We start from the raw sequence: 69,988 nt of genomic DNA, 5'->3' as shown, positions 1-69,988 counted from the left end.
AGGAGAGTGGAGTCTCGCAGCACAGTCTGAAGTGAGAAGCACTGTTTGCAGGAGCAGGGATCCCAGCCATGCACACCTTCACCTACAGCAATGATTGGGAATATCCAGGATTCAAGCCCCAGCCTGGTCCCAGAGCCCCCATTAAGCACAGGGTGCTGCAGCCCCACAGCAGCACAAACCTCATGGAAACTTCTTTCCCCCCCCCCCCTTCCCCATCTGTTTCCACCTTAACAAAGAGAATTAGGTAAAAGCCCTCTAATTAAATAATGCCCTTCAGTTTTGCCTTACAAATACTGAATAAATACAATGACATAACTACAATTTCAATTTAAAAAATCCAAACAAACAAACAACCAAAACTTCTTATCTTCATCCATCAAGCATTACACAGAATAGAAGCCTGTCTGGGGCTGAATTCTTCTGGTCACTTTGATGTTTGTTGTGGTCTCTGTTTATACTTCAGAAGTTTTAACTGCTCATATTCATGTTCTGCTTCTTCCTGGTCTAGTGGAAGGTGTCCCTGCCCATTCCAGGGAGTGGGAACAAGGTGGTCTCCAACATCCCTTCCAACTAAAACCATTAAATGATTTTATGTTCTACCTGCACAGTTTGGAACTCCTTGGAGTTTAGGGTATTTTAGCCCAACAGCTCCTCTTGAAGAGGTTCACAGCTTTGCTCACCTCAGGCTCTGTCCTCGCAGGGAAGAGCTCAGAGCTCAGGATCTGCAGCAGTGACCCCCCAGCACAGCTCCTGGCCAGGAAATGTGAAGGGTCTGCACAAAGCAGGGCAGGAGCTTCACACGTGGGTGCTCCAAAACATCAGGCTGTGTCACAGGGGAGGATTACACCCCCTAAAATGCATTCTACTGTGGGATGGGTGGGACACCCCTGGCCCTGGGTGCTGCTGCAGCATCAGCACCTGAGAGTCAAACCCAACCTGCACCACGGGGGGAGAAGCTCCAGAGAGCAATTAGCACCTGAAGCACTGTGATGCTTTTCATCTTCAAAGCACATTAAAACCACCACCTAATTCGTTTTTACAACAGCCCTGTATGCTCGGGTGCCTTAAACATCATCTCCCTTTATAGACACAGAAAGCCGAGGGTGATGTAATTTGTTCCAGACCAAAAGGAATCTGCACTGAGATTGGGATGGGTGGTGTGTTTGCAAGCAGTGGGCACCACAAACCTGTCCAGATTACACTTCTGAGCAAAGATTTATTACAGGATCGTGGGATGATTTGGGTTGGAAAAGACCTCAAAGACCATTTTGCTCCAGTCCTCATCACTTCGGGCTGATGGATTCTGCATCACATCGGGAGCAGCTCCAAAGCCACAGCAGCACATGCAGAATGGCACTTCCTCCCTGCCAGGCTGTGCCATTTCTTCCCCTTTCTGTTTAAAGGATCTCCTTTGATTGAAAAGGAAAGTTGTGCACAGGTGCTCACCTAAGGAAGTGAGTAAACAGGATATCATGGAAGAACAGTTCAATGCACTGCAGTGGTAATGCATTAATTCATCCAGAAAGAAAATATTCCAGAAAGGAAACACGACTGACTGAATTTCCTTTCTTTCCTTTCTTCCTTTTCTTTCTTTGTGTGACTCAGCCTTTCAAAAGTAAAGAGGAAAAAAAAAAAGAAGAAATAAGCATTAAAATGACAGAGGACCATTTCCCAATTCTTTGGGAGCATCCCTGTGCATCCTGTGCAAAACCTGCTGCACTTGGATGTGGAGCACAGCAGGAGGGAGATGTCCCCATCAGAGCAGGCAATTAAACATGGGAGGTCCTGCCCATCCTTTCCTGTGCTGTGCAGAGAGGGAGAACAAGCTCATTATCAAGACAACAACTAAGTGGCCAGAGATGGAACATTGTTCTCGAGTTTCAGTTTGGGGGATGTGGCCCTTCCGTCTGCTCTGGCTTTTCTGTCCCAGCTGGGAAGAGCCTGCTCTGACTGCTCTGCCCGGTCTGCAGAGAGCTTTCAGGAAGCCCAGGAATGCTGGAATGATTTTGTGCACTGAGGCAGAAGCTTCAGGTAAAGCAGCTGCTCTTTCACTGTTTCTTTTTTTATCAAAGCTTTGCAGAGCCCTTTGGGAACCAGAAGCCAAATCACATAAATCGCTCAGGTTCAAGCACAGACAAACCCAAATTATTTTACATTTTCCTTTGGACTTGCCATCTGCTTTTTAACCAACTTGAGTCCCGCTTGTGCCCATCTCTTGCTGCTGTTTGGGTCTCTTTTCCTCATGCAGGCAGCAGGCTGAGGAGATACACAGTGTATTTATTGGAAACCATGTGCCTGCATCAATAAACCTGTGGAAAAGCACAAGGATGATGCATTTGCATCATCTTACACTACAGCCCAGATTCCCTGCCAGGGAAGCCCTTTAGCAGTAATTCAGAGCACCTAATTTAGAGACCTGCCTTTTCTGGGAGCCAGAAAGAGACTAAAATAAACTGTGCAAAACCCAACTTCCTTCAGCATTTACTGCTCCAAGCCTGCAGCTGCACCCTCCTGGACACCAAACCCTTCCCAATACTCAAACCCAGGCCATGATGATCATGTACAGGCCAATACCAAGAGCAATTTATCCTTGGTTATAAAGGAAATGGGTTAAAACCCAGCTGAGAAAGGCAGCATTTTGCACCTTTATAAATGGTTACCCAGAATTTAATTTCGTTAGGAATCAGATTTGCTCACACCATGCAAGACACAGATTTCACTCCAAGCCCTTATCCACCTTCTGGAACAACATTCCAACTGGCTCAAAATAAAATTTCATAAAAGAAATTTCAATCTTGGCCCAGGACTTGGCACGGGGACTTTCAGCCCAGAATAGACTTTTACGGGAAGTGAAACCTCTGGAAAAAAACAGGCTTTAAACTGAAGAATCAACAGCCTCTGGACAACAGCCTTGCCAGCAGTATAATGCACAATATACAATATATACATTGTATGGAATGCACATAGAATACTGTAATTACAGCCATATGGGTACAAACGTATATTCATTCTGGCCGTGAATAATAGCTCATGTTTGTAGGAAAAAAAAGAAACCAAAATGCCTCTTTTAAATCAGCAGACTTTGGAGGGGGAAAACATGTCCAATCCCTGATGGGGACGTGCCAGAAAACAGGTATTTGTCACCAGAATTGCCATTGCCCATGGCAGCATCCCCTGGGTGAGTGGCCACTTGCCCACCTCCAGCTGTGTTCCCTTCATGTTTTATGAAATATGATTTCCCTCTTTAAAAAAAACACCACACTGGCTGACTCTGTACTGCAACACACTCCAGATATACATGTCAGCTAGAGAAAATTATGTTTCCTGCTGCCATCCCAATAAAAATATCCCTTCAGACAGAGGCACTACCTGTCCTTATTTAGCACTGCTGTTCTCAGAGTCTCACTTTTGGAGCTGCTCAGCCTCATTCCACCATATTTTAGAACATTTTTGCAGTGGGTTCTTCCTCCTCCTTCCTCTCCCTGACTGCTGGTGAAGCCTCAGCTTCTGTCCCTAAATGTCCAGGTTTCTCCTTGCCTTGCATGCTCTGTACCGGGAGTTTCCTGGTGGTCTCCCACCAAACCTCAGGCTGTAGCTTTGCATCCATACCTCCAAAACCATCAGGAACCCACATCCCAGGCCAAGGTTTTGCCATGAAGAGATGAAGCCCCTGGTAAAGCTACTCAGGGCTCAAGGCCACCTTCACCTCCAGTGTCCAAGATCTCCAAGTGTCAGGTGCCAAACCCCCTGATGCCAGTGTTTGCACCAAACCACCCAAATTTGTATTGTGTTAAACAGGAGCACGAAAGGAGCTCCACGGGCTTTGGACAAACTCCTCAGATGTATTCACAAAGAAAACCAGCTCCAGTAATTAACTCCAGATCATACAGCCCCAGGAGTTGTATAAATATAGCAAAGGTTTATTAAACCACCTCGACAAAGCCGCTCTCGTGGTGGTTGTTGTGCACACCGAGGGATGGAGATCATCCCTACCCTGGAGAGCTGATGGGCAGCTCTGCTCTGGCACAGAGGAGCCTTTGGACCCCTCCTGGAGATGCTCAGCCCTGGGTGGGACCCAGGCTCCTGCAGAAAGCCCCTGTGCATGTGCAGACATGGATCTGCATCCGGGGGGATCCAGAGCAATGAGCAGTTTGCGATTAAGCCCTTTAATTGTGTTGTTGAAGAGCCTGCAACTCATTTTGCTGGGAAAAAAAAAAAATAAGGAGCAATGGTACTGAATGTGATTTAAAGATGCCTTGACTTCGGAGGAACCTTGATGGAGTAATTCAAAAATCCCTCGGAGCAGCACACGTGGTGCTGCACTCAGCCTTGTGAAAGGGCTGGGATATGGATGACTGGGCAGAATTTAGGAAACTCTAAATGTCCTTTATTGCTCCTGTCTTTGGGATGAAATCACTAGGCATTCAAACAATGCCTGGCGAGAGGCCTGCAGATCTTAAAACCATGGGGACTAAAGGTGATGGATCTGACCCTAAAAGATATTGAAGCATCCAGCTGCCCCTGGCAGAGCTGAGCAGTCACAGGGCCGTGAACAGGGAGCCCGTGGCACGGCATCAGGCTGGGGCTGTGACCCAGAGCCAGCCCTGCAAATCCAGCAGACACAAAAGGGCTGCGACCAAAGTCTGGGCTAAGTGCTCCCAGGAGCCTGGAGGATGCATTTGGGTCCATTACTGCACCAAAGTAAACAGAAAATCTATTATGCATGGAGAGAGACGCAGGGAGTGCAGAGGGGAGGAAATGCAAACAGTAAAAAAAAAAAACCCAGCAATATTTGCAGTGTTAAAACCCAGAGCAGCAGCCAAGGAGAAAGCAGCTGTGACTCTGCCCCTTCGTGACAACCCCAACCCCAACAGGTGACAGAGGGGTGGGACCTTCGAGGAGTTTTCTGCTTGGACATCTCTGTGCAGCAGCACAGCAAAAAGGTGGCCACAAAATACGTACCTGGGAAAATTTCAGGCTTTTTAAAATAGAGAAAACCATCCCCAAAAGCAGGACTGCAAGGCTCAAAAGGAGAGATTAAGCAATGTAAGACAGGCCATATAAAACCACCTTTTCTCCCGGCCTCCAAGTCAATAATTTCCAGAGGTATGAAGCTGCTTTAGTTCATCTGTGCATTAAATTCATATTTTTCTAAAAATTTAAAAAATCCTACCTGGCTCTCCACCTCCACCTGTGTCCCTCTTCTTTAGGTTAACAGACAAGAGCATCACCCTCGCCCCTCCTGAAAGGGTATGCTTGACCCATCGTTGTTATCCAGCCTGATTTATGTCTCTGAGACCTTATTATTACTAACCTGAAAGTGATTTTTATTTACTGGCCTCTACCTCTTTTACGAGCTGCACGTACTTGGTTTATTTTATCCTCTCCCAATTCCTCACCTTTCCAGCTAAAGCTACAAATAAGAATTTACTAACATCTCCCACCCTGTTTACCAACATCCCACCCGGGGCAGCAGAGTTTGTTTAACTTCTGAGAACTGCGACGTCCTCCTGGGCTTTAATCCACCTACTCGGAGGTGGAAAAATGCGCAGGGAGCTGAGGGCTGGAGGAGGAGGAGACTGAGGAAATTCAGACAAAAGGTAAGATGTGGCTGAACTCTCCGGGACTGTGTTCGGCTTTAAATGCCTGCAGCCTGCAATTCCGTGTAACCCGGGGAACAAAGGAATGCAGGCTATCACCCATTCAGCCCCTGAGGAGCAGATGGTCTCTGCTCCCATGAGCGGCTCATGCTCAGGACAGCTCATTGTTTCTCACCTCCTCTCTCCCCCAGCCGAGTTCTCCTCCCCAGCATCTGCACCCTCTGTTTGCTTTGGCTTTTCTTCAAGCTCCTTCCCCAGGCATCCTTCGGGAGCATCCCCTTTCCCAGCTGGTTCCCCTTGCATTGGAGAACTTCCTGCACTTTATTCATCTTTTGTAGCAGAGAGTGCTGCCTTGTCTGCTGCCCCACAGCAGGCAGAGCCTTCAGTGTGCTTATTCCTACTATTTTTAATTTCCAGCTTCAGTGTGAGGCCTCTGCACCTCGGGAGCATCGGGGAATGGCTGGCATTTGCCTGTCCCCATGGTCTGTGGGGACTGACCACCACCTCAGCTAAAAAACAGGGGGAAGTTTCACCAGATGCTGCCCAGGGGATGGGATCACACTGGACAATATCATTGCCTTGCCTGTTGTCTCTAAAAGCTCTTACCCTCACAGGGCACACCAAGCCAAACCCTCACTACACTTGTCCCCCAGCTCCCATTCCCACGAAGGGGGGTGATGGCTGGAAGCAGCATAACCCAACCAAAATACAAAGCAGAACTGAAGAACCTGAAGTAGCCCCTGGGTCCCTCTGCAGAGGTCCTGCTGGAGCCTGTCCCACCTCCTACCCCGTGGAAATTGGCTCGCCACGCTTGATTTCTTCATTTGTAATTGATACTGGTTTTGGAAGATCCCACTTCCCAGGCACCAGGACTTCTGTTTGTCCCTGCACAGGACTGTCACCCAAAATACTCAACAGCTTCAGAGCAATAGCTACAGCACCTTCACGCTGCGTGTGACACGCTGGGAAAACCCTGGAAAATTCAGATGCTGGTCCTGTGTGGTTTATAAGTGTTATAATCACAGATCACGGGAAATAGAAAGCAAAACTGGTGTCCTAACACCTGTGGTACCTCTTTGAGCATCCTTGAACACCAAGACCAGCATCTGAATTTTCCAAATAATTCTTAGTAAAGGGAGATGGACCAGGGTAAATCACCCCCCTCCCCACCGAGCTGCAAGCAACTGGGATACAGAAACAACCTCTGAGAATGGTCCTGCAGGAGGGAAGCAGGACAATTTGGGACTTGCTGTTGTTTGTGGACAGAGCTCTGGGATTAATTACCCCCGAGTGAGCATCCACACAAACACTGACACTGAAGCCTCTAATTGTCTTTTCCCTGGACAAACCCAACGCGTGACCCGGCTCAGCTTCCAAGCGCCCCGATCAAAGCAAGTGCTGGAAACGATGCTGTGTCTAAAACAAACACATATTTGGGCCCAAATCTCCTGTTTGCAGGCGCAGAGAGGAGATTTTTCAGTAGGGCCCTGAAACCACAGCGTGTTTGTCCAATTTCTCTGCAGCAAATTCGTTCCTTAGCAATGGAGGAGAGACCTGGAGGGAGGAACAAATAAATCAGAACGTGCAGGAAATTCAAAGGACTGTAGGCAGAGAGTAAGCACTGGAGAGAAAAGTTATGGCCAGACAAAAATGTAGAAGTTGGATCTCTTTGTTCAGCCATATGTATTCCCCCTGCAGTAACTCCTCTTCCCCTTCCCTTTCCCCTTCCCCTTCCTTTTCTTTTCCTCTTCCCTTTCCTCTTCTTTTTCCCTTTCCCCTTCCCCTTTCCCTTCCCTTTGCCTGGACAGGAAATCCCACCTGGACAAAGGAGATCTGGTCACATTCTCTGCAGAATGTAGATTTTAATAAGAGCAAGGTCTGACAAGGGAAGCCTAAACAGGCAGGGCACTGTGCTGGAGCAACTGTAAAGGGAATGAAATGATTTGATACCACATGATTTAAATATTTGGAAGAAATTTTTTTGCAATTAGTGTGGCAAGACACTGGCACAGGTTGCCCAAAGAAGCTGTGGCTGCCCTGTGCCTGGAAGAGTTCAAAGCCAGGCTGGATGGATTTCTGAGCAACCTGGGCTAGTGGAAGGTGTCCCTGCCCATGGTTTGATACCCTTTAAAGATCCCCTCCAACCCAAACCACTCTGTGACTCAGAGCTGGCAGTGCCCAGATCACAGCACTGTGATGATCCTGAGTCCAGTCCCATCTACATGTGGCACCCACCCACGTCCCTGCTCAGCTCCAGGGCAGGGGATGGCATCCTGCAGGGACTGGGGAAGGCTGCAGCCCTCATACCCTGGGGAAAGCCCCCCAATTTGGGGATGATGTGCCCCTGCCTCCCCCTGCACATCCTGGTCCTGCTGCAACCTGTCAGGACTCGTCCTCTGGCCGAGCTTCACACACCTTCCAGCCCTGCACACACGAACCACTGAGCAGCACACGAGAAGGACAAGCCTCTGCAGGTCCCAGCACAGCCCAAACCCGTGAAAGTTGGGAGAAAATTCCCCTTGGCCTTAGCAGGGCGCCGTACAGGGGTGCCCTAACCCTGAGGAAGGCAGCCCTGCAGTGGGATCCCGGATTCCTGCACGCCTTTGGGAAGGGGGAATAGTGAAAACATCCAAAACAAAGCTAAAATCAGCGTTGTGCTGTTTGCTGGGTGCTCCTGGTGGGACATGGGCTTTGCTGTGCAGTCCGAGCTTGTGCATGTGACAGGGACATCCCAGTGCACCTGATGCCACCTGGCAGCCAGGAGGGGACATGGCAGAGCTCCAGGAAACTGTGGAGAACAAGGACACCATCCTCTACAGCAAGAAATTCCTGGAAGCTGTGTGATGGAAGGGTCAGGTTGGATCTCAGGGAAAGGTCCTTCCCCCAGAGGGTGGTTGGGCACTGAACAGGCTCCCCAGGGCAGTGGGCACAGCCCCAAGGCTGCCAGAGCTCCAGGAGGGTTTGGATGATCCTCTCAGGCACATGGTGGGATTTTTTGGGGGTGTCCTGTCCTCCCAGCTCATGATGTCCCTTGACTCTGTGATTCTACCAAAGCAACTGGGTTTTGATAACACCGAATGGATGATCTTCCAACCGTCCTCCAAAAGCCTCAAGAAAACCCAAAGGAGCATCCCTGCATGCAAGTCTGACCAACAAAAGTCTGTCAGAAATGCTAAAAGCCAGTGAAAAACCAGAGCCTTGCAGCACCACTTCACAGGACAGGGGCTCTGGCTCCCCACGGTGATCCTGCCCCGATGCTGGTTTGGCTCACGGGTACCAAGTGGCACTGGTGATGTTTGAGTTAAGGGTCTGTCAGCATTTCCATCACAACCCTTTCATTTCGGGGATTTATTGCTTGGCTGTGAGGATTTGCTCCAGCTGGAAGCTTGGCAGGAAGGACCACGCACAGCAACGAATTTCCCTCATCCCTGAAAGCCTCTGAACAGTGGGAAGTTACACACAGGTCCCTAATTGAGGGTTGCAGCCTCCTTCAGAATCTGGCCCTTGCAGCTGAAAATGGCAAGGCCAGACCAGTGTGATTTCACTGCCTGGGGCCAGCTGGGAAACGGAGGTGTGGTATCAAAATCAGTCATAATACACATTTTCCAGCCCGAGGAAGAGGTGGCAGCACTGCTTGCACTCCCATCCATGCTCTCCATGCAACCTTTTCACTGGATTTTTATACCTTATATCCATGAGAAAATAAACAGGAAATATATCTGTTTTCACACTATGGAATAATAAGTTAAAACTGGAGGTTCTGCCTTGTCCAACTTCATATCAACCAAAACCTTTAATGGAACCGCCGCTGATTATAAATAACAGATTAATAATTCTCTTCAACTCGTCCTTGTATTACACCTTCGGGAATTAGGTCCTGGTTCCGGGGGAATGCAAAAGCAAGATTCTGAGGGGAAAAAAAAAAGAAAAAAGGAAAAAAAAGGAAAAAATAAAGAAAAAAAGAAAAAAGGGAAAAAAAGAAAAAATAAAAAAAAAGAAAAAAATTGGAAGGAAGAGCGGGAGAAAGGGGATGTTTTGAAACAGAAAATAGGGAGGTGGTTTGGGGCGGAGCGGGTCGAACCCCCCTCCCCTACCCCATACCCCCGGACCCCCTCCTCGCCCCCTGGCGGCCATGGCGGGGGGGGCGCGCAGCAGAACTACAACCCCCAGCAGGCAGCGCGCCCGCGGCGCACGCGCAGTGCGCGCCCCCGCCGCTCCGAGGCCGGGGCGGCCGCCCCGGCCCATCATGTAGGTGCAGCCGCGCCGGCCCCGAGCAGGGACCCCCGGCCCGGGCACGGCCCCAGCCCCGCCGGCCCCGCCGCCACCGCCGCCCCGCTGCACGCCGGGGCTGGCCGCGGACAGCGGGGCCGCCGCGCCGCAGCTTTGTTCGGGCAGCTCGCCCCTTCTCGGAGGAGCCGCACGGGGGAAGTCTTTGTGCGCGCCCTTCCCCCCCGGGCCAGGCGGGGGACAATGTCTCAGCCCCGAGGTGAGCGGGGGCTGCGGGGGCGGCCGCGGGACCTCGGCCGGGGGCGGCTGCAGGGGCGTGTGCGTGTGCAAGTGTGCGTGCGGGGCTGGGTGCCTCTGCATGTGCATTGCAATCGCGGGTGCGGGAGCCGCTGCGGGTGCGGGTGCACGCGTGTTTGCACGCCCGCAGAGCTCGGGGGTGCAGCGCCGGGTGCGGGTGCATGTGAGAGTGCAGTTGCATGTGAGTGTGCAATTGCATGTGAGCGTGCAATTGCATGTGTACGTGCAATTGCATGTGCGTGTGCAATTGCATGTGAGTACGTGCAATTGCATGTGAGTGTGCAATTGCGTGTGCATTGCGTGTGCAATTGCATGTGAGTGTGCGGGTGCATGTGAGTGTGCAGCTGAGTGTGCGTGTGCAATTGCAATGCGTGTGCGTGTGCAATTGCCTGTGAGTGTGCAGTTGCGTGTGCGGGCGTGCAGCTGCGTGTGCGGGTGCGTGTGAGTGTGCGGGTGCACGCGTGTTTGCACGCCCGCGTGTCCCGGGGGTGCCGCTCCCGGTGCAGCTCCCGGTGCAGCTCCCGCCGCATTTCCTGCTCCCTTGCGCCGCAGCAGCCCCGCGCTGGCTCCAGCCGGGATCCGCTCCCGGGATTACCGAGCCCCGGCGCGGCCGGGACGCAGGGAACAGGGGGTGTCGGAGGAGCAGCTGCAGCCGCGCTCGGTGCGGGGTTAAAGCAAACTTTTGAGACGAGTCCGCGGAGGAGATGAAAGGTGAAACTGGAGTGGAGTTACCAGGAATTAAATATATACCTATGTTTCCATGGGAAAGTATTGTTCTCGTGCCAGGGCTGAGATCATTTTCCACCCATTCCTCTCTCCCCCCCCCCCCAACCCCTCCTTTTAATATTTGGTAACTTTTGGTCAGAGGCAGCAGCGGGGGTTTGTCACACCAGGACGCTCGGAGCGTGCAAAAAGGCAGGAATGGAGCATTTGGGAGGTGCAGAAAGGCAGGAATTGGGGAGCTTGGGAGCTGCGGAAAGGCAGGAATGGAGCGTTTGGGAGCTGCAGGAACGGAGCGTTTGGGAGCTGCAGGAGGGCAGAAGTTGAGAATTCAGGACTTGCAAAAGGGTGGAAATTGGGCGTTCGGGAGATGCGAAAGGGCAGGAATTGGGCATTTGGGAGCTGCAGAAAGGCAGGAATGGAACATTTAGAGCTGCAGGAACGGAGCGTTTTGGAGCTGCAGGAGTGGAACGTTTAGGAGCTGCAGAGGGGCAGAAGTTGAGAATGCAGAAAGAAGTTGAGATGCAAAAAGGGCCAGAAATTGAGGAGTCTGGAAGCTGCAGAAACCGAGCATTGAGCAGCTGCACGAAGGGCAGGAATTGGGGTATTTAGGAGGTGCAGGAGGGCAGAAGTTGAACATTTGAGAGCTGCAGGCATTGAGCGCTTGGAGGCTGCAAAAGGGCAGAAATGGAGCCTTTAGGAGCTGCAGGAGGGCAGAAAGGGGCCCGGCCCCCCGGAGGCAGCGGGAGGGAGGTTTGGGAAGGGGACAGCAGTGATTTATTTTTGCCAGCGTGGTGGCGAGCGCTCGCTCTTCGCGTTGAACTCAGTGGTTATTCCGGAGCGGCTCTGCCTTGTGTCCTGCAAGGGAGGGGGGAGGAGGTGGAGAATTTAATATTGCAAAAATGCTGTGGGAATGCAACAGCCCCTGCAAGAGCAGGCGGAGAGGTTTAAGGAGGAGTTGCTCCGGCCATTCATTGTGAAAATAGATGCCCATATGTCAGCGAGCAGCCACACAGATGCAGCTTTTGGAGCCTTTTAAATGCTTGGAGACTGGATGTTGCAGCTTGGCTCTCCCTGCATCCTGCAGCCCTCGCACATATTTGGGATGAGGGGGGGTGAGAGGCAGCGCAGGGCCCAGTGGGAGCAGGTCCCAGACTGGGTTTTGGGGCTGCCTCTTGTTGTATTTATTTTTTTTTTTTTAATAAGCCATCTGTGAAGTCAGTGGCCTCTCCCAATAATCCTTGCAGGGAGGACATGGGGAAGGAGGTGCTTAGCAGAGCTCTTGCCACACAGTTTTCCTTTGTAAGAAAAATGTAAAGTTGTTGTATAATTTATTCCTAATTTGGGTTTGCTGCAGTCATCTTTTCCAGCCAGGCAGGGAATTGTAAAAGTTTCCGACAGAAAGAGCCAAGGAAGTTTGATAATGCAGAGTTGAACCCGGTGATACCCACAGTGCTCTGCCCCTGCCTGGGGGGTCCCTGGGAGACCCTCGGAGGGGCAGGGGGGCAGCTGCTGCTGCCTGGGGGTCCCCAAAAAGCCTCGGGGTGGGAAAACCTGAGTGTGCAGAGCTGGTGACAGGCAGGGACCTGTGCTGGTGGCCCTGCAGCTCGCCCTCCCCAGGGGCTGCTCCCCAGCCCTGTCCTTCTCCGTCCTCCTCTGCACCAGGAAAAGGGGAAAATGGGAGTAGCCAACCCACAAAACACGATCTCAATGAATGGCATCATTCTTGAGTCCCTTTTCCGTCCACCCCGCGCTCTGCAATCCCAGTGTCTGAGCTGGGATTCCTTACACGGATAACTTTTCCAAGTTCAGCTGTTCAGGCCGGGGTTCTGCTCGGGAAGGGGTTTCAGCTCCGGGGGTTTTGCACCAGAGGTGTCGTTCCTCGGGATGAATTAGGGGAGGCACAATCTGCGTTTCGGGATCAGCTTTCATGTGCTGCACAGGAGGTTCCTCGTCAGCTCTCTAAAATACAGCCCAGAGCCCCAACCAGCTGCTGAACCCTCTCCCTGCTTTGAATCCTTTCCAAAGTTGTTCTGAGAATTTGCCAGAGATTAATTTTTTTTTTTTTTTGATGCAGCTTGTCAGGGGAGCATGTGAGCAGGAGGGTTGTTCCTCCACCAGGCTTATTCCCTGCAAGGAGTTCTCACCCAGCTCAGGGGGACCCTACCTGTGCCACATGAGCAAGCAGAGGTGATCTGCCTCCTGCACAACCACAGCATGGGCTGCAAAGGTCAAAACTCCCCCTGGAATTCAGAAACAACAGTTTCATTCGGGCCCTTTCCATGGGCAGGAAGGAGCAGATGCCTCCAGCACATGGACCCTGATGGGCTCCCCAGGAGGGATTATTCCCTGGACAATCCCACCCTGGAGAAGCCACCTGCAAACGTGCAGATTTCTCCATTGAAAGGAGAGGAGGGCAGGGGGAGCAGTTCCCATTAGAGCACTGATTCGTAAATAGCACATGGAAATGAGCGCCACTTAAACTAAATATTGCTGCCCCTTGATCTTCCTTCCACTCGGTGGTTTCAAATGCAGTTTTCTGTGCTTGAGCTGCAAAAGGGAAGACTGAGATTGTGAGCAGCACGTCCCACGTGATGCTGGCTGAGCGTGTACCCTCTGGACTTTGACCAAAGGCCCTGCACCTATTCAAAATATCACATTTTTATGTGAAACACTCTTTTCCCTCAACCCCCCCAGCTAAAAGTCTCAGTGGAGCAGATGTAGAGGCTCAGACGGTGGTAGCTGTTGTTTTTTTAAATCCTAGGTAGGTGGCAGGTTGTTGCTGGTGTAAGATTAACCCGTGAGCAGCTCCTGTGGGTTGTGCAATGTGCGTTTTGCCTCGTCAGCACCACCTCAGCTTCTCCCCACTCACACTCACTCCCGTGACACAGGGCCTGGCAAGGGCACAGGGAGCATGGTCAGCCAGGTGCAAGCCTAACAAAGCCTGGACTAGCAGCAAACAGCCAATTTCAGTTGGAGTTGTTGATTTCTTTTTAATTTAATTTTATTTTTTTAAGGGTACCTTGTTGAATTAGCTTCGCCCTGTTGCGTGTGCCACCTGCCCTGCTGCAGGGATGGAGGTGCCTGTGGACCTGCTTTGGGTTGAGAGGGGGCAAATGTTTATAAAGAGGTTTAAAAGCCTCGTGCAGTGCCGGGCTGGAGGAATTAACCAGCATGGGAAGAGGGAAAACCAGCTGGTTGGGGTAGAAAGTTTTTGGCTGGAGGTGATGTCTGGCATAAACCAAATCACTGCTGTGCCCAGGGAGCTGAGCCACCTGGCTGAGCCCCTCCAGCCGCTGTGTTCTGCTGCCTGCACCCCCTGCAGTGTCCTAAGGAGGTGTTTTTAGGGTGCCCTGTCCCCATATCCCGACATGTCACGACAGCAGCAACGTGCTGGTCAGGGCAGCACCTCCCCAGTGCTTGGGCAGGGACAGCACACAAGCATTTAAAAGCTCAAGCTATAGAAGCAATTATAGCAATAAAAGTGATAAGTTGCAGGGGAAAGAGAGCAAAGAGCTGCTTTCTCCTCAGTGCCACACCAAGTGCTGCTGCTTTGTTACTTCAGTCTCCAAAAACCCCGAGGTTCCTTCGGGGTGAGTTCCCTCCTGTGACACACACACACACAAGCTGCTAAGGTGAAGCAAATGATGCTCAATTAAAACCACAGGAGTAATTTAGAGATGAGACACCTCATTCCTCCCAGAGTACTGGCATTAATGGAACACAGATTTGCAGGTTCTGGGTCCTGTAGTTGCAAATACAGAAGGTGACTAAAAAGTTGCCTTTTTCTCCCCAAACAGCACCTGTGTTTGTTGTCACTTGCCCGTTTTCTCTTGCTGAAAGGAGCTGTAGCAACACCTACAGAAGCCTCTGAGAAAAGGTTTGAAAACCACCACACCTGAAAGAAAGCTCTGATCCCTTTTTTAAGTTGGAAAAAAAGAAGAACAGTGTGGGAGTTTTGCATGGGAATGCAAGTTCATGGGGCTCCCTGCCTTCACCCCATGAACTTGCATCCCTGATGCTCAGCCTGCCCACAGGGGCTGCTCCAGCTCCAAGGGCAAAGCTCTGCACTTCACGTGCTGGGCAGGTCCCAGCTTTGCTGGCAGCGGGTGGCACAGCTAATTCTGAGTAAGAATGACTCACCTGAGCACGCAGGTGTCCCTTGCTGCATTCACTCAGTGTTTTGGGGGATCAGTTTGGGGTTCATTGGAGTTGGCAGCTTGGCCACCAGCAGCATTATTGTGTGGAGTGTTGAGTCAGTCTCCAGTGGCTGGATAAATTGCAGGACTGTTCTTTTAATTTTAGACATGGACGGAGCTATAATTAAAAAAAAAAAAAATCTGTTTCATTACCTGTAGAGTTACTTAACTCCCTTCCTTAGGGCCTGTCTGGGAATAGTTTAAGGGATTAGCATTATCAGCTAGAGCAGTGTTAGCAGGAAAGCAGATCCAGGAGCCTGGAGCTGTGCCATGACAGATATTATGATCTGTGGTGGCAAAGTGGTGAAGGCCATTCAGTGCAATTTCCATTATCTGCTCATTGCGCAAAAACTTGGGGCTTTTTCTGCTTTTGTTTTCCAAATCCACAACATTCTGCACTTTGACAAGTGTGAATGGAAGAGTGTTTCCTGCTCAGTAACCCTGGCTCAGTAAAAAAAGCAATTTGGAGAGGGGAAGTCTTGAGACTGTTGCTTTGTAGGGCTTTCTTCCGCCTCAGAGCCAGGATTAAACCTATCCTTCAAACCTTCACCCAACAATTCCAAACACCCCGTTGATGCTTCAGAGGGTTCATCCCACCATGAAGGTCTCTGGAGTGCTAAAGCACTTCTGAGTCACCCTTGCTTTGGAGATGGTGCAGACAAGGTGCAGAGCATCCTTTGTGGAAGATCCGAGAAGCCACTCCTGCATCCTGATCTGCTGGTGTGGCTGAGCATCCCTCTGGATTTGCCTCCCAGCGTCAGGCAGGAGCCTGAATTTGTGCAGGCACGGTCAGAGCAGCATCTGATGGCATCAGGAGAGGGCTTTTGGGGTGGGAGCTGCTCTGGCTGCTTCCAGTTGCTGTAGGAGCAGTGGCCGTGGCTTTTCAGGCTGCAGAAATCTGAGTGCTGCAAACAGGCTCTGCAGCTGAGGGAGGGTTTCATATTTGCCAGAGAAAAAGGCTTCCCCCCTTATTTGAGCAGGAAAAGTTCACAGAGCAAAGCTGATCCAGTTTCTTGCTGTTGCTGTTTTGTTAGCCTACTTAGCCTGCAATTTTATAATCAAGGCTGGATTTTCTCAGCCTGCAGCCGGGCAGATCAAAAATCATTAGGGGAACTGAAGCCTGAGCAGCATCCACTTCTACTGCATTCAGATGGAAACAGTGGGGGGGAAAAAGGAAAGAAAAACCAGCAGAAGTTGCAGATGAGATGCCAAAGATAAGGCAGCAATAGAAAATCAGTGCAGGAGTCAACACTTCACTGTGTGTGCAATAAGAGGCCTCTAATGAAGGCTGAATCAGCACGGACTTGGGAGCTGCTTTTGAAGACGAGTCTTTTTCTAAACCAAAATATGTAATTGCACACAGTGAAACATGCTTATCAGTGCCAAATGGCCTCAGAGCATCCTCTGGCTGCTCTGTGGAAGTCCCAGGCAACATGTTTTTGTGCCTGTGTGTTCATCCTGCAGTGGGGTCTGATCCCGAAGTTCCTGGCTCCCGTGTTTTCGGCAGGGCTTATTTCACACTCCAGCAACAAGTTGTAAAAATTACAGCTTCACTCCACGTTATCATTTATCTTATGAATGTTTATTGCTTCTCCAGTAGTTCAAGGTCAGATATAGAAAATGACTCAAAAGTCTTTTGTTGTTCTGACAGCTCCAAAGTGATGGAAGTCCCCATCTGACAAAGACTTTCCCAGAGAACCAGCACCAAAAAGGAAGGGAGAGGGAGGATTTTAAAGGCAAACCCAGCATTCATTACTGACTTTACAGAGTATGTTTAGATTAGATATTAGGAAGGAATACTTCCCTGTGAGGGGGAGGAGGCCCTGGCACAGGTTGCCCAGAGAAGCTGTGGCTGCCCCATCCCTGGAAGTGTCCAAGGCCAGGTTGGATGGGCTTGGAGCAACCTGGGCTGGTGGAAGGTGTCCCTGCCCATGGCAGGGGTTGGAATGGGATGAGTTTTCAGGTCCCTTCCAACCCAAACCATCCAGTGATGCTTTCCCTGGGTTGGCTCCATTCTGTTTGCTCTCATCATCTCTCACGTGCAGGAGCCCCAGTCAGAGCCCGCTGGATTCACAGGCTAACTCAAGTGCCTGCATGTAGGAGGTGAAGGATTCACTTAAAAAACAGGGAACACGAGATGAGAGGGCTCTTCTGGCACCAGCCCTGCGTGAAGGGTTTGTGCAGCACCTCACAGGGCCCTGGGCACCAGCTCCTTCTTCCAGGGCACTTCTCCAGTGCTGGCAGCTGGCCCCCACTCAGATGCACTTCCCAGCTTTGGTTTCAACACAGCCCTTTTTCCTAGGGCTGCTTTAATTGCCTGCAATCAGGGTCTGCAGTGCTGCAAAAGCATGAAGAAATAAAACCCAGTTTGGCTTTGTGAGGGCTGGGATTGATTTCTGCTGTCAGACAGCTGATGCTGTGGCCTTTTAGAAGGGAAGTGTCGGCCTGGGACCGCGGGGTTTGTGCTTGTGGCTGCCCAGGGTTAAAGCACAAATATGGGATGTTTATTGTAGTTTTATTCAAGGAGTGAACACCTGTAGGAGCTGAGAATAGCCATCCACTTCTGCCAGTTGGGTGAAGGAAAAGACAGGGACTTTACATGCTGTCATCAAACCCCCTTTGGGCTAAGCTATGTCTTAAGTAGATTTGTTTAAGCACTGAGCCTCAGCACTTGGCAAAAGTGCCTGAGGCAGCAGCACAAGCCACAGCACAGGGCTCTGGCAGCCCTGAAGGTGCAATGGGCCACCCCAACCGCTGCAGAACAAGGTCAGGCTCTGGCCAGCTGGGACTCTGCTGTTGGTGAGGTGCACACACAGGTCTGACTGTGATTTCCAAACTCCTTCCACGTTTGGGAGGTAGCAACAGGACAGGGAAGCTGCTGTGCTTAAATGTGAGCAGCACTGAAGTTTGGGCCGTGGAGCTGTAGCTGTATCCTGCTGTCTCCTCTTGCAGGTTTGCTCCTCTGAACAGAAAGATGCTGGTTAATGCAGAACTCCCTCCCAAGCAGACCTTGGTACTTAACTCTGTTAATTAAATGCTTTCGAAAACCACAAGATTGACCTTCACTGCATGCCCACAGATTTTTCTCTCATTTAACAAGCAGAGGGTTGTCAGAGTAGCCTATTAAAGCAGAAGAAAGGCAGTGCTCTAATACTGTTGGGTTTTGACCTGTTCCAAAGCGTTTTTCTGCTTTTTAACTCTTAAGAGATGAAAGCCACAATCCTCTAACAACCTACCAGGAGAAACCAGGCTGGAGACAGGGAGTGTGCTTGGCTGAAACGTGGCACAAAGTCTGATAAAATTGTGAATATATGTAAAATTGAAGGTTTTTTCAGATATCTATACAATAAGCCAAGACAGCCATTATATAGACAGGTCCTTGTGTAACCAGAGAGCTGTGCTGTGTGGCATAGAATTGTCCTTTGGGAGATACCCTCTGGAAAAAAAGTACAGGCAATTAACACAGACTCTGACTTCCTTACCTTTCCCAAGGACACCAGCAATTTGCTCATTGCTAATAAAACTTGGAACACCTCTACGGAAAAACTTGAATTCCTGCCAAGGAATCAGTTCCACAAATTAACTAAAATACCAGCGTGGTGCAGTGCATGGAAGGACATCCCACACCAGCCCCCCGACAGAACAGCATTGGAACTGGAGGGGGAGAGCCCAAAATAGCCCCTGGCAGCTGGGGAGGGCGGCACAGGAGCTGCATTCAGGGATGATCAGTAGTAAGTTGCTTTTCTGGAGGCAGGAAAGGCTGAGTTCGCAGCACTTGGTGGAGAGAAGGACCCCAGGGCTTGCAGGTCTTTGTGGGGTGACAGCAGGGGAACGTGCCCTGGCAGCCCCCTGAGCTGGGCAGCACCACAGGCTGCCTCGTGGCACCCCCTCAGCTTCATTCATGCCATTAGGCAGCTTCCTTTGGAGCTAAGCAGGCCTTTTTTTTCTTTTTTTTCCCTATTTTTTTTTCCTTCCCCTCAAAAAAAAAAAAATGTTTGGTGCTTCCCCCGCAAGAAATCAGAAGCTTTATGTCTGATAAGGGGCTGGAACAGCTTCCTGCACTAGGAGAGCATTCCTCCTCTGGCTCTTCCTGCAGCCAAACCAGAACAATGCCAGCGCTTCCAGCGTCATCAGCCATTCCCTTCACCTCGGAGCACACTCCTTGAGGGCCCATCCTGTGCAGCATCTCCCCAGCCAGCACCTCCTGCAAAGAGGGGGGGAGCTCCTTTCCCAGCAGCTCGTTTGAAAGAGGCAGGAGCAATCCTGAGGTTCAGTCAAGAGCAGCTGTCCCCAAGCAGGGCCCTGTTTGCAAGAGTAGGGGCTGAAAAATTTCTTTCCCCTTAAAGGAGAAACTAAATAGGAAATTTTTTTTTCATGTTTTCATCTTGAAGCTACATGTGCACGTGCTGAACTCGCAGCATCTAAGCCCTGGTGCAGGAGTCAGTGGGACTGAATGTGCTTGCTTGGGGTTGAGCATAAGAATTTACGAGGTTGGGATGCATTTTGTCCTGCTTGCTAAGCGGGATGGACATTGTGGATTTTGTGTCCATGATTTATGGTATCCTGCTGCTCATGGTTGCTTTTTTTTCCCCCTCATTTCTGCTCTTCTTTCCCATTTCTGCTTACCTGCTCTTGCACACAGAAGGCAGGATCATTTTTGGGAGTGTGTGTGTGTGTGTAAATGCAACGACAGTCTCCAAACTCGCACGGGGAGTTCTGTGAAGGCTTTGACAGGAAGGCTTATAAAGAGAGGTTTGTGTTTTCAGCTCCTCATTTAGAAGGCTGGGTGGAGAGATGTGACCTGATGGGCTTTGATCCACGTGGACATATGGGGAGAGAAAAAAAAAATGTGCCCAGTTGTGTCAGGGACACTTTATTAGGGGAAAAAGGAGAAGTCTTGCTGCCTTGTGCCACGGTGCTGTGCTGTAATGGATTTCTTCAGCGTGTTTTCCAAGTTGAGATAAAGTTGCCTGATGAAAACTGGGGAAAGGCTTTTGTTCTTTACATACTGCTTGCTCTTGGGGTTGGGGCAGTGCCCAGAGCTGCAGAGCTGGAGCCTTGGGTGGCTTGGAGGGGACACGGGCTTGGCTTTCCTGCAGTTCCCTTGGCTTCTCCCTGGGAGTAGTGTTCCTGTGTGTTTTTGAAGTAGGACCTACACGTTGGCTGGAGGCATTGCCAGCAGAGGGAGCAGGAGTTGGTTCCTCCCATCTGCACTGTCCAGAACTGTGAAATAACGTCTTTAATAATTTAGATATACAAATAAGCAAATAAGCTCTTAAATCACTAAAGAACAGCTGTCTAACAGGGTAGCACAAAGGCAGACTGGTCAAAGCCACGTTGAAAAATTAATCACAGTGTTTGGCTGAGCCTTTACCAGAATTCCCCATGACAAAACGTTAGGCAAGGAAGCAGATCCTCCTCTTCCATGGAGGCACTGCTGGTGCTGTGACATTCCTCTAATGCAGGAAAGCCTCTGGGTGAGGTTGCCACCTAATTTCTGACCTACCCATGGCATTAACATAGGCCTCCTGCTCCCCAGGGACTTCTGCAGGAGGTGAGGATGGTCACTGAAGGAATGGCTTGCGGCACATTCCTCTATTTCCATGGATATTCCCATTTGGCTGTAAATATTATTGATGCTTCGTAACTCGCAGAATGACCAAATCAATGAGCACTTTTCTCTCTTTGGAACATAAATGGCTCATTTTGACTAGAGGGTGGCTTTACTCATGAGCAGAAAATGATAACCCCAGGTTTTATGTGCAGAGCATCAGCAGTGGATGTCTGACAGAGGTGCAGTTGAATTACAATATGCTGAACAAATTCAATCTGTGCTTGGTGAAATAAGACTCCAGGACAGGTACCCCACAGGGAAGGTGTTCAGTGGGTGAAAGCATCTCTGTGGAGGAATGGGGCTGCACTAAGATGTGGGGAGCAGGAGCTGGGGGATGAATCTCTGTGCTTGCTTCTCTGGGGACGGTGACACCCCAAAGGGGCCATTGGCCGAGCTCCTCAGGCGAGTCCTTCCTGGCCCATCACACCCTCCAGCTTTAGCAAGTCCTTTTCCAGCCTTCTGACTCATTTTGGCTGAACAAGCCTCAGCTCTTGCCCCTGTGGCTTTACCAGTGGATGCCACGAGGCAGTGTCGGGGCGGGGGATGATGGGGAACCACCACTGTCCGTGTGTGGGTTGTCCCTTTTGGGACTGGAAAAGGGGCTGAAGGTGGCAGGTCCCCAGGCTGTGTGGTCTGACACAGCTTTTACACCCCTGATCCTGCTCAGCCTGGCACTTAGGACGGGCTTAATGGGAACATGAGCTCATGCTGAGCACGTGCTTAAATCGAAGCACCAACGAGACACAGGAGCCTTCCCGGCTGGAGCCGCAGGGCTGTGAGTGCAGCACAGTGGAGAGTGGAAATGTCACCTTCCTTTTCCAAAGCAATTTGCATTTCCTGTGCTGGCAGCACGTCTGTCAGCTCCAAGAGGCCCTGGCTCGGTGCTGGCACCGCCAGGACAGCAGCCCCTCCTCTCTGGGTGCACGGCCTGGGCACCCCTCAGGGTTGGGCAGCTGGGGAAGATGCAGGAGCTGATTCGGTTTTTCAGGGAGGGGTGAAGCTCTGCTGCAGGGCCCCCGCTCTGCTTCCCCGAAAACCCTTTGCAAGATGCCCCGGGAGAAGATCCCAGCTGCTCCGAGCACACTGAAAAACCTGGAAAGCAAAATTGAAACTGGAGGGAGACCTTGGGCAGAAGGGTGTCTGTGGGGTGTCTGATGGGGAGGGGATCTTATCACCCTAAGAAAATTGGGGCTTGAGGCTCTGCAGAGCAATGGGGAAAGGAGTTGGACTCTGATCCCTCTGGGTCCCTTGTAACTCAGGATGTATTATGATTCTGCGATTGTATGAGGTTTGCTGTGTCAGGTTTTCCAGGGAGCAGCGGGTTTGGGAAGCATAAAAGTGTTTGTAGCTGGGCTGTGGCACATGGATTTAAGGCAAATCCTGCCCCCGTCGTGGCTGAGGCAGATGGAGCACCTGCTTTTATGTTAAATATAGGACAGTTGCTGCTGCCTGCTCGCTCTTCGTGTGGGAAGTTGCTCAGAGCCCCGTGGCTGCGTGTGGTCACTCACCAGGGTGAAATCTTGGTGGATAAGGGGAAGTTAAAAAAAGCAAGTGGAGCACTGGGAATGATGCCCAGTTCGTGAGCAAACCCTCAGCATCCCCTCAGCTCTCCTGTTGCTGTGGGAGCTTCAGCCCCTCATCCATGGGGCTGCAGGGGGGGCACTCATGGCATGGCAGAGTCCCTTGGGAGACCTCTCAGGGTGCTTCCCTGAGGAGCAGAGCCCACCCTGCCTTCCTGAGGGGCAGGGAGCACAAAGGCATGGATAACCTTTGCATGCCACGATGCAGGAACATTTGGAAAGCTCTTTGCCCTCCTGTGCTCCTCTTCCTCTGCTGGCAGGCATGGAGTCCATGCCCCTGCCCACATATCCCCCTGAGCCCGGGCATAGCCCACCTCCTGCAGTGCCACGGGCAGGTGCTCTTTGGCACCTGGAAAATAGACATGAAGGTAGTGGCAGTGAAAGCAGCCTGGTCCTCCAAATCCTCCTGCACAAAAACCCTTTTGTTCCCCGGGTGAATTCCAAGAGCTTTTCTCCAGTTTTGATTCCAGTGAACTCCCACTGCAAGCGGACAGACTGAGGGCTGGAAACAAAGCAGCAACTAAATGAAAAGTCCCCCATCAAAAAAAAAATTCCCCACGAGGGGCTGGAGGCTCTTGGCAAACAGCTCCCCCCAGCCTGCAATTCCTGTGGATTTCCTAATTTGAGATAAGCAGCAAAGAAAACAGGCTCTGGGATGGGGAGGCAGCGGAGCCAGTGGACCTTGGCAGAGGGAAAATACGGGCATGGTTTACGGTGTGCCAGGGACTGGAGGGAGCGCCTGCCCCCACTGCTCACCCCCAGGGCTCCACTGCTGGGATTTCTCATGGTATCAGGGGCCATGAGGCCCCAGTGGCCTCTGTTTCTCTGTGGGATCCCCACCACCATCACGTCCTTCTCGGAGCAGCGGGAGGATGCGGCCGCCCGAGTGCTGGAGGCACGGGAACACCACGAGGGATGCAACCAGCCCCAGCAACCGTGAGGAGCAGAGAACCAAGTCCTTTTGGGCATCTCTTGGACCTCAGGGGGATTCTCCCTGAGCCTTTGGCTGCCTCTGGCTCTCACAACCTCCTGTCGTGCAGCCACGGGTGGTTTGCAGGCTTTGAGGGTGTTTGGTGTGGTGTGATGGGGACAGAGGAGTGGAAGTGGGTGTTTCTCTGTGTGTGATGAGGGGAGGCTTGGGCCACTGCTGGGTGGAAAAACAGTTAAGCAAAGGAAGGTGAGAAGAAGGAAGAGGCTTTGGTCCCTGTGGGATTTGTGTCAGGCTGTTGGAGATGGGAATGTGTGTGGGCAAACCATTGGATTTTGCATTTTGTGGGTTTGCATTTTGCTTTTTGCCTCCACGGTGGTCTCTGGAGGATCCAGCATCTCTGGAGCATCCAGGCACAGTCCCAACCTTGGCCCAGGCATGTGTTTTCTTGCAGCTAAAGGGTGTTACAGGTGGCTCATCAGCCTGGTGGGGATCAGTGCTGCTTTCCCATCCTTATCTTGAACCGCCTCTGTGGATTTGGGTGAATATTCTCAGGTGCCAGGGGGAGCAGGATGATGGCGTGAGCCCCTGCTGACTTGTGCCCTCTGTGCAATGTGGGCTGCATCCTTTGGTGGCTGCCAGCATCCTCATGCATGGATGTGAGTCAGAGCCCACGGCAACAGTAGGTGTTTTTGTCTGAGTTCATTATTGCACACACCTCCCTGTGCCAGGCCGAGGGGACACGCACACAAACAAGGCTTGTGCAACTCTGGGACTTGGGCTTGGTGGGGTCCTTATGGGTCCCTTCCAAGTGGAGACATTCTGTGACTCTCTGACTGACTCCATGGCCACGGATGGGGTCGGTATTGCTGGAGTTGGAGTCTGCACATCCTGGTGCCCCATTCCTTCTGTCCACCACCTCCACTCCTGTATCCAGTGAATCTGAGGGCTGCTCCTGCTGGGTGATGTTGCACAGTCTGCAGGAGGTGCTGCAGTCTGGGAGGAGCTGTGCCCTTTCCCCCAGGCCATGGGGGTTGGAGCAGCTGGATGCACAGCCGGCTGAGTTCAGCCAAAGTGTTGTAACAGGGTTTTTAATATTCCAGTCTCCTGTGCCCTGTGCTGAAAGCTGTAGGCAGGCAGAACGCTCCTACCTACCATCTCCCACTTCCATCAGCACCTAAGGGATGATGGATTTAGGGCTGCTTTGCATTGCATCTGTTTTCTGAAGGGAAGCTGGCTGATCCAGAGGATGCCAGGGAAGGGCTCTGTCTGGCATTGTTACATCTGCAGATACCAGCATGGTCCTGGCACCAGCCCAGCAGGAGCCTGAGGGGTGGCCCTGTGCTGCGCCTGCAGTTCCCCTGACAGATTGGAACTGATGCTGCATCTAGGCTGGGAAGGGACATCATCTGGAAAAGCTGTGCGTTGTCACCTGCCTGTCAGCATCAGAAGGGAGGATGTGGCTGCTCTTTGCTGATCTGTGAGCATGAAAACAGGTGCTGAAGGCCCTTTTCCTCTCATATTGGTGTTCCCTGCAAGCAAGCAGTGGAATGGGGTGCAGGGAACACACAGTTGGGAAGGGAAGTCCAAGGTCCTGGCGGTGGGATGTCCAAACCCAGTGCTCCCTGCAGCTCCTGTGGGCTAGAGCTGCCAAGGGGCTCAGTTTCTCTCATGGGGGATTCCAGGAGGGTACACAAGCGCCCAAAAGCTGTTATCAGCTCCCTGCCCCCTCCCCAGAGTCCCTGCAGCCCCGTGTTCAGTGCTTGTCGTAGCACAGGCTCTCATGTCTAATCTCTATCAAAGTGTCTCTTCCGCTCCTCTCTCAGAAGGTCTTCTAAAATTTGGAGGTGCACTCTTATCAGAGTGACAGACAGACTCCCTTAACCAAAATGTGCAGATAGATAAGAAGAAATTGCATCCCTCTGGTTTCTGTGCTGACATGAATAACCCAGCAGCCTGCAGCCCTTTTGCAGGGTTTTGCTAAGAGGAAAATGGGCAGAGTAAGAGAGATTAGCCTGAATCAGGAAATTACCTTCAAAATTGAATTACTGAAATAGAGAGCTTACTGAAAGAGGGGCAGATAGGTTCTGATATTTGCAGGGTTTGGTGACATTTCTCTGTGTGTCTGCACTGCAGGATCCAGGGATTAGTCTCCTGGAGCCCGTGTTGCAGAGCTTTGTGCTTCGCCTTGTATCCAGCGTTTTGTGCTGCTCAGAGCTGCCCCACAGGAGTGTCTCCTGCTGGAGGCCAGCCCGAGGCAGGCACCAAGGGCTGACCTTGTGATTCCAGCTCGCAGCAGAGCTGCAGATCTTTGTCTCGGCCGTGTTTGTGCCTCGGCGGAGCTGACCCGCGTCGAGCTGGGAGCAGCTCCTGCAGCAGAGACACAAATAACCCTGGCATTGCTCAACCTCTGCCACCGGTGCACTGGGTGCACCTCCACCGCTCCCTGTGCTGCCCTGCTATTTTGGTTTGAGGCCTCTCCTGCCCTGGGTTTATTACAGGTTGCAGGGTTGAGTCAGAGGAGCAAGTTGGGCCCTGCGATGGAGAAACCCCAGGGCAAGGCGCTGGCACGGCTGGGTGCTGGGGCACAGCTGGGGCACAGCTGGGTGCCTGGGGCATGTTTGGGGCATGTCTGGGTGTTGGGACATGGACAGCCGCCTGGGACATGGACAGCCCCTGGGTGCTGGGGCACGGCCACCCTCAGGGCAGGACAGTGAGTTGCATTCTCAGCACTTTAACGTGGGTGTAAGTGGTATCAAGTCGTTTGGGATCAGCTGGTACGTGGTCACTGGGTGAGCTGTGCCCAGGCCTTGGCTTGCTGTGCTCTTCTCATCTTTAAGAGCCTTGAGAATCAAAGTGGGCCGTGAATGCAGCACGATCTGCTCGCGTGTTGTGCCAGGGTTTCAGGGTTTCCTGTGACTGTGCCGTTCTGAAACGCGTTGGCAAAACCCACCACAGGCATAGAAGTGCTCTCCCTCTTGCCTTTCCCTCTTCCTGACCCAAAAAGTGGTTCCTGGGGGAAAAACGGGAAAATAAATAATGCTTTAAGCCAGACATGGATGTGGCACCAATTGACCCAGCAGCTCCATGGCACCGAAACGAGAGGAGGAAAGCCTGGAGCTGGAGCCACCTCGCCCGTGGCAGGCTCAGCTCCGTTCCCCAGACAGCCCTGACATGAGTTGTTAGGGAAACAGATTTCAAATTTGCCGTTTCCAAGGAGTTATTGCAAACAACCAGGAGGGAAAGACACAGATAGAGGAAGTGTGGGAAATGTCCCTGTCCTGCACAGAGGACATACCATCATCCTTGTTGGAGCGTCTCCATTTGCCTCCAATCCAGTTTCTCGTGGCAGTGATGGAAGAGCAGCCAGTGGCACTTGGCCACGTAGTAACAGGGAAGCAGCTCAGTTTATTTCAAGGAGACAAATAAAGCACAGTACCCACCTCATCCCTTCCCTTGGCCTTTGGTTGAAACTGCAGCAGCTTTTAAGCGTTGCTTGCATATTAAATTCTTTTCCTGTGGCTTCATGAGGGCTTGGAAAACAGATTTTCAGACCCATTTTTCCATATTATTGGTGCTTACGTTAACACCTGGATTTTGGTTTTCTCCAGAAATTAGGGCTTGGCTAAAGCTCTGCATTTCCAAACTGGATGGTGGGTGCAGCTCCAGCCACTCACCAGCCACTCACCAACCACTGTGGCTGGTTCAGGAATTTCTCCCCATTTGTTCTCTTTGAGGACTTAATTCCCATTACAGGTGGAACAGAGCCAGGTTGTGAGAACGAGTCCAGGTACAGCAGCGTGGACCCAACTCGTTCCAAATGTGCTTTGTTATCTCTGTGTATTTTCATTTTTAAGCAGCAGTTTGGCTGGGAGCCTCAGGAGTCTTTGCTTGGTGGCTCTTGTTTAGTCTGGAGGTGGTGAGTGTTTGAGTATGGGGACACCAGGAATGCTCATGGCCTTCCTGCTCCTGGGATGTCCCCACTTGTGGGATTCCTTGGTGGAAAGACCTGGGCAGGATTAATGGGCTTTTTCCTTGAGAACTGGGGAGTGGTGACAAGCTGGTGCTGGGGCAGGTGGCTGAGGACTGAAGGAGATGGGCAAGTCCATTTTTCCCTCGTGCTGGAGATGAGGGTTTGCATACACAGTGAGTGCAGCTGATAGGAGAAAACCAGACCATTTGGCTTTCAAAAACTTCCAAGAAATCAGACAAAAAAAATCCTTAGGAAAGACAGGAATAGTAAATGAACCACTTTTATCTCCTGAAAAGGTGGGAGAAAGAGGCATTTCCCGCCTGTGAAATGTTACCAGCAAATTCTGTGCTAAAGAGTGTTATTTGAAAGGAAATGTTGCTACATGGCTATTGAACACAGCTTTAATGATAAATTGTGGTGAAGACAGAACTAGTTAATATCCTTTGATGGAAATAGGAGCTTTTTGTGGCAAGGAACCATTTACTTTGGATTAAATCATGAAAAAGTTTTTGACTGCAGTGAAATGTCAGGAGACAGGGGAATGGGATTTTCCTTCAGAAGTCGAAGTTTGTTTTCTGTTACAGCCTATGTGGGCAGTGAATTCCTCTGTCTTCCCTTTCTTTGTTATTCTCTGTTCTGCTTCCTACCCTTTCCCTGCGAAACTTTGAAGTTTCCTTTTTCAATACTGATATTTAACGGTGCCCTAGTTGAGGGGGGTTAACGACATCCATCTCCGTGCCCTGTCAGTGCTGGTGGGAAGAGGTTAATGAACCCACTGGCAGTGTATTTTTCTCCCCTCCCTGAGGAATTGGGTTTAAGACCTTCACAGGGAAGTATTTAATGTGTTTTCTTTAAGTCAGGGTTTCTTTTTCCTATTAGGATTTTTGCTTTCAGACCTCATTTGGTTCTCGGTGTTGGCTCAGTTGGGATGGTCTGAGCTATGCAGGGGTCACTGCTGAGGCATGGGAGGTTGCGGTGATGCTGCAGCCAACTGCTGGAATTACAGTCATGGAATCGTGGAATCATTAAGGTTGGGAAAGCTCTCCGAGATCATCAAGACCAAACATTAACCCAGCACTGCCAAGCCCACCACTAAACCACGTCCCCCGAGTGCCACCTCCACTTGAACACTTTGAACGCTTCCAGGGGTGGCGATTCCAGCACTTCCCTGGGCAGCCTGTTCCAGTGCTGCCCAACCTTTTGGTGAAGAAGTTCATCCTAAATCTAATCTAAACCTGCCCTGGCAGAACCAGAGGCTGTTTTTCTCTCATCCTGAGACTATTCCAGCTGCCTTGAGCAGTGCATTTGCAGGAAAGGACGGGGGCTTTGTGAAGGTGGCAGCTTTTCCAGCCCCGGTTGGTTCGATACGTACTGTGGGTGATTTTTCTGCTAAAAGACAGTAAATTGAAGCTGGTGCTTAACATTGCAGATACTCTGGATGTTTTGCTGAATCCAAGCTGGGTTCTGGAGATGTCTCTCAGCATCTCTCCAAGCCAGGCTGGTTTTTTCCCTCCTCAGCTATTCTTAAAATTAGGCTCTTGAGTCAAGTGCTTGTGGATGTCTCCGTGTGGCAAATTGCAGGGAGAGCTCTCAAATGAGCTTTAGCTCGAAGGCTCAGGGACCAGCAAGGCTCCAGGGGTTGTTTCCACAGAAAGCTCGTGGGTTTTTGAGTGCTGGGGAGCAGATGCACAATCCCATCTGCTGATCCCCCAGCACTGGGAACCTTTTGCAGCAGGAGCCACGTGTAGAGTTTGTGCTGTGTGTGTGATGGCTCACTGGGGCTTTCCTTACTGCAAATCCCGAGGAATTGCAGGGAACCCCATGCTCAGACCCTGGTTTGGGCCTCAGGAGCAAACCTTGTGCTGTTGTTCTGGTGTCTGAGGCACTCAGGGCTTCTGCACAGCTTGGGTGTGGATGGCCGGTGCCTGCCATGGGTGGCTTTTGTGCTTCAGCCTGTCTCTGAAGTGGGGACTTCTTTATTTAATCAGTCACCTGTTTTCATCAGATTTGCAGTCTCCCAAAGCTCAGTTTCTCTGTCAGGTGAGGCTGGAAATGGGCCAGTGGATTTACACTTACCACAAGGGACACAGACCGTCAGATAAACACACGGGGTGATTTTCTTCGGGAAACAAAGCTAAAAATAGTAATGATTCATAAAAACGCTGTGGAAAACACTGGTTTTCTGGTGGATGGAACAGGTAACATCCAATTTTGTATGTTATTAAGCTGCCTCCACGTTCTGAGCTCCTGTGCAGATGATTTTCTCTGCAAACTGCAGTTTAATACGGCGTCATCTCTCAAAGCTGTGGCAAACTGGGGGATTTTATTTTGACAGCGAGACACTTGCTTGGCAGTTCCTATTGAACAGAACTGATCTTGGGACTTCCAGTTATTTTTTTTTCCCTTGAAGAAAACAACCCTAAACCCTTTAAGCAGCCTTGTTTTGGGGGAAGCTCTTTGAAGGACGTGTGACCTGGACTGTTGAGTTTTGGAGCAGCTCCTGTGCAATGGGGACCTGGGGGCTGGGATAAGGGGGATCCCAATTCCTGCACCCCACTACAGCCTTCTGGGATGGCAGCCCTGGCTCTGCTCCATGTTCCTGGTTTTAAGGCAGTGTCAGGGATTGCTGATGCTTCCTGCAAACCACTCTTAGCCGCTGGCCCCAGAGGCTTGGAGAGACGAGTGCTTTGCATGTTGGAACAAAAGGAGCTCAGAAACTTGGCCTGATCCAGTTGGGAGGTTTGAAATTGCCTGATTTCAGCCCAGGATTCATTAAAGAACCCCACAGTGAGTGGAGTCACCACGTTCCCCCTCCTCCTCCCATGGGTACTGCAGGTGCCAGTCCCAGATCCAGCAATTCCCATTTGCAGTCCCTTCTCCCGGTGCCATCCTGAAATCCATGTTCTATTCTTGCTACTGTTGTCTCTCTCTTCTTTCTTGAAAAGAAAACCCCAGAAGAATGTTAAACTGTGCCTGTGTCTTGGCAGCTCTAGCGCACCGACAGATTGTGCCTCAAAAAAATGGCAAAGCTTCAAAATATTGTATTCTGTGAAGAAGAGACAAGGAAAATAAACTCCCCAAAGTGCAGATTTTATTTCACCAGAAGGCGGAAGGCTCTTAATATTTATTTGGGTTTGGCACTTGGCTACCTAGTTCTGCTGACACCACTTGTGAGCCACGATAAGATTAAACGCTGCACAACCTGTTCTGGTTCCAGTTCAAATTAGGGTAATTTCCAGTGGGTTCGTTTTCACCCTCCCAGAGCTGCCCCAGAGCGGGTTCCTGAGGTTCAGGTGCAGCACATGGGGTGGTGCAAGCAAAACGAAGAAGGGAAAAAGAGAAGAAAGGCAATAATAGAGCAAATTTGTGCCTGTTTCTCCTTTGATTTTGGTGGTGCCAATGCAACCATAGCAGAGGGGAGGGCTGGTCCTTGCAGCTGGTGAGTGTTAGGAGGGAGAGTTCAGCTCTGAAGAGGCAGTTCCTACCTCTCTGGGCACCTGGGTGGATGTTTGTGTCTGGATTTCCACACACAAAATCAGGAGGAAGATGCTTTTCTTGTGCCTGTGGTTGTCTTGTTTGCTTGGGGATGCAGGCGGGTTCCTGGAGGCAGAGACTCCACTGGGATAGCAGGCTTGGAAATTGCCAGAGAAACAGGGGGGGTTTGTTTGCCTGCCCTGCCAGACCTGTGTTTTTGGGATTCCTTTTTTAGCTGACACACCAACATCCAGAGCACTGTTACCCATTTAGCATCCCGATGGATCCGAGGGGCACCTGGCACAGCTTGGGCAAGGGATGGAATCCAGAGCATCCAACACAGCAGGGCTTGCTCCTCAGTTGTGCCTTCTGGATGCCTGTGGAGCACAGCTAAGAAAACTAGAAGGAGAAGGGGCACAGAACTGCAGGAATTCCTCCACTGGGTTTTAGCACTGTTTTTACTTCCTCACAGACCAGCTTTTACCTCTTGGGAAGACAGGGCTGTTCTTCGTGCTTCTGAGTGACCTTGCTGCTTTTATTTTGCCTTTTCTGTGTTAGGTTGGAAGCTCCTGGGAGCAGAGAATTAGCTTTTTTTTCGTTTTCTCCCCTTATGTAAATTCACAGCTCTGTTGATTTCTAATCTTGATAGTGAGTGTGCACAGGGGTTTCCAATAAATTCTTCTCCCGTGAGGTGTCAGCTGGGTTCTTCCATCCTGTCCCATCCTGGAATGACTCTTTGCCAAAAGGAGTGAGCCTGATTCCGTCTTTTGGAGCAGGCAAGGAAAAAAAAATTAAAAAAAGAAATAATAATAATGGCAATCTGAATTGACTAATTGATTCATAAAGGTCATTTTCCATCCTGGGTGCCTGCACTTTGATCCAGCAGCCCTCTGGCACTGGGATTCACAGGCATCTATTGACATCAGTTCGTGTCAAAAGGAAAAACAAATTGAAGCAGGGATAGGTGAAGTTTGAGAGGGAGTGCTGGGAACAGAGGGTAAAAGTCCTGCTTAAAAGAAAGACAGCAACTGATATAAATTGTTAGGTTGGAAATGCCAAACACCTAAATTAGATGCTGTGCCTTTTTGGGAGGGGGGTGGACCAGGGATTTTCTTACACAGCCAGATGTTTACCTTGGGGTTTTGGTGACATGACTTATGTTCCCAGGTTATTTTATCCATGAATTCCAACCTCCTTGCTGAAATGTGGCTGTATATGTGTAGTCATAAAAAGCTTCTTGTGTTTCTCTGCCCTGCCTGGCTCTGTGTGTGCCGGCTTGGACCCCCTTTACAGGAGAGCTGCAGTTGAACTCCTTCAGAGCTTGAGCTGCATCCAGCTCAGAAAGGCTTGGCTGGTCAGTGTGAACAGAAACAAACGGCTTTGAAGCCTGCAAACTTAATTCTGCTTTATTTTTGCTGGGTTTGCACAACTTTAATGACCAGGAGATGAAACATCCAGTTAAACAGAATCAGAACCTGGACTTTCAGATTCAATTTTGAAAGAGATTTTTAATGCTGCCAGGGTTTGCAGTTATGTATCTGGAATGGTTTAAAATCTAAGAAACATTTTAAGGGATCCTGCGTGGGTAGGAGGAGAAATACCTTTCCCTTTGCATTTTCTGCCTTTGCCAGAGCTCTTGCCTGTTTTCTGTACCAAGTTGGCAGCCAGACCTTGCAGGTCTAAATGAAGACTTACTGAACAAAGGCACTTTATGTTTGAACTCTGTGCCCTGAGTCTACACCACCAGCCTGGCCAGGCATTTATGTTAAATAAGGTCAACAAATATAGACAAGCTGTGTTTTGCAAATTAACCCCAAACAAATCATAACAACAACAACAACAAAAGCACCTTTCTTTAACTCTGCCTCTTTCTTGTTTCACAGGCAAGAAGAGAAACCCTGGGCTGAAAATTCCTAAAGAAGCATTTGAGCAACCACAGACAAGCTCCACGTAAGTCTGCAAACACTAAAGGCAGAATGAAGAGAAAACCACAAAGCCCAGTTGCTTCCAGCCTTTGCTGGAGCCTGCAACTGTCCCAGGCCGGGCTGGATGGGGCTTGGAGCAACCTGGGACAGTGGAAGGTGTCCCTGCCCATGGCAGGGGGTGGCACTGGATGAGCTTTAAGGTCCCTTCCAACCCAAACCATTCCATGATAGTGTGATAATACATTCACAGCCCTTGTGTTTCTCAGGTACAACCAGGGGATCTCAGCCCACCACCTGCACCCATCACATCCCCATGTCTCACTTTTTTTAGCCTGTTGGCATGTGCTGTGTGGCTGAGGTAATAATTTGCAGTGGGTTTAGGCCTTTGTGCCCATTTAATCCATTTTTCATACAGGCTGGCAGAGATTTGGTGCTTGCCAGCTGCCTTGCCTTTCACAGTGAATCTCTCTGGGTTCCTGCACGAGGAGGCTGGATGTGAGAAATGCCAATTCCAGCAGTTCCTTCCTGAGCCCTTTTTGGGGTGACTTTGTGGGTCTTGGCTGTATCTGTTGATCCTGTAAAGCCAGGACACTGAGGCTGCTCAGGACTTCCAGGGCTGCTGGATGGAGGTGTGAGGGGATGGCCTGAGGGACCACGGGGGTTATTAACAATTCACTGAGGGAAAGTGATCTTTTTAAGGCACATTTCACATCTTTTCCCCTTTTTCTTTTCTTCAGGCCACCCAGAGATCTAGACTCCAAAGCCTGCATCTCTATTGGCGAGGAGGTAAGGCTGAGGGACCCCTGGGGACAGGTGACCATCACTTCAGCCTCCCCCAAAGAGAGTAGATTAATAAATACCAGCTATCAAAAACAACACAGCCCGTTTTGCTTGAAATGGAAGGCATTTGCTGGATAAATAAAAGCTGAGAAGAGCCAACCTGGGAGTTCTGGGGGCTTGTAAGCCCTGACAGCCACCTCCAGCCATAAATATCTGACTGGCATCTGATGTTTGAGCTCCTGCAGCAAGGGCTCTGTGTGTGGGACACCAGTGTGGCCCCTTGGCCGGCTGCAGTGGGACCTACTGGCTGGCACTGCTCTGCTGAACATGCCCCAAACACTCCCCCTCTGCCTCCCATGGCACGTGGGTTCCCTTCATATTTTCCACCCTGGAAATTCCTTCCCTGCTGCAGCAAGGTGCAGCTAATCCCCTGGAAATAACGATTACAAAGCGAGGGGGTTGCTAACAGAGCGTTTTACTCTCCTCTGCAGTTCCTTTGCTGATTTAAAGCCCTCATCCAAAGTATTTCCCTTTGCTAATATTGAAGGCCATCTCTCCTCAGGAGTCTTAACTCAGGGTAGATCTTCCTGTCCTGGAAGCAAATCCTTCTGACAGCATGGAAGGCAGTCCACCTGATGGTCTGAAAAAAAACAGCAGGGAAAAAACCAAAACCCAGGCCAGTTATTTTGATAGGAAAAAAAAAAAAGGGCAGAACAGAATCCATAAAAGCATTTTAAAGCTGGACAACAAATTTATTAGGTGCAGAAGGTAGGCCTTGGTGTCAGTGAGTTAATTTATGAAGTGAAATGCTAACCCAATAGTGTTTTATAATATCTATCTTCGGATTGCTTCTCCTTCGTTTTGTATTTTCCCTGGCATGGAGCAGGGGCTGGAAGGTGGAAACAGTGTGAAATGCTTCTGGAGCAAAATGGTGCAGCACAGAGGCAGAGAAAACGCTGCCTGCTGCTAGAGCAAGCGATGCTCCAAGAAAATCCCTTCTCCCCTGCAGTCCCAGGGATGAGAAGAGGCTCCAGTGCTCCAAAAAGGCTCTGTGCACAGGGGCAATGAGCCTGTGTTGGATGGTGCAAAGACAAACACACGAACCCCAGAGCTCGGGGTGTTACAGGCACAGATCTGTGGCTGGTTCAGAGGGACTGGCATGCCATGGCTTGCATTTCCCATGGATCTGCTACCTGTTTATCCAGCCAGGTTCCTTTAACATGGGCTGCCTCTTCCACCAGCCTTTCTCTACTCACCCTCATCCCAAGGGAAAGCCACTTTCCCTCCTCTCCCTTTGAACTTTGCTGCTGGTTTGCAGAGAGCACTTCAAGTGCTCTTTTTGGAGAAGGGTCCTCATGAGCAGCAGGAGCAGTGTCAGAGATGCTTAAATCTCTGCTGTTACTCCAGAATGTTAGGCAGGGCTCCTTGTGCACATTCCCACAGTGCATCCCTGCTCCCTGTGGCATCCCCAGCCACTGCAGGCTGCAGGAATTTTTCTGCTGTGCCGGCAAAAAGCCGTGTGGGATTATTCCCTGTGAATCCATTCACCCTCACCCACTGCTTCTGGAGGGTGACTGACTGATGTGGTTGTGCCTTCAGCAAATAGAATGGCTGGGTTTAGTGGCAAAGGCATGTTTTAAACATCCAATAATAATAATAATAATAATAATAATAATAATAACAATAGAGCGGCTGCACAATACTGAGGCAGAAAGGGAGAAGGGCAGGTTGGGATGCAGGGTCCAAGCAAGGTCATCCTCTGGGTAAGGCCAGGAGAAAGAGATGGTAGACAAAATAAATCCTCTGTGGTTTGAAGATGGGGCACACTCAGCTGGTATTTGGCCCATCTGCAGGTCTGGAGAAATAAGCTTTTACAGGCCTTAAAAAACCTGGGAGATATTTCTATGATTATTTTGGGGAGGAGGGTGGAAGGAAAAAAAAAATTAAAATAAGACTGAAGGTGATGCCCAGGGGAGAAGCTGCTGTGGTGTTTTCCATCCCAGCTCTTAGAGGGTGGAGAGGCTAAAAGTACTGCTAGCTGAAGGTGACTGGGAGGGACAAAACAAGAGCATGTAATGACAGGACAAGGGGGAATAGATCCAAACTAAAAGAGAGCGGGTTTGGATTGGATATTAGGAAAAAATTCTCTCCTGTGAGGGTGGGGAGGCCCAGAGAGAAGCTGTGGCTGCCCCATTCCTGGAGGTGTCCAAGGCCAGACTGGATGGAGCTCTGAGCAACCTGGGCTAGTGGAAGGTGTCCCTGCCCATGGCAAGTGGTGAAACAATGATTTTTAAGGTCCCCTCCAACCCAAACCCTTCCATGATTCGGTGACCCTGCGGACTGCGATTCTGTGTCCTGGGGAGGCGGCTCCCAGGGTGAGGGGATGTCCCGAGCAGGGCTGGGTTTGGGGGGCGTTTCTCCCCTTGCACAGCTGTGGCCACCTGCTGGTTTTTCTCCCCCAGAACTTTGAGGTGAAGGCCGATGACCTGGAGCCCATCTCCGAGCTGGGACGAGGTGCGTACGGGGTGGTGGAGAAGATGCGGCACATGCCCAGCGGGCAGATCATGGCAGTGAAGGTAGAGTGAGCCTCGGGGGGCTTTGTGTCTCTGTCGGGGTGTGTGGGCACAGCTCTTACCTCACTTCTTCTCACACGTGCCTCTTCTGAGATTTACTGCCTTTGCTTTGCTTCTTTCCTCGTGAAATGCTCTTTCTGTGAATATTCTCTAACGGTGTTTTGCTCTCTGCAGTTCCTTTGCTAAGTTTAAAGCCCTCATCCCAAGTGTTTCCCTTTGCTAATGTTGAAGGCCATCTCTCCTCAGGAGTCTGACTAAGGGTGGATCTTGCTGTCCTGGAAGCAAATCCTTCTGACAGCATGGAAGAGCACTCCTCATGATGGTCTGAAAAAAAAAAAGCCCAGGACAGTTTTGAGCTCGAGGGGCTCTAAGAGTGCTCAGGCAGATTTGGGCCTTTCAGCCAAGGAGTGTGTTCTAAAAGTATGGTGCTCAGTGTGTTTCCAGCACTGCAGTGCATCAATCATTCACCTTCATCCACAATATCCCTGTTTCCCTAGAATTCTCTTTGCCATAATTTTTTAAACATACTTTTTTTTTTTTCTGATGCAGCCTTGCCCTCAGATTCAGGACTACACTCTTTGTAAAGAAGAGCAAATTTAATTGCATAAGAGAATTTTCTCCATCTGGGACTTTTTTTAGGCTATTTGGAAGGGGAAAGTTTTGTTGGGATTTTCACATTTTGCCTGCTGCAGTGGGATCCTGATCCATGGCAGGCTTGGAGGTGCTATTATGAAAAGTTTTCATAACAACATCTTAGACTCATAAATTTGGAAGTTAAGGAAATGGTCATGGGAAAATTTGTAAGTTTGGGTAGGACCAGTTTTTGCTTGGCTGAGTTTTCCCTCAGGTTTCCTTTCTGAATAAGAATAAAAGAGATGCAGAGTTGGAAGCTATGAGCAAACTGAGGGAAAACTCTTCGGTCCTCAGCTGTGGACAGACTTTGCTGGGGTGTGCTGGGTGGGACACTTGTCCCAGATGGGAGTCTCCAGGTATTTCCCATCTCTTCCTGGGAGACTGGGAAGTGCCCATTTTCCATGCTCTGGTGCAGGGCTGGAGCCCTCTCTCCAGACCAGTCTGCTGATGTAATAGAATCCACTGCAGCTCCAAAATCCCAGCTTTCCACCAGCCTACAACCTGATTTCCTGCTCCTTCCTGCTCTCCCAACACTCGTTTCTTTTGGCTGGTGCAAAGAGAGGTGTTTGCAGGGAAGAGCAAAATCCGCTGGGGTTTGGGCTGGGGTGGGAGGATCCCTGTGCTCCTGCCGTGGGTGCTGGGCTCGTGCTGTGCCTGTGCCTGAAGGGGGGTGATAAAAGGGGGCCCAGGGGGTGTGCTGGAAGGGTTGGGGTGGGGGTGAGGGCTCTCTGGCCAGCCCTGTGGCACCCAGGTGCGCTGACAGCCACCACTGACCCGCCCTGTCTTCCAGCGGATCCGAGCCACGGTGAACAGCCAGGAGCAGAAGAGGTTGTTGATGGACCTGGATATCTCCATGAGGACGGTGGATTGTCCCTTCACTGTCACCTTTTACGGGGCACTTTTCCGAGAGGTAGGGAATGCTGGGGCTGAGCCCTGCTGCCCCTTCTCCCAGACCCTCAATTCCCATCCCTCCCAGCGCCAGGGGTTTAATGTCCATCTGGACACAGAGACTTTTCTGGGCTCCTGAATCACCAGGACTCTGCTTTGGGAAAAAGGGGGCAAAAAACAATGCCCTGAATGGCAGGGAATGTGGACAGCACCTCATTCCAGCTGGAGAGGAGGGAAAAGAAAGCTCAGTAGTTTTGCTAAATGAGTTTTAAAAGACAGGGAAGAGGCAAACAGGTCAGCAAAGGGCAGGTGCCAAAGAGCTTTGCACAGGACACAAAGGGAAAGAAACAAAGGAAAGGATGCTTGGTTCCAGTAGGCAGATATCTGCTTACTTTTCTTCTCCAGGGAGACGTGTGGATCTGCATGGAGCTGATGGATACCTCACTGGACAAATTCTACAAGCATGTCATTGACAAAGGCCTGACGATTCCCGAGGACATCCTGGGGAAAATCGCCGTCTCTGTGAGTATTAGCAGGGTGAGAAGGGAAGGGAAAGGGGGTTTTCCTTCTAAGCCAAGTCCTTCATGACCCAAGCTCCGTGCTCTGTTTGCACCAGGAAGAACATGGCCCATGGGCCACAGCTGGCTTCCAGGATCTGGTCCTGGAGCCCCTGGGACATCCCTGGGTACCCACCGTCACCTTGGGCTGCTGGGAGGGTGCAGGACTTGTGGGAAACCCTCCAGGCAGGTCTGCTGGGGTGAAGCCAGATGTCATTTCCTCCTCCCCAAGGTGCTGCCAGCTGTGATTGACTCTGGATTTGTCGTTTCAGATTGTGAAAGCACTAGAACATCTCCACAGTAAGCTCTCCGTGATCCACCGAGGTGAGTGCCTGGCACACAGCCCTGGCCACGCTGGGGTCTGCCTGTCTGTCTGCCCTGCTCTCAGACTGGCAAGGGCTCCCAAAACACCCCAGAGAAAATGGGCTTTTGACAGCAGAAATGTTCCCCAGCATCTCATGACCTGCAGCAAAACCCAGTCAGAGGAAATGGCTGCTGGAAAGGGTCTGCTGGTCCCAACTTTTCCCTGAGGTGGAGAAGTGAACTCCAGCCTGGTTGTGCTGGTTGCCCCATTTCCTTAAATCCGTGTTCTGCTTCAACACCTCTGTGAAATTCAGCCAGGCTTCTCCTTCTGACCTTGGTGAGCTTTGGACCAGGCTTGGCCAAGGTTTCTCCCCTAGTTCTGTGCTGATGTGCAGAGAGAGGCATCTCCGTGCCAGAGTGATGCCCCTCTCAGTGATCTTCCCATCCTCATCCCCTTCCCTGAGCTTCCATGAGCGCTGGTGGAGCAGAACAGTTTGATAGCTAAAATAGCCTCAAGTGAAATCATAAATACCCTCCTTAAGCTCTTCTGACATTTTCCCCTCTAGAGCATCTCAAAGATGCCATGAGCACACTTAGAAAGAAGCAAATTTGAAGTTGCTGCTTGACACCTTTTTTTTTGAAAGGGTCATTTTCAATTTGTCACGAGGAGGAAAAAAGCCCTCCCTGGAGTGTGTGAGTGCCTGGGAAGGAACATCTGAAGCAGCAGAGTTGAGCTGGAGCAGGCAGCCACACTGGGTACATCCTGCCTGTGGCTGGAAGTTGATTTTCTGTCCTCTGTATCATTTACAGGAGGTGGAAAATGCTGCTTGTTCTTCCGTTTACTTGTTGGACTGCCACTGAAAATTGTCTTATTTTAGCATAGTAACAGATGGGTGAGGATCTCAGATACCTGAGGGTTTTGATTGCAGAGTGCTGATTAGAGAGCAGATGTTAACAAGCTGTAAACCACCCAGTTCTAATAAGCAGGACTCAAAAGCAGCTTGTGGCCTCCTTCAGATGGTGTTTCAGCCTTGTATTTAATAGATTATCACATGGAAACAGAGAAGAGACCTGTGATTTCTGGGTGGCAGCAGGGAAAAGATTGCTCCCTTTGGAGTCACCTCTGCTATGTTGGGACTTTATTTGGGATTATCCTCATGGAGCAATTGCCTGCTGTGCAGGAAAGCAACTCCATGCTCTCCTGGATATCACTTCCTATCACCTCTCTGTGCCTTAATTTCCCTTTCTGATGGGGATTATAACGTGATGCAAGTGTGAACACAGCAGGGATTGTGAGGCCGTGATGGGAAGCAGATAAATCTGGCAGTAATAAATAGATGAGACTGATTTCCATAAGGTGTGGAGCACCCACACACCTCCTGCTGCTGCTCACGCTGCCACCAGGCCTGGCATCCTCAAAATTAGAGCCCATTTCTGAAATCTTGGTCCTTGTCTTAGTTACAGCTCCCTCCTTCCTTGCACCCCCTGCTGCCTTTCACCCTTTCCTGCCCACTCCTCGTGCTGCCTCCGTGGTTTTTTCCTTTTGCTGGCATGAGGCCGGATCCATGGGGACTTGCCAGAGCTGCAGCCCTTTGCAGACATCCCACGGGGATGCCCCCAGCCCTGCAGAGCTGCCCTGGTGTCTGTGGCCATCCCATATGCAGTGGGATGTGGTGGTTACGTGCAGGGTTGCCTCCTGCTTCCCCAAACTGGAGAGGGGAGCCTGCAAGCGAAGGGACACTGTCAGGACACGTGACAGGCCCATGGGGTTGTCACCTGAACGAGCAGCAGCCGCAGCCAGCGCGGTTTTGGCATGTCCAGGGCTCAGTCAGGGCTCTGCACGGGCTCCTTGGGTGCCCTCTGCTGATAGGAAGCTCTTCAGCTGTTTTTGGCTTGGCCCAGCCGCCCACGTGTGACAGTGACTGTGGTCTGTGTTCCTTCTTGCAGATGTAAAGCCCTCTAACGTGTTGATCAATACGCAGGGGCAGGTGAAAATGTGCGATTTCGGGATTAGCGGTTACCTCGTCGACTCGGTTGCTAAAACCATGGATGCAGGATGCAAACCCTACATGGCTGTAAGTTGAGCCGTGGAGAAGCTGCGTGGGGAGCAGCCAAAGGAACCTGAGCTCGGTGGGGGGAAGGATCAGCCTCTGGCGTGTGCCCTGGGAACTCCTTCGGGAAGATGTATCCCTGAAGTTAAGGGACACAGTCCCCTTGGAAAGGGGCAGAGAGGGAGATAGATCTCATGGGCCTCCTGGGCACAGCTTCCTGCTGCCTCCTCACCTCCCTGTGACCTTGGGAAAGGCTCTGGAATTGCTCCCTCTGGCGTGTTTGCCCTGTGGGGACAATAGTACTTAGCATCTGGGAGCGGGCATGGCAGTGGGACCACCCCTGTTCCTCACCCAGCTCTGTCTCTGTTCACAGCCTGAGAGAATTAACCCGGAGCTGAACCAGAAGGGGTACAGCGTCAAATCCGACATCTGGAGCCTGGGCATCACCATGGTAGGGTGACCCCACAGCCCTGCTGACACTGCTGGCACCGTTTCCTTTGGGAAGGTGGCAGGCTGGGAACGGGAATACAGCTCTGGGGGGAGCAGGAAAAGTGCTGCAGGGTTGAAGAGAAGGAGGATGGAGCTGCTGTGTCAGGTCCTTGCTGCCGCAGCTGCCAGGAGATGGCAGCATGGACTAAGGCACAGGCGTCTGGCGCCTGGAGCAGGTTGGATTCCAAGCACAAAGACACCCTCCCAGCAATCAGCAGAGTCCCCCTCAGGAGAGCAGGGATGAGGGGTGTCTCCCACCCAGTGTTTGGGGGGAATCCATCTGCTTACAAAGTCATTTTACAGCAGTTACCTGGTGCAATATGGGGCAGGTTTTAACTTCTTTCCCAGGTGATGTCAGACATGGGGGTAACAGGGAATTGGGTATGGAGCTCTGTGGGTCTCCTCTGGCTGGAGGAGATTAAGCAAGATGTTGTGGCCAGGGTGGTGAGGAAATCATAGTGGTTTGGGTTGGAAGGGACCTTAAGGGTGATTTTGTTCCACCTCCCTGCCATGAGCAAGGACACCTTCCACTATCCCAGGTGGCTCCAAGCCCCATCCAACGTGGCCTTGGACACTCCCAGGGATGGGGCAGCCACAGCTTCTCTGGGCAACCTGTGCCAGGGCCTCCCCACCCTCACAGGGGAGAATTTCCACCTAATTTCTATATCTCTCCTCTTTTAGTTTAAAACTTTCTCCCTTGTCCTATCACTGTCTGCCCATGTAAAAAGTCACTCTTCCTCCTATTTGTCAGCCCCCTTTAGGCACTGAAAGGGGCTCTGTGGTCTCCCTGGAGCTTTTCCATCTCCATACTGAACAATCCCCCATCTTTCAGCCCATCTCCATAGCAGAGGTGATCCAGCCCTTTTTTTTAGGTGTGGAACCTAAAAAAACCCCCACACCCCAGGGTGGGCACACGGGAGTCCGAAATCTGCGGGGCGGGCAGGCCGTGGGGTGTCCAGCCCCAGTCCTGAGGTGTGGGCTGTGTCTCCCCAGATCGAGCTGGCCATCCTGCGCTTTCCCTACGACTCCTGGGGGACGCCCTTCCAGCAGCTCAAGCAGGTGGTGGAGGAGCCGTCGCCGCAGCTCCCAGCGGAGAAGTTCTCGGCGGAGTTCGTCGATTTTACCTCGCAATGGTAAAATACCTTCCCACGGCCTCTGCCGTGCTGGGGGGAGGCTGGGGGACACACGTGCCCGTTGGCCTCCTGCGCCCCTGTCCCCACGGGCAGCTCCTGGGGGTACAAACCTGGTTTTTGGGCAGAACATCCCCCCTCGCTGGGCCGGGTGGGGGCCTGGCAGTGTGCAGGCAGAGCAGCGGTGATGGTGGCTGTGAGGGTCTGCCTGCCTGAGGTGGCGAGGAACAGGCTGGGTCCCTTCTGGGGGATGCACAGGAGGAAGGGGTTTAGGACACAGGGCTCCTGTGTGCACAGGCAGGTGCAGTCAGGGCGCTCCTCCAGCCCCCTCATGTCCCCGAGGCTGGAAGGGGGAGCAGGATGTGGAGTGGCTGCCTCCTCTTGCTCCCAATCCCAGGGGACACAGCTCTGAGGGCAGAGTTTGCCCCGTGGTGACCCCTGTCAGACTCTGTCCTGCTCCTCGGGGCCCTCCAGCTGCTGTGCTGCTTTCCACGGGGCTCGGCGCTGGAAGCGGCGGGAGAGTTTGGCAGCGGCGCAGGAGCAGGGCTGGAGCAGACGCTGCTGTCTGGAGCTGCACAGAGCTCAGGCCCTGCAGCGCCCAGGGAGGCTCAGAGCTGCCCTCAGCCCGTGGTTCACAGAGCTGGCAGCTGCCCCACAGCTCCTGACTGCTGCTCCCTCCAGCTCCCCTGGAACCGCCGGGGAGGCGGCTGCATTTTCCAGGCGCTGCAGTGCCACGCGCCGCCGGCCAAGTTGGCAGGTGGATGGTGGGTTTGTGTGGTGGCCAAGAAAGGACGGCACATGGACAAATACAGAAATGTGAGACTGTTCCCCAGTGCCAGTGTCGGGGCCGGAGCCCGGCTGGCTCTGCCGTGACCCAGGAAGGGGATTTTCAGCCACTCCTGCCCTGGGACTCTCAGTGCCGGCCTTCAGATTCCTGGGAGTCGTGTCCCAACATGTTTTCATGTCCCCGTGGTTCAGCTCCCCACCGACCCGTGCTGGGGAATCACCTGCCATGCCCACACTGCTCTGTGTCTGGAGAGGTGGGAGCTGCCTTGGAAAAAAAACCCCCTCCCAAAATGCCCACCGTTCTCGCAAGGCCCACGCTGAGGTTTTGGACCAGCTGCTGTTCTCCCGTGCTGGTTGTTATTGCCAAGCTGCCTGTTGGTGCCAGGCAGGCTGTTCCTCACTGAGTGATTTGCTCTTGCAAGCCCAGTGTCCCGCAGCTCAGGCTGTGGCTGGTTTAGGAGTTACATCCACGGCCACTCTGGGGAGCATGTGGCGATTCCTCTCCTTGCAAATCCTGCCCTTCAGGATCACTGAAGATCTGTCAATGCCAGCATTGTGGCATGGACTCAGAACAGGGAGTTTGGCTGCACATTTTACTAGTTTTGTGTTGCTGGAATCTGAGAATTTCTTCTGAAACCAAACCAGGTCACATCCACTCAGTTTATCGAGCCTGGCTTAGTTCTGTGTCTAATCCATCTGCTGCCTGGGGCAGTGAAGTCTGATCACCTGTATCCACTGCAGGAAGGTTCCTGGGATATCTGAGTCAGAATCAGATCCCAGTATGACTCTGAATTCCTGAAAATTTACACTGATTTCAGTAACTTGTCACCAGATTTCCTGGTATTAATAACCTAGGAGGAAGGTTTTTATTCATAGAGGGTCTAAATTAAGAGGATTATACCAAATCTAGGCACACCTAACCTTGAAATTCACCTTGTCATCTTGGCTTGGGCTGCTCTGGAGCTCAGAGGATGTGACACATCCCGTGCCTTCAGTTCGGCGCTATTGGCACGTATCGGCCCTTCGGTTCCTCTGTCCATTCACAACATGACACTGAACACGAGCCCTCTACAAGCAGGAAATATCTATTCAGTGTGTGTCCCCTGCTTCCTCTGGGCTCCTGCAAATCCCAGCAGAGGAGCGACTTATCATCGCCGAGGTTCTCACTTTTGTTTTGCTCAGTGTGACACCTTTTCCCCGCCACCGCCGCGTACGTGTGTGAAGATCTTTTCAAGTTGCTCCAAGTGTCTTTCCCCTAAATACACTGCCAGGAAGTGAGTAGAGATTACGTCCTGTCTTTTTAAAAAGCTATTTTCTGCTGGAGGGAAACCAAAATAGCTCCCCGCTACAACCCTCCAGAGCCATCTGTTGTAGGAGAGGAGAAGAAAAAAAAAAAAAAAAAAAGGATGTCCCATGGAACCGTCCCCGCTGATAACGGCACGGGGATAAACAAATAGTTGTACACGTGCTCTGGAGCCACTCAGTCACTGCTCCCAGTCAGGGGTTGGAGGCTCTACCCATTCCCTTAGTCACTGGCCTACTGCAGGGCACCCAAAAACCCAGCTGTGCCTGACCCCCAGCAACAGGCAGTGTCTTAACTGGTGTTTGTGGTGTCTCCAGGTCCTGTTGGACCTTGAGCTCACAGCATTTGTGTACCCAGCCCTGTGTTCCTTGATCTGACTGGCCTTGGATCACGTTGGCTGAGGTGTCCTCAAGGTTTAAGTTTGCTCAGCATGGATGAGTAGCTGAACTTATTCTACAGGGACTTCAAATCTTGTTTTTTGTCATGGTACAATTTTATGGCTTAAATTGCAGACAGAATGTAACTTTTAATCTTTTTTTTCTTTTTTTTCTCCATTAAAGCTTGAAGAAGAATTCCAAAGAACGGCCAACATACCCAGAGCTTATGGTGAGTGTGGCTGCATCAAGCAGTGTGTTGGTTCAGAGCTGCAGTGGGTTACAGTGAGATGCTGAAGGCAGGGATTCCAGTAGTGATGATGATTTGGGATGCTTAACATCGCCTTTTTCACAACAGACGTGAGAATCGTGACACTTCAGGGTCCTGGGAGGGTGACTGCAAATTGGAGGTGCTCCTTGAAATCTCATTCAGGTGCTTTTCCAGTCAGGTCAAGGGAGAAAAATTGGTAAAAGCAGGTAACAGATTTGCTAGGGGAAAAGAAAGAGGCTGTGAAGAATCAGTGAGGATAAAACCCTCCTCTTGGGTGTGTGTGATGGATTCAGACACCTCAGTGTGCCCTGGATGCTCCACATGGGCTGCAGGCTGCATGGGTGCCTTGGAGAGGAGGCTTTTTGGACAGAGTAATTCCTGGATGTTGGGGACAGAGACGAGTCTGTGACTAATAATTCCGGTTATTGAATTTCATCTGCTGCTTAGAGACTGTTTGCTGGGAGCACGTCTAGGACAGAGGAATAACTGAGGAAGAAAAGGCCAATGAAGGCTGGGGACAGGGCAGGGCAGGGCAGGGCAGGGCTCCCAGTGCAGGCACTGAGATGTGCTCAGCCACTGCTCTGGGCTGCAGCTGGCAAGAACAGGTTCTTGTGGGCAGATTGTTCTGCTAGAGCTCCACAGCTTTGTGGCCTCTTTCTCCTGACTCTCTGGTATTGATCCTGGTGCTCCTAAAAGCTGGCAATAAGCAGGAGAGTTTAGGAAGTCAGTGTTTCACTTCTGTAGGAATCTTGTCCTTTTTTCAGCTCTCACCTGATTCACAGCTTGCTAAAAGCAGAAAGGTGCCTAACTTCGTTATTTCTGAAGATCCTGACCCAAATGCTTGCTTGTCCCTACATTCCCACCCCTGTCCAGTGCCACTGGCAAGATCTTCTGGATTAAGGGTGGAAACTGCTGCAGAATTTCCTCAGGCATTGGTATCCCTTGAGCCATAATTCTTGGGACAAGCCATCCAGAGGACCAGTCTCTTTGTCACCTCACTCTGTCTGCTCAGAGGTGTGAAGGTGCCAGGGTTTAAGGTGCTCTGGCTTCAGGTCATGCTGGAAATCCATGTACCTCTTGAACCTGAGTTGTGATCAGTGAATAATTCCCGTGGCATTTCGTGCTGGGCCCTGTAATGCAATTAGACTATATATAACTCTGATCGACACACAGTTTGCCCAAAAACTGGTTTCAAACAAAGGGAGGCCCAAGGTTTATGACTTTTTTTAAAAAAAAAAGAAAAACTTTTTTTTTTGATATGTTATTGAATAAATACATATATTTATTTTAAGCAAATTTCTGAGCTTTGCCAAATGGCCTTTTATCAAAAAGGTTCACCGAAGCAGCAACGTCTGTTGCAGCATTAATTCCCACTGGCAAGCGAGTGCATTTCTATTGAATTAGGTTCTTGGATCACCTCTCTGGAGTATCTCAATGCTGTGGTATTTTATGGCTGACATGAATGTTGTGAGGTCCTGTGGTTGAGGGTTGCTGTTTTGTTGGGGTTTTTTTTTTCTCTCTCTTATGGCATTAACTTGCGGTACTGGATTGGACTTGTCATTTAGACCAAGACTGCTCCCTTGCTTTCCTGTGGAATTGAGGTTTCTCATGGAAAATGTGACTCTGTGCTATCTTGAGCATCAGGGAAACTGATATGGATGCTTAATTTCATTTTCAAACCCACTTCCCCAGGTGAAGTGGAGCGTGAAACTACTGCAGGGCCGGTGGTCTGCGCATGGCAGGGAGCACATCCCGCCTGGCACGGGGGGCTCTGTGCTCTGGCCAGGCTCAGTCACTGCAGAGGGCTTGGGTTCACTGGGACACAGGGCTGGAGGTCACTGCTGCCACCCATGTCACACTTGGGGCTGCTTCCAGGCTGTGGTAGCTCTGCTTTGGGCGTGACTTCACTGGGATGTGAAAGCAGCGGCGTCACGCTGGGATAAATAACACGGCAGGTCATTTGGGTCGCCTCTCCCAGAGTTACTCAGGGCGCTTTGATTCCTGTGACTGTCTGACCTAGGGAGACCTTAAATTTTGCCTGGATCCTTGCCTCAACTCATTTCAGCCCAGTTTCCCACATAATTGTACTTCCTCTTCCTTACTGGTGTGTCTTTGGGTCGGTTCCCATCTCCTCAGAGCTGCCTCAATAACTTTCCACTCAAACCCACCTTGGAAAATCTCTTTTCTTTGCTCTTCTCACTGCCATAAACAACCATGGAAACAGCCAGTGCTCAGGGACTGAGGTGAGGGGCAGCTTGAAAAAAACCCCAAAGCCCTGGAAACCCCAAAATTGTCTTTAAAAACCTGTCTTGAACTGAGAGGGTCTGGATTCAAACTGGGCTCCTCCAGCCTTGCATAGATAGAGATCACTGTGAGCCCTGCAGGGCCCTGGCTGCCTTTTGGTTCTCTCTGACACTCTCCATACAAATAAATCCATTTATCTGCCGGGACAGACAGTGCTTTGGGGATTTCAGGTGGGAGTGGGCTGATCTCAGCTAACATTCTGCAGCCACCAGTACCAAACGGAGTCGCTGGTGCTGGTAGAGAGGGGCTTCTGTTGCCGTCAGGGGGTGTTTGGTTGTGTTTTCCCTCCTTACACATATTTTTCCATTCGTGCTGAAATATAGGCAAGAGTTTCTGGCAGGATGTCTCCCCATGTTGGTCAGGATTAAGTAGTTAAACATACAAGTGCGGATGGTTTTCCAGTCGGGATGGCTTTCCTGTGCGGTGGCTGGGGTAATGTAGCCATGTCCTGCTGCAAATAGGAGCAATTCAGGGAAGAAATGAGACTCAGAAGTCACCAGAGGGTAAATACACAGATAAAGCAGGAAGCTGAGGGAAAACCCACTGCAGTCAGCCTTCCTGCAAGGTTTTCCTTGCTCCCGTTGGAGGGGGGATGCGTAACCACCGTCTCGGGAGGAGCAGCAGAGCTCCGAGGGGCACGATGTGCTCGAGATGGAGGCACTGTTTTAACACTGAGAGCAGCCCAGCTCAGCCCTCCCAGCCAGGCCAGGGTTTAGAAGGAATTCAGGAGGGCAGCGCAGCTCTGCAGCTCTCCTGGAGTGGCCCCTGGGGCTCCCTGACTTGCCTCAGCTGCAAACATGGAAAGCCCAATATTATGGTGCTAATGACAACCCCTTTTTCACTGGCTAGAGGCTTGTCTCAAAAGGTTTTTGGTTCGGTCCTCAGCGTCCTGAATAACAAACTTTGCTGTTTTCTCTCTCTTTTTCTTTCCCAGCAACATCCTTTCTTCACCCTGCACGAATCCAAAGAGACAGACGTCGCCTCTTTTGTCAAGCTCATCCTGGGAGACTGAGAACTGGACTTGTAAATGAATTGCCCTTCTGTGGACTGGTGGGTGCAGGGGAGGGGCGCGTGGCAGGACTTGTCATGGAAGCACCAACAGAAAGTCGCCGTGGTTTTGTTTTGTTTTGTTTTTTTATTCTGAGAAACCCCCGCCTCGCCGAAGTTTTTTAAAGGGTTCTTTGGTATCCATAGTGACATAGAACAAGCTGGTTAGTGAAATGAATTTTAATAAGGTTGGTAACCTTAAAACAAAAACAAAACAACAACAACAAATTTTAAAAGAGTGATTTACATATTTAATGACAGTCGAAGTCCCTCTTCCTAACTTGCTCCTCATCCCCCTTCCCTTCCCCCTGAACCAGAATTTGCTTTGTCATGGTAATAGGTGCTATGGTAGTCATGAAGTTGTATGTAGATTTATATTTTGTCCCTTCCATTATTTTAATATTTATGTTAAGTGCTTGATGGAATAGATTTCTGTTTTATATGAGGATGAGTGCGTGGTGACGATGATGATGCTAAATGAGGCCACAGCAAGCAGCAGTCGTAGGGCTTTGCTGGGGACAAAGGTGTCAGAGGAAAAGAGGAAGAAGAGGAGAAGTGTCTCTGTTGTGGAAAATATTTAATGTGCATCGTAAAAGGAATTTATAAGCAAGACTTGCAGCCACTGGAGCTGCCCTCACAGAGTGTGAGGTGTAAGGGAGGGAGGTCCCGGTGCCCCTTCTCCAGACACCGCGCTCCGAGCCCTGCCTGGGGGGCACTGCCAGCCCCCAGCTGGGACAGCCCCTGCCCCCCATCCCAGCCTCACACCGGGCAGGTTATGGGGTCTGGAGGGGGAATTGCTGGGCTGGTGTCTGGGACAAAAGCCCCAGAGGGAAGTAGGTTGTCGGATGAGTTGCACAAAGGTGAGGAGGAGGCTGCCTGGTCAGTGCCCGCCTGCCCGCGGGCCCAGCAGCGTTGCAGTGCCCGAGGCTCCCTTGGGCTGGGGATGAGCTGCTTTGGGCCTAAAAGGGAGTTCTTCTCTCCTTCTCCGGATGGGACAGGGTCACAGGATGCGTGGCACGAGGCCTGTGATAAATGGGATACTTCAGAGTTGGTTTCTAGGGCTCTTGGCACTGTGTGGGCAGCAGTCCCTCCGTGCTTGCCCACACTTTGGGAGTGCTGGTGCTCCCCAGGAGCCCGTGCTGGCACGTGGTTTGGGCTGTGTCCAGCTCCAGCTGGGATGCTGAAGGCAGGAGGGAGCACTGGGCTCTTGGCATGGGCTGTAGGCATGTCCTGTGGGAACTGCAGCCTGGAAACCATGCAGGGACACAGCCCACCCCTACCAGGGGCTCCTTGCTGTTGGCTGTGTCCTTGGAGAAAAGCTGCCAGCCAAGGGCAGGAGAACAGGGGCTGTTGGGGTGGGAAGGGAGACACAGATCACTCAGCCTTTGGGTCACACAGTTGCTGTCCAGAGAAAGGGAGGACTGTGCACTGTGAGGTGTTGCTGAGGCTGGAGCGAGGCTGCTCCAGCTTAACGCTGTTTGACTGAGCCACACCCGCCCAGCTGCCTCACCTGGCCAGGAGCTCCTTGGCCTCTTTCTCCCAGCCCTGTGAGAGGGCACTGCCTGTGCCTCGTGCCCCTCCACACGCTTCCCATCCCCATCCATCGCTTTGGCACGGCCTCTCCGAGTCAAACCCCAGCTAGAAACAAGCCTTGCTCTGCAGTATTTGTTGTGCAGGAGGTAACTCAGCCTGGGGTCCAGCTCTTGCTCTCCCAGTTCAGGCTCTCCAGTCTCTGCTGGTGAGGGCTGGGCTTCCGGAACAGACTGAGCACATTTCGGGAAGCGATCCCTTGGAAGGGCTGATGGGGAGGGCAGAATTTAAGAGCGGGGGTTCCCCAGTTTGGCACCTCCTGTGCTGGGGACGTGCCAACACTTTGAAAGGCGCACACAGACACCGCCAGTGCCTGGGCTGCCACTGGGAAGAGATAGGAGAGCTTTGCTCACGGGGGTTTTTCAACCCTTGTGTCCCTCACGGGGGGCTCTAAGAGGGCTTGCAGGAGTTGGGGTGCAGCTCACAGGTCATGCAGACTCTGGGGGAGGAGGTTCCCCTCCGTCCGCCTGCCCATCCCTCGGCCACGCTGGGCTCCTCATCCCGCCCTGTGCCGAGGGGAACCTTTCAGGTCACATTTTGTGGCGGGTGAAACGCGAGGATGTTTTACTTCACAGTGTAATTTTAAGAGGCCTCGCATGGCTCGTAATCTGCCCTCTCATATTCCATGGTGTGTCTGTGTGTGTGTTTTCTCTCTCTCACTTTCTCGGAGTCGCAGAGCTGTTTTGATTGATTGTCCTCAGCTGCAGCTAAAAGTCCAGCCAGCCAGTTTATAGACTTGGTTCCAGCATCAATTCTCGCTTTGAAAAACATGACATTTAAAACCACCCTTTGGTTTTCCTACATATGGATCTGATGCCTTTGTTAAAGATTGTTTTTGCCGCTTTTCTCCTGGAATATAAGTCTCATTTGGACACCGCATCTCCTTGACCTCAGAGCACCTTTATTTCAGTGCCATTGTAATTGACAGGTTGAATTTATGAGATACTGTCAAAGTTCAGTATTAATAGCAGATATTAATGTCACCAGCGTTTTCCAATAGAAAATTAATGTCAGTGTTGTCTGCAGCTAGTAACCCTCTAAAAGGATTCCTACATGCCTCCACACTGCATGCTGAGTGCTTGCTTTTATGCTTTCTGCTCTTGCAGTGCTTGGGCCCTCTAATCCCTTTGTTTTAATGACATTACAATAGGGCAGGCAACAAATCACTTCCCTTCCCTGCTCATTCTCCATGACTTTGTTCCTGTAAAAGTCGTTTGCGTCAGCCCAGAGTAAGTGTGGATCCGTGTGAGGATGAGAACAGTGATCTGAGGGATCACCATTGTGGAGGGGAGAATGCAGAGGCTGTTGGTCTGTCCCTGCATCCCTCGTGGCATGTGTGGACACAAAGCTTGGCCTGACCCAGGGATTTCTTAGAGAGAAGCCTGAGCTGGTGGCCTCGGCTCAGGGAACAGAGCCAGAGGCTCCTGTGTGCTTAAAAGCTCTGCAAAAACATTGGGCTGGAAGATGAAAGTCAGACTCTTCTTTCTCTCTGAGCTGACTGCAACCTCTGTGGAGATGAAAAGCCTTTGGTCACTGCCCACATCTTTGCTTGGCTGTAACACAAGCACAGCCTTGCCTTGGACAGATAGGGTTGCTGGGACCTGAACAGCCAAGGTGCTGAGGCTTTAAGCTGTTCTTCAGAAAGCCCTTTTGTGTTCACACAGCACAGGACTGTGGGCAGCCTGTTGGATTGCCCTGAACTGGGATTTTTAAAGACACAGTATCTCATGCCATAAACCTGAAAGAACCCAAACTCCACCAGGGAGCAGGGAGGAGAGCAAAGCTGCTGGAGCTCAGCACTGAGCTGTGGCTTGGACCAGCTGTGGATGGATTCCAGCACAGGGAGCCCTTGGCAGGGCAGGGAGGGTCCCTCTGCTCTGCCACAGGTTATTGGGCTGCAGGAAAGAGGCACAGCCCGTCCATGGGGATCCCTGGGCGTGATGTTCATCCTCTTCTTTCCCCCCACCATACAGCTCTTGATGTTCCTGCAATCTCCTGAATGTTTGCCATCACTACAGCTCTAAAGTGTCACTGGCAGGAAAGCTGTTTTCTGGGTCTCCAAGAGCCCACTGGCCCCTTAAATCTGAAAGAGGAGTCAGAGGGCATTTTCTGGTTACTGTTTTTAAACACCAGGTTCATGCTGCTGCAGTGGGTGCAATGCCCATCACTTCTGGAGTTTTTTCCAGGTGTACAAACCCTTACACAGATATCTCTGTACTGTATTTCTGTGTTTTCTCTGACTTGTGTCGGGTTTACTGGTGAGGAAGGAGGCAGCTCTGACTTGTTAAAGGGGTGGAACACCATTTCTGGAGGCAGGTGGCCTCCCCTGTGTGATGGAGGAGGCAGATGATGGGTCACTACTCAGAAAAAGCTCTCAAAAAAGATTTGCAGTTGATCTCCCTGTTCGTCAGCACGTGCTGTTGGGTCAGTGCTGCTGCTCCTTGGCGGGAAGGAGCTGCCAGACCCTTTGCCCAGGCAGGGATCAGTGCCTGGTGCTGAGGGCAGACCCCAGCATGCACAGCCTCAGCTGGGATTTCTCCATGCTGGCTACAAGCCAAGTGTGTACCTGCACATTTCCCTTCTTCCCTGGACGTTCTGGAGGAGGAAATCCTGCTGGGCTAACACAGCATTGCTTTAGTGGCTGGTCTGATGTAGTTCAGACAAGGTTCCCACCAGCTCCCTTGTTTAATAGACCTCTTTTTTATTAAAAACAACCCCCAAACTCCTCTCTCAGAAAAGCCAGCCAAGATGCTCTTTTTTTTTTTTTTTTTTTTCCTTCTCTCTTCCATCTTGTTCCTCTTAGAGGAACTCTGGGAGCCCGTCCTGGTGCTTTCACTCTTCCACATGCCAAAGATCGCTGCATCCCTCTTAGTTACGCTCCTGCCAAACCAGATCTTATAGTCTTGCCTCAAAAATCATCCACTTCCCTGCTCCTTGGGGTTCCTTTTGTTGCTGTTGCTTTTTCATTGAATTTCCTCATGTTTATTGACATGTCTATTGTTGAGCTTCCTGGACACATGCAGCTCTCTTTTTCGGATACAGGGAAAGACAAATAGTTGCCTTCACTGCTCTGCCCCTGCTGTTGGGGAAATACTGTTAGTGATATGATTCCTACAGATGGGATGGGTCTCATTTAGAACTCGGAGGGTGTAAACTGGCATTGCTCCATTGGCTTGGCTGGAATTAGGCCAGTTTTGTCCAGCTGAGAATCTGTCCTTAATGTCTAAACAGTTATTACACACTAATAAAGATTAATGATTGTAAATCCCCACGGATTATACATAAAATGGCAAGTTTTACTCATTAATCTTTATTGCCATGTTATGGCTGTTTATGTTAGAGGAGTCGCCTCTCTCTGCTCTGAACATGCACTGAGGAGGTGGGGAGTGAGCACGGGGGAGATGGAGGGTGGACAGAGCAGACCAGATGTCCACATGTTTTACAGTCTGTGTCCTCCCCCCAGGTTCCCTGTTTCCTTGAAATCCGTTAACCAGCAGCAGCAGAGGATGAATCCCAGAGCTTTGTCTGCCTCGCTGGCCTCTGCCTGGGCTATAAAATCCAGATTGTTTCTGGTGAGAAGGGATCAGATCTCCTAATTAATATTTCAGCTCAGCCTTTGCTGGAGCAGATGGAGAATATGAAATTTGACATGTGCTCTGGCAGCCCAGTGCTCCGCAGTGCTGGGAGAGTCTCTCTCCCGGGTTGTGGCTGGAGGAGATGCTTTCTGGGCAGCGACAGGTTGAAAGGACACTGCTCCTTCACATAACCCCACACCACAGAAACAGTGGATTTTGTTAGTAAATAGGGCCAGAAAAAGCTCATTGAATCTCAGTTTTTAGGTGTTTGCAGATGCATATAGACACAGCCAGGAGCTGGTGGTGCCAGTCCAGACACAAAGGCCCATGGGCTGTATAAAATGATGAGGAGTCTAAAAGAGTGCAGTAAGCTTTAGTGGTGGATTTAGTGGCATAGGGGCAAAATGAGTTCTCTGATAGGCAGCTGTGTCAATCCACCCTGCCGGGGGAAGGTCAGGAGCAGAAAGAGAGGGTGGGACACAGCCCCAGATTCCATTGAGGGCACAGCCTGCTGAGAGCAGCCCTTCTTTCCCCGTGTACTCCTTCAGGCTCAGATCTGGGGGCAGTGGGCTTGCTCACAAGTCCCAGGTTGCCACTGCACCCCCAACTCCAGCAAGGAAAGCAAAATCTAAAACCCAAAAGGAAACCCACAGGGAAGAAACCTACAAGTGAACCATTACGTGTTGCTGCCGCGTGGCCTCGTGCGTCGCTGCTTCCCCGGCTGAGCTCCGACTTAAACCATGGGAAAAGCACGGGAGAGGCCTCCGTAGCTGAGGGAGAAATGGGTAAACATTTTAAGGTGGTCTCTGACAAGCCTAATGCTGGAAATATCTAATTTACAGGCCACCAGGATGAGTGGATCCTTGAGGGGCCTGCGCAGCCGGCAGCGCCGTTCCAGCGGGAGCACTTGGGGCTGCAGGATGTTTATGACGTGGCCTCCTTTAGTGGCCCCCTGGGTTGCTGAAAAGCCCTTTGCCTCCATCGACACCTGACTGAGTCTCAGTCACCTTCATGGTTTATGTTTTACTGTCGGGGGTTTTACTGGCAGGCTCTTTTCTCGGCGGTTGGTCAGAGCGCGGGGAAGGGAGAGGGGCCTCCAGCCGGCTCAGCTGGGGGAGAGGAAGGAGCCGCCTGTGCTCTCCAGTCCCTGCTTGAGGAGAAGCCACAAGCCAGGAGCTCGCTGCCCTGCAGGTATCCAGCCGAAGCAGGAGCTTCTCCCTTCGCGCTGCCGTTCCCGTTAAAAATCCCTGTGGGAAAGCGGAGCGGCTCCGGAGCTGCGGCAGCGTCGCTCCAGGGCGGCTCGTCCCTGCCAGCAGCCGGGATGGGCCGCCCTTCCTTCCTCGAAAGGCTCTTGGTTTTCTCTAAATGATGGGGCAAGAGTCCAGCTGGGGCTGTGAGGTACCGCGAGGATAAGCTGGGAAGAGCTTGGAAGCGCCTTAAATGCTCTGGAAGTAGGGATGGAAATCTCAGAAGATCAGACGCCTTTCGGCGATTTCCAAAGCTCTATGGTTTTAGCCAGACCTGAAAACCCTTCCTAGAAGTTTTATTTCAGGGTATTTTGATCTGTTACTTTCACTTTTGGGCTTAGCTAAATCCAGGAAACTCGGAATGGTGTAATTCTTGAATGAAGACTAAACACACCCCAAGTATTACTGAACCCGATCAGGAGAGTTTCTGTTTGGTTTATCTTACAGGAATAATTCAGGCCAGCTCGGATTCAGTCTGCTTTTACCCCAGATGATTATTATTTTTGAGAAAATCAGAGACCAGACCATGGTCTTTCCAACAGGCTGTGACCCATCACGCACCAAACGGTGCCAGAAGGTGGATGGAGATAAGTGCTGCAGGGAGAGGGGGCCAATGTCTGAGGGCTGGAAGGAGCAGCCTGGCTGCAGGAGTGTCCATGGCCTCCAAAAACACACAGAGAGACAGTTTCCCCAGAGGTTGTGTGATGGAGGTGTCGGGGTCTGCCACGTCTTGGGTTTTTTCCCCTCTAGGAAAGAACATCCAGCCATCTCGGAGTGTCCTGGAACAATATCCAAAAGCCTTCAGTGTTTCTCAGCTCAGTTGTGTGGGATTTTTTTTTTTCAGGATGGATGCTGTGAAAAGCCAGGAAGGGCCAGGTGTCCTTGATTTACACAGCCAGAGCAGAGAGATGTAGATTAAGTGCCTCGTAGGAGCCAAAAAGGTGTGTTTGAAGATGAATTACAGTCTCTGTCGTAGCTGCTCAGCCAGGATCAAGTTTTCCCACGTACAGGTGCAGCTGCAGAGCTCTCCGTCCATGTTTAGCCCAGATTTAGTCATGAGTCTTGCATAAACACCCACAGCATGGACTGTGCCTTCTGGGGGGGATTCTGTCAGGCTGGGGTTCAAAACAGAGTATCACCAAACCCAGGATTTGACTCCAGATGCTCCCTTTATAATCTCTGTGTAAAGTGAATTTCCAGAGTTCGGACACTGGTTTGCTTGCTCCATAATAGTGACTCGAGCAGCGTGTGCTTGGTGAGAGTTGTCCCTGGGCCAGGGGAAACAGTCACAACATACAAAATAGCTGGGATTTTGCATTTATTTTTTAATAGCAGTACATGGCGGGGCAGCTGCTAAATGTAGTTTCTTGTGAGCTGGAAATGAGTTGGAGTAAAACTTGTCATTTCTCGTAGTAAAAAAAAAAAAAAACAACAACACGAACCAACTCTAAAAATGTCCAAAATCTTCAATTTAAGGAATTACAGTTTCACTGGCAAAGATCCATGTTAAGCATCAATATATGGAATTTCTAGGGTTTCTGTCTTGAGGTGTGAAATCTGCTTTTTCTCGAGATGGTGGGATATTTGTAACAAGGATGTTTCTACATAATTTTGGCTAGGAAAAAAAACCCAAAATATGAGCACAATGGAAAAGCAACCGCTGCCCAGTGGTCTCTGGTATTGGAGAGGACACAGGCAAAGCACCTGTGTGTTCTGAACATGTTAGAAAGGAGAAGACTTTCCAACCTGCTGTAATGCAAGTCCTTATTTTACTTTAATTTTAGGATTTTTTTACAGTAACATCGTTGTTTTCTAACTGTGAAAGTCTCTGCTTTTCCTTACATGTGGAAGGCTGATTATTCTTTCTCATGTTCTTATTATTTATTATTTATCCATTTCTGGTACTATCCAAGAGGTGCTGAAGTTGTCTCCCAGCCTGCCCTTGAGCCATATGGAATCCCTGTAGTATCTCCCAACAGCTGGGATGGCAGTAATGGCTAATTATTATTTTAAATTATATTTATAGCAGTTTAGATTATTTTTTTTTTTAGTGTCCTGATTTGCTCTAGAATTGGGGATGGGGATAAGGAATCCTTAAAAAAAAAAAGTATCTTAAACATCTTGGAGGCTTCAGAAGAAACCTACTCACTTTAGTTTTTAGTAGGAGAAGCACCAGTTGGGTGCACCAGTTGAGAGGGGATTGACTAACACCAGGGTTCAGTTTAGCTGGTGAAATGCTCTGTGTCACATCACTAACCAAAATCACACTGGAATTCGGAGGAAACAGTCATTTTCCACCTGAAAATTAAAGTCTGGTTTGTGAAGTGCTTGGTTCGTCTGAGTCTCACACCAGGCTTTTCTCTGTCGAGTCTGCATGGAGTTAGTTTGCCTTCAGCCCTGGAGGGTGGGGCTCAGGTGGCCAGGATTGCTTCAAGGCAGGGCTGAGGGACACCCAGGCACCCCCTGGCCAAGTGTCAGCTCTGGGATGGGGACACAAATCCTACAGAAGTGATGGAGCAACTACTGAGCAGCTTCTTCTTGCTCTGCAAGAGATGTCGAGGGGAAATCCCGTGTGGGTGTGACCTGGGTGAGAGAAGCAGGACTGGGGGGCTCAAAACCAGTTCTTTTTCCCCCCTTTCTCCTCTCTGAAAGGTGCTCTGCTGCTTCGAAAGCCTCCCCAGCCTCTCTGATAAAGAACAGTAGAATCACAGAACCACAGAATTGTTTAGGTTGGAAAAGACCTCTGAGAGCATTGAGTCCAACCATAAACTCAGCACTGCCAAGGCCACCACTAAACCATGTCCCCAAGTGCCACATCTGCATGTCTGGGGACGGTGACTCAAACCCTTCCCCGGGCAGCCTGGACGCTGTGGTGCATCTGTTTTCAGACAGCTTGCATTGGTTTTCTGGTTTGTTTTTTCTTCCCCCTGTGTATAAGAAATGTTGGGTAGCAGAATGTGGAATTCATTAGAAGTTCATAAAGCAGGGACCTCAGAAGGATGTGGGTATAAATGCTTTTCAGGCATCCGAGGTGAACTTTAAATGGAGCTTTGGCCCTCATTTGCTTTCTGCTTTTCAAAAACCATTTATGAGAAAGTGGAGCTGTCAAAGCCATGCATGAACTTTGCCTTCTTGCAAATAACTTGTCTCAAAGTAAATTGTCAAAATGCACAAGAAACTTGTCTCAAAGTAAATCCAGTAGCTCTACAAAGCTGGAAAAGTATGTGCATTAGAGAGAGTGTGTGTGTGTGTGTGTGTGTGTGTGTGTGTGTGCATGTGTTTGGGGGGGTGCAGGGAGTAACTCCCACCATTTTGGAGGTTTAAAAAAAAAAACACACAATGCAAGTGCTTTTTTTTTAAAAAAAAAAAAAAAAAGGGCAACGTAAAAATATTTATTTCTTGGCAGAAGCACATCAGGCCACATCTCCCATCCTTCTTTTAATTGCTCCGTGTTTGTTTTTGTTGTCTAAGTCTTTGCTGGCCTGTTTCCTCCGCAGTGCTCGTTGCTGCTTAGAGCCTGTCACCTCACACAACCCCTCTCGCAGGGCACGGGGCACTTCACGGCTCTGGGGCTCCTCAGGAAAATCACCAGGGGTCCCATCAGTGGGAGGAACAGCAAAGGTGGTGGTAGATGAGAAGGCATCCAGTGCATTGTGGGCGATTTTCGGTTTTTAGCCTCGTGGAGGAAACTCTTTCCCTTGTGAGAATCAGAACTGCTGCATCCTAATGCAGGACCCTGCCTCGGGGAGGGTGGATTGGCTCGGAGAGAGTGTTATTTAAAAGGAATGAGGTGCTGACCTCTCTGTGAGATGGCACACAGGGGGCTGTCAGTGCTGGGGAAGGTTCTCCAGGGGCTTTGCTCAGGGTTTGGAGCAGGGCAGAGCCAGCACTGCCCCGTGCTGGGATGGCCCTGGGATCACCCCGAGCTCCTGTCCCTGTCCCCAGCCAGGTGCAATTTCATCAGTCAGATACTGCAAAGTTCAGGGTCCTCCCTGTGCTCAGAGTCCTTCAGTGGCCACTGGGCTTCACCCCCACTCCATCTGGCTCCACCTCAGGCACTTCTTTTAACCTGTGTTGTCTTCATCCATCTCAGCTCCGTTCCTCGTGCTCTGAGGATGATCAGTAATAGGACTCTGACAGTAGGACCAGGTGTGTAATGTTTGATAGGCTTCTACTTGAGGTGGTTGTTTCATTGAGATGCTTTTAGGATCCATTTTGTACTGGAGTAAGGGTATTGGAACAATTGAACTGCTATTCTTTAACCTTCACTGCCCCAGACCCTTCCTCCCCACCTTCTTCATTTAAAAAGATTGGAAAAATATATTTGACTTGAAAAACAAACAAACAAACAACAACAACAACAAAACCACCATCAAACCTTGCTGATGGAATAAGTTAATCATCTTGACTACACTTTGGTTTTATTTCTCAGGGATATCCAAAGGTTTTTCACTGCTGCTGAGAGAGGGGACAGGACACCTTTTTGAAACTTCAACCACTGTAACCGTTTTCCAGATGTGTGTGTGTGTGTGTGTGCGTGTCTGTGTGTGTGTAACTCAGCACTGTGTGTGCGTGTGTTCTGCTGAATATTGTGTGCATCTACGAAACGCTTCAAACAACTGCCTGGAAGTCAAAACCAACCACCTCTTTTCCAGTCATATGTTTGCCGTGACTTTTCATAACCACACTTGAAACTAGTGGTCTTGGATGAAATATTCAAAGAGCAGGGCATCTTTATAGCAATGGTATGTCAGTCGAATTACGAGAAATGTACACAAAAATAAATAAATGAAATTTAAAAGTAACGTGCTGTCGACCTACCTGTGTTTCTCCCAGGGGAAGTTGTTTGGGGACACACTTTGTACTGGCTTTTTTTTTCTTTTTTTTTTTTTTAAGGATCATCTTACTCGTAGCAGCTTATCATCCATTACTGAGAGCTCAGGAATGCTCAAGCTGCTCCGCAGGGGTAATTGTGAGCGCTGCTGCCGATGGTTTTCCTCTCCACGCTCCGGCTGGCGGGAGCAGGCGCAGCCACATCCCGTCCATCCCACATCAAAGGCCCGGCCCCGGCTCCCACCGCGGCGCTGGCAGGGCCCTGGTGGGGCCAGAGCAGCGGCTTCCTGCCCCCCACCCCCCCAGAAAGCAGCTTTCCAGCGTGGATAGAGGGGTCCAAGGGGCTGCAAGGGGTCACAGCCCCGTGCCCAGCGTCACCTGGGGTGTGGATGTCAGGGTTGGAGGCTCAGCACCTTGCAGCGACGTGGCCAGAGGGTTTTGTGCAGCTGTTGGGCTGGAAAACAGATGTGGTGCTTTGCTCCGTGTTCCGCCGGGTCCTGGATCCGACCCTGGGTTCCACTGCCAGCCCCATCACTGTTATCTGCAATTAAGCCTCTTGTTGCTTTAAAGGTTGACTGTTTGCATTTGTTGTGGTGCAAAGCCAATGTCCACCCTTAATTTATTAACCTGAGTTAAACAGTGTCTTGCTTGAGTAAAGCACCCTGGCCTGGGTCACGCTGAAACATGGATCGCTGTTCCCTTCTTTCTCCTGTAAATGAAATTATCCTTCCATTTGTATCAGAATCGCTGAAAACAATATCCCAGCTCCCTCTGCTGATCCTGCAGTCCCAGCTAGGGTGAAAGCACTGATGTGCTGCGGACAGAAATAGCCCAATTAACAGAACAATTTCTAGGGGCACAGGTAAGGGATCAGCTCTTAGCCCTGCACGAAGCACAGTGGCCTGAGCTGAACGCTTGGGGATTGCAGGGGGAATGTTGCCCTGTGTCAGCAATGGGAGTGCTGGGGATACAGACATTGCCATAAAAATGTCTGAGGAGAAGAACTGTGAGAGCCACAGACCCATTTCTGAGAATCCTGAACAAAACAGCTGCTGGAGTTCGCTCTGCACTGCGGGATGTGCGTGTGTGTCCTGCTTAAAAGGGAGAAATTAAGAGCCATACTTTTATTTTATCAAATCAAATTACCCCTGTATGTTCAGAATATTTATGCATCGGTACTTTTTTTTTTTTAATTTATTTTATTAAGGCCTTATCTCACTGTAATCAATTCCAAATACAAACCTATTTTTATCGCTGCAATGCAGCGGTAATTTATAAGATGTAGACAGAACGCACAAGAGATGCCAAAAGCAATTTTATGGAGCCTCTTTCGTTGTCATCTACAATGCATCAGCTCTTGCCTTCAGCCTCCCATCAGTTTTAAAAGCCCCAAGATGAAAAAATAAATAAATAAAAAGGAGTAAGTACAGCGAAGCAGCTGCCAACCCCTGCAATAGTCTGAGGTGCGTGTGCACCTTGGGGAGGGGGTTTGATGGAACGTGGCACAATAATGTGAACTGTGCTGAGCTTTGTAATGCAATTATTTGATTTGACAAAGTGGCAGATCCTGTTCCCTCTGCCTCCCTTGCCTCCTATTTCATAGATGTGCAGAGAGGGAAATGGTGAAATAATGTCCTGCATTAACAACCAAAATGCCCTGGTGTTTCCTGCTACAAAGCCACGTGTTGCCACACTTGGTTACAGTTCTGGCTCTGTGGATTTCTGGTGCTGGAAGTGCACAGAGTGATGCTGAAAGTATTATAAAAGTGACAGGACAAGGGGGAATGGTTTAAAACTGACAGAGGGCAGGGTTAGATCAGATATTGGGAAGAAATTGTTCCCTGTGAGGCTGGGGAGGCCCTGGCACAGGTTGCCCAGAGAAGCTGTGGCTGTTCCATCCCTAGAAGTGTCCAAGGCCAGGTTGGACGGGGCTTGGAGCAACCTGGGCTAGTGGAAGGTGTCCCTGCCCATGGCAGGGGGTGGCACTGGATGAGCTTTAAAGTCCCTTCCAGCCCAAACCACTCTGTGATTCTATAAATCTCTGCATTGCAAAGTTTTTGAAGAATACCCACTGCACCTAGAGGTGATGTGATTGCCAGTGTTAAAGATACAGATGTTTAATTCCGTGTCATTTCCTTGCTGAATCTGACTGAGAGAAACAGAAAACTTGGCAATACTTCCAGTCTCAAAGCACATCCCCTTTTAATACCCAACCATTGGTTTTAGCCCATGCATGTGAAGAGGTCTCTTTCAATACGCTTCTATTTCTAGGTATTGAAAATAAGTGGCAGGACATTTAACAAATTATTAATGGCAAACATTACCAAGCCATCCTTGTTGTTTGCCTACTGCTTTCATATTGGAGGGCTTCTGGGAAATAATAAAAGAAACCCTTTTGAAGGAATCATTACTGAGGCATTTCGCATGCAGATTACTTCAGGCTTCAGCACTGCGACTCTCGGCGAGGTCAGGAGATGAAGGCCAAGATTTGTTGATTGAGATCAGATGGCTGGTGGCGAGAAGGAATCTAGATGACTTAACTGGAGGGATTAAACTCCAGTCTTTTGGCTTCCATTTGGCTGTTTTATAAACTCGGCGGCCGGGCCGTGCTCCCCTCGGAGTGTGAGGGGAGCGGGGCGGTTTGGAGCATCAGCCAGTCCCTCCGTGTGAGCAGCCCAGACGTTCTGGGTGAGAAAGGCAAAGACAGTGGAACTGAAAGCTAAAATTAGTCCCTGAAGTGCTGGTCCACACACCTCCAGCTCGGCCTGTGCCGCTGGAGCCGAGCCGGGAGCGCTGTCCATCCCGGCCAGCACCCGTGTTCTGGTGGATGGGGATGCCCTTGGGCAGAGCCAGCGTTCCCAAGAGATCCAGCCCTGGTTCCCTGCCCTGCCCAGGTCTCTGCCATCAAAACTCAGCTGATGTCCCCATGGCTGGTGCTTCTCTGCAGGGTGAGGAACCCTCTGACATGTGGGAAGGAGGGTTTTGTTATCGGCAATTCCCGTTTGAAGCCTCACCCATTTGATTTATCCCCACGGGAGCAGATGGAGCTCGTTCTTCTTTCTCCCAGAGCCTAACCTTTAATTTTACAACACTGATTGAAACCAAGAGTGGAAATAAAAAGTCAGAGGCTGTTCTGTTTTCCTTCCCCTCCCTTCCATTATCTTCTTTCTTTTCCATCCATCCTCGTTTCACATGCCTCTCAGATTGCGTCCCCCTGGTTTTCCAGTTATTTATTGACCCAGACCTAATTCCTTACTTCCAGAAATGTGTCATGAATCCTGCCTTTGAGTCATTTGCTTTTTGCTTTCCAGGCTCACCTCTTTGACCACGTTTTCCTGTAAGAGATAAGGATATAGGGTTTGTGGAGTAATCTCAGCAGGACGCCTGGGTTTCATTCATGGATCTGTTGCCACTGGCTCATTATGGAAAATTAGGAGAGTTATTTCACCTTTCAGTGCCTCACCTCAGCGTCACCATCTGTAAAACAAGGCTAATAATTGTTATCTCTTCCTTGCAGGAGAACTGGGGAGCTTTGCTAATGACCATCTGCTAAATGTTCTCAGAGCCTCACATGAACATTTCTACTGAAGTGCAAATTATTATTAGAAACCAGGGATTGTTACTGGATTGATATCAAATCATTGTCGACAGCTTCTCTGCAGGGAAAACTTAGGCACAGCCAACAAGAACAAGCTGCATGTTTTGAAGTTGTGCAGTTGATTATATTGGCTTTCATCTTCTGGTAAGAGGATCCTCTGCCATCTGAACTCTCTGATCTCTGGGAACACAATTCATCCAATCAATCTGGAGGAAAATAAACCTCCGCAGACAAAAACATAAAGTATCCACCTGAGATCAGATGAAGATGGAAGACGTTAATTAATTCCCAGCCCTCAAGTCCTTAACTCTTGCAAGCCCAGTGTTCCTCTGGCCCAGCAGGCAGTGCTCAAGAGGAAGGATGTAACTCATCCCAGGCTCGGTGTTGCAGAGTCTCGTGGGCTAAATTATAATTGGAAACATGCAAATATTTGACGGTGGAATTGGTGCCACTGAAGGGACTGTCTGGGGGATTTGACCTCGTGGTCCCATATGGAGGTTGGAGGTGCCAGGACAGATTCCAGCTGTGGCTCCTTCCCAGTTGTTGTGGTTTAACCCCAGCTGGCAGCTCAGCCCCTCACAGCCGCTCGCTCCCCCCATGGAGGGGTGGGAAGAGAACCAGGGGAAAACTTACAGGCTGAGATAAAAACACTATAATGATTAAAGCAAAAGCCACGCACACAAGCAGAGCAAAGCAAGGAATTCATTTCCCCACTGCCCACAGCAGGCAGGTGCTGAGCCATCCCCTGGAAAAGAGGGCTCCATCGTGGGTGAGAGGGAAGGCAAACAGCAAACATCATGTGGAGGCCACAACCCCATACTGGGAGTTCAGCAGGAGCAGCACCGATGGGGACAGACAGAGATGGGGCTGTGGGTCATGACAGGGATGAAGTTGTGAGGACCAGAGAGCTCAGCCCTGTGACACCAAAACTGACAGCACACAACTGGAGAGGTTCAGCAACAGCCCCGAGTCTGCCCCCTCCAACACCTTTATGTCCCATTATGGTCACTGTCTTAGTTTGCTGGGTTTAAATAAAATAAATGTGCCTTGAAATAGCCCAGTAATTTTTTAATTAAAAAAGGATAATAACATCTTGCATGAAAAATTTTAAAAAATCAGTCCTCTACATTTAAAAAGGTACTTGTAAAATAATACGTGCCTTTTGGCTATTTCCTCAAATATATAACTTCAGTCACGTGGCTCTCATTAAGACACTAGAAAATGTTGTAAACTGGCATTTATAAGCTCAACATAGGAAATTTCTCTATTTTTTTTTATGTTGAATTTATAAACCTGCTCCAAGATTTACTGAAAGATATGAAAGTTTACTTGAGGTTTTGGAAATGGAATCATTTCTGAGCAAAACAGTCTTCTTTTGGTAAAAACTCCCATCTGTTCAAATCTTGATGTGTTTTTCATGCAAATACGATTTTTTTTTTCTCCCTGCAGATACTAAAAAACCCACCCCAAATCTGGCTAAGAACACAGTCACCAATACTTAGAATGTTAATATTTCATAACATTGTATTTTTTAAGGTAAAAGTAGTTAAAATACATGGCAGCATAAACACACACCCTCTCATCTCTGCAGAGCCAAGGAGCGCTGCTGTGGATCCTGTGTGTATTTAACACTGAAGGCAGGGAAATTTTACTCTGAAAACAAACCAAAAAAAGGGGGTTTCATTGATATTAACATCTTTTTTTACACAGAGGTTTGAATAACACTACCCCAGGTGTATATATAACTCATATCCCCAGGCATGTCATCAGATGGAAGACTTCCCTGTTTCCTCCAAGCTCACAGCTCTGGACATGAATCGAGCTCTGAAGTTTGAAGTAAAATGGACTAATTAACTTATACAAAGATAAAACAAGGGTTGTCGCCCATCATTCCTGAATAACTGAGGCTTTTGGAAGCAGCAGGTTGAAGAGTGTGCCTTCAAGTGTGATCTCAGCAGCTCTTTTCCAAGCAGGCTGCAGGTGGCAATACGTTTATTCCTGTTGGAGCTCTCCCTGAAATCCCCGGGATCCGAGAGGAGGATGTTGCTCTCGAAGAAGAAATGCACCGGGAGGGAAATCTGATAAGTGTAATTGCAGGGAATGGGTCAGGAGGAGACCAAAGAGGTTTCCTTTCGGTGGGAGGGGCTCGTTTCTCAAGGCAGCTGCTGCGGTTCGTCCGTGTCGGTGTTTGTGCGGCGCTGGGAGTCGGGCAGAGAAGTCGTCTGAAAGAGGAACAGCATCCCCCGAGCTGGGCAGAGCTCTGGGGCACATCAGGGAATATCTTGGAAGCAGAAGAGATGAAACGAGGCGTCTTTAATTCTCCTTCCCTGAACTCATTGTTCAGTTGTTCCCCCACGAGCACGAATCCAAACTTGCAGCTCTACCTCCTTCCTTAAGGAAGATTAAGCAGAGTAAAACTCAGATTAATTAGGTGATGATTTATAACATCCCTAAGTGCCTTAGAGAGCCCTTACAGTGTCCATCCAGCAATCCTGTCTGCCTAGGTGCTCCAGCAGGGGTTTGCTCATAACTAAAGACATCTGTAAGGGGTTTTTCCGCTGGGGTTTTGCTGATCAGTGTGTTTAATCCTGGAAGATGGGGCTTCAGTGGGGGAGGCAGCCAGGGAACACAGGAGGGGAGAAACATCCCTTTCCACGTGGAGAAATGCTGCTGGAAATGGAGCAGCTTTGCCAGGAGGGCAGGGAAAGGTGAGGTGAGAGCTCTGATATCACCCAGGAGCTCAGGTCAGAGCTCACTTGTCTGAGCCATACGGGGTCTGTCTCGAGGCAAAACAAGAGGTTGTGTGAGGCTCAGGCTCGGAGGGTTCTTCACACCAGCCCTGCTGCCCGAGTAGGGAGTGGTGCTTTCTGCCTCTCCATAAGGGCTCTGGGTCTTTTAATCTCTATTAAGTGCCTCCTCTGGAAAGTGGCCCTTGTTTGCTATGCTGTGACAAAAGGATAGTTATTGAATGATCACAGGGAGTAATTGCTTTAAAATAATATTGCAGAGCACTCCCCGTGCTCTTGCTCTGTGAGTCTGATAACGGGTTGATCAGCCCTGAATGATGCCACTGTTAATTCACCAAATGGAACACCCACAAGAGCCAGCCCGAAAAGCCTCTTTCTGACAGGCAAGAATGCCTTGTTTCACTGAAAAAGCAACAGCATTTTAATCAATCCATCCCTGATGAAACAGCCTGATGACACAATCTCCTCTGAATCCAGTTGCTACGCCAGAGCCGTGGCCCTGGTGCGTCACTGCACGTGCAGATATTCATGAGAGCATCCACTGCACGTGGCTGACACAGCAAGTGACATTCTGGTGGCAGCTGCTGCCTGGCCAAGGAGAAGTGTCAGCCTCTCCCTGCTTTCTCCACCTCATCCTGCTCTTTTGTTTGGGTTTCCATTGCCCCTGAGTGGGGATCTGCCCTCACAGAATCACCTGGGTTGGAAAGGACCTTAAAGCCCATCCAGTTCCACCCCTGCCATGGGCAAGGACACCTTCCACTAGCCCAGGTTGCTCCAACCTGGCCTTGGACACTTCCAGGGATGGGACAGCCACAACATCTCTGGGCAACCTGTGCCAGGGCCTGCCCACCCTCACAGGGAAGAATTTTTTCCTAATATCCAATCTAAACCTACTCTGGCAGTGTGAAGCCATTCCCCCTTGTCCTGTCACGATGTCCTCTTGCCCTGCACCCTTCTGAGCACAGAAACCTGCTCGTTAACACCAAGATTTTAATGAGGGGCTGGACCCTGGGACACACCAAGAGCCTCTGACCTTTGGGAGCTTCCAAACTGAAGAACAGTCACGGTGTGTTTGCTGGGGAAACCGGTTACAGAAGGGCTGCAATTTTCTTTCAAGGGATTTCTGTTGTTTGTGCTGACACCAGGGGGATGGAGGGGACACACCAAGGGGTGCAGCAGGACCCTCTCCCCACGAAGGTGCTGCCTTTCTGCCCCAACCCCATCCCAGCGAAGGGCTCTGCCCACTCTGAGCCCCGAGCAGGGCAAAAGGGCAAACCCAGCAATACCTTTGGCTTATCAGTGACAGAACAAATTGATACCAGACTTTTAAGAGGGTGGGGAAACGTCTCTCCATAAAAAGAATCTAAATTTACCATCGTGTTAACAATTCTGTAAGAGTTTTTGGCAACTCTTAATGGAAATTTCAGGAGCAGATGGAAATATTTGGAAACGTATAGAACACATGAGCCTGCAACATCCATTTTTATTTTCTCATTGGGAGTGTGGAGTGGTTTCAGGTTGCCTTTAATTTTTTTTTTCGTTCTCTCTTCTGGATGCTAAGAAAAGCAAGAGGGGAAGCAGGCGATGATGGATATGGGCAGGAGGGTTTTTTTTTTGCTATTGCTCTCTCTTGATTCCCATGTGTGGTCTATGAGAGATTCAAGAGAAAGTGGCACCACCACAAATAACCTGGTCCTGGGTTATTTGGGAGCTCGGAGGGCACCTGCTCACCTGGCTCTGTGAGGCCCAACAAGCCAATTAACCTTTTCCAACTTAAATTGAGGTGGATAACCCGTGTCTGCCTCCCAGGCAGCATGTGAGCTTTAATTAATGAGTGTAAAAAGGCCTCAGGGTTCTCTGATGGAAGATAATGTCTAAGTCTGCAGAATGGGTTTTACTACCCCTGATGGGCAATGCCCAAGGTCACAGCCCCCCTGGGAGAGGAAAACACACACTGAAAAGGTGGATCAGATGTTTCCAATCTCTGTTGCCCGCAGAGCAAGAAAAGCTTTTGCTTTTTAGGTGCTATAACCCATCCTTGAGCATGAAATTTGGTGCCGCAGGAGAGGAATCAGTAACAGTCTATGTACAAAAGCTGGGGAAAAAAGCTCTCAGTTGCCAAGTTCCTGGACCTCTGCTGATCAGGAATGATCAGGAATGAAGGAATATGGTGTTTTTCCATCTCTCCTATGTCTTAGCAGCCCAAGGGCCAGTGGCTTCGCTGCTGGTCTGCTCTGGTGGATCAGCCCCTGCAGGTTTTTACATGGGGAGGGAACTCGTGTGGAAACTGAGGCGTTTTCCGGGGCGTTTACATTGTCCCGCTTCCACCGGCTCTCAGCAGCTCTCGGAATATCCATCCCTAAAGCCTTTAATTAGGAGAGACTTTGTGGGGCTGGTGGTCGAGGCCTTTGTTGTGCTTGGCCTGGCTCTGAGCGGAGCTCCGGCGCCAGCAGCGGTTCCGGCAGCGATCGCGGCCGAGGCTCCAGAGATCCAGGAGCTCCACGGCACCCCAGGCTTCGGGAAACGAGGGCACCCTTCCCTTGAGCCTGAGGGAACGAAGCCTGGTGATGGCAGAGGGGCTTCTCTCACACCCAGCTGAGCAGCAAGCGGAGAGGTCAGGTCTCAGCCCCCGCAGTGTCTCACGGTGGCATTTACAGTTCTTCTGTTCCCTGGGCTGAGCGTGGGGCAATTTAGAAATTGCTGCCTTTTCTGGGCACTGTTGTCCCCCCGGTGGGAGCAAACACTTTGTCCCACAGTGACAGGGACACCGTGCAGGTCCTTCAGCAGCCCGTGGTGGGGGGAAACCCATCCCTGCTGCCCCTGGCTCCCCTCTGGTGCAGTTTAACACTTTTGGGGGGGAGCACTCAGCCCATCTCCTCTCTGCTTTCACTGCACGAGCTCTTTTTCCATAGTGGGATTAATGCAAGGGATTTGGGTTAGATTTTCTTGTGTGTTGGCTGCCATACAGGACCACATCTGCCCAGACCTGCAGAAGTCATTCAGGTCCTAAATCCTCTTTGTTGTATCACTTCCTAGTGATTTCTGTGACGAAGGAACTCTGGCCTGAAGAGCTTTGCAGGCTCGTGCCCCTGCCCAGCACTGCAGGAGGGTGACACTGGTTTGGCCCTGACACCTCTGCACTGGCCCAGACAGAGCAGTGGGTGCTGAGCCACAGCATCTTCAGGGTGTGACTTCTCCCTGGAAATGATCCCCTTGGTACCTTATAAAACACCATTTGGAGTGAATAACTGTGGGCTCTTCCTTCCTAATTGCAGTGTGATCCCATGTGTGACATGGAAGCTGTTATGATAATTCCTTTTTTATTGACTAGTAGTGAATCATGGCATTGCAATACCTGATAAGTATGCAGAACACACTTGCAACTGCTCTGGAGCAGGTTCAAGCCACATGGTCACACAACTTTAGCAGATTTCATCCCAAATGATAAGAAAAAAAGAACAAACAAACTCCAAACTGTTTTATTCAAAGCAGTCATCAAATATAAAAATCCATCAACTGAATTTAATAAGATTCTATGGGTAGAGAATAATATGTCCATGAGACCATTTGATTACAAACATATTATAAAACCATTCTGTCCTGTTTGCAAACCACATTTTATCTCTGAAACACTTGACGTGAAGCCACCTGAAGATAAATCTGAAACCAACCCAAATTTATTTTATTCACAAGCTCGAGGCACCCAGGTGGAACATTAATAATAAAAAGCAGTTGGGTTTTTAAAAATTAATCCTTTTTAGTCAGCTAAGGAAGGAGCGCTTGTTATTCATAATGCTGACAAATGCCTTGCCTCCACTTGTGATTTGTGCACTGACAATGACTCTTCTCTTCCTGCTGTCCATCCTCTGAGCTACTTCACTTTTTTCTCTGGTCCTGACTGTTTTCAGCCCAGACTATTCCCATCCAGCACAGTGGATGTGAAGTGAGGGCTGTGTGTGGTTAGAGCAGGGCTGGGTGAGCTCTCCTGCCCTTGGCCATCATCCCTGAGAAGATGCTGGGGTGGAAAGACACCTCTGAGTTAAGGGGGAGTCCCATGAGCTGAGCTGGAGGGGCCACAGGGAGCAGAGTGATGCCAAAACAGAGACCCTAAAGGGAGTTTTCACACCCTGTGGCCCACGAGAGCTGGACCAGCTCCTGATCTCTGATTCCTTTGTCTTTTACTGAATCCATTCCTAGAGCTGCAGCCTGTTGCATCAGGTCCCTTCAGTGCAGCTGTAGTTCTTCAGCCTTTTCCTATCTCCACTTCAGCCTTCTCCTGTCAGCATAAAAACTCAGACCTACATTCCCCCTTTTGAGTCCTGATGAAGGTAATTCAGCACAAAAGCCCCAAATGGCAATTTTTAAGGCTCTC

At 50.3% G+C, this 69,988-nt stretch overlaps 1 protein-coding gene across 1 annotated transcript; it reads left to right on the top strand.

Annotated features, from left to right (window-relative positions):
• Positions 1-9,872: 9,872 nt before the first annotated feature.
• MAP2K6 (mitogen-activated protein kinase kinase 6) lies at positions 9,873-55,873 on the top strand. Its single transcript, XM_050319228.1, has 12 exons — positions 9,873-10,086; positions 32,496-32,562; positions 33,275-33,323; positions 35,780-35,893; positions 37,314-37,433; positions 37,817-37,933; positions 38,241-38,292; positions 40,219-40,346; positions 40,696-40,773; positions 41,805-41,944; positions 44,591-44,636; positions 47,914-55,873. The coding sequence occupies exons 1-12, from the start codon at positions 10,071-10,073 to the stop codon at positions 47,989-47,991; spliced, it is 1,005 nt and encodes a 334-aa protein (XP_050175185.1). The 5' UTR covers positions 9,873-10,070; the 3' UTR covers positions 47,992-55,873.
• The last annotated feature ends 14,115 nt before the right edge of the window (positions 55,874-69,988 follow it).

The sequence above is a fragment of the Myiozetetes cayanensis genome, unplaced genomic scaffold (genome assembly GCF_022539395.1).
Source record: "Myiozetetes cayanensis isolate MyiCay16 unplaced genomic scaffold, myiCay2020 scf22, whole genome shotgun sequence".
In the NCBI taxonomy this organism is placed as follows: Eukaryota; Metazoa; Chordata; class Aves; order Passeriformes; family Tyrannidae; genus Myiozetetes; species Myiozetetes cayanensis.
The sequence above is the reverse complement of the archived record's forward strand: the minus strand, read 5'-3'. Positions and strand labels throughout refer to the sequence as shown.

What these genes read in the sequence shown, in the direction of transcription:
- MAP2K6 (XM_050319228.1), top strand. An exon ending in CAACCACAGACAAGCTCCAC is followed by an intron (nt 32,563 to 33,274) that starts GTAAGTCTGCAA and finishes TCTTTTCTTCAG; the next exon opens with GCCACCCAGAGATCTAGACT. An exon ending in GGAGCCTGGGCATCACCATG is followed by an intron (nt 40,774 to 41,804) that starts GTAGGGTGACCC and finishes GTGTCTCCCCAG; the next exon opens with ATCGAGCTGGCCATCCTGCG.